This window comes from Ruditapes philippinarum, unplaced genomic scaffold (assembly GCF_026571515.1).
Source record: "Ruditapes philippinarum isolate M1 unplaced genomic scaffold, ASM2657151v2 ctg150_1_1_1_1, whole genome shotgun sequence".
Classification (NCBI taxonomy): Eukaryota; Metazoa; Mollusca; class Bivalvia; order Venerida; family Veneridae; genus Ruditapes; species Ruditapes philippinarum.
The window spans coordinates 918-73,006 of NW_026867137.1; the positions used below are offsets into that span (position 1 = coordinate 918).

Here is a 72,089-nt window from a genome sequence, read left to right on the forward strand (position 1 = left end):
GAAACAAATATTTTATTCATAAAAAATTTAACAAACTGAATTTTCTGTAAATTATATAGAACAGAAAATTATGTTTTAATTAAACTTTGTTATGCAAATAGATAAATAAAACAATTATAACGTCGTGTGATCATGGTAACATAAAGTGTAATATGAAACTTAGAGTAAATAATAGACAAAAATATAATGTTATAAGTAATAAGTCAATTATTTCTCTATCATAGCAGTAATAGAATTTCTACTGGCAACCTCACAGGATATTGTATACCATATTTTACCCAGTGAGTCTAACCATCCCACTGAAAGTAAAACTCCCTCCCGATAAAGGCGAGGGATAGATGTTAACCAGCAGCAAAACTAAATACTTACTGGACAAGTTTTTTTGTAGATAGAGAAATTGGAATTCTTTAACATTATCATTAACAAGAGCTGTCCGTAAGACAGCGCGCTCGACTTTTTTATTGCTTGCCAATAAAAAAAGTTTTTGCAGTAAAAGGCAATACAAGAATCTCTGTATTTTTAAAGTGAACAATGGCCATGAGCATTAAGATATTTAGTGAAGAATTATTTTACTGAATTGTGTGATACCCTTGAACACTGCAGCAAAGTTTGAAATGTTTAAGTCAAAAGAGGGCTGGTAAGAAAGAAAAAAAAACTGAGTTGAGCCTTAAATAAATTTAATAGTATTAAACCCACTTTGAGAGAATAAGGTATTTTTACGTCACTCAGAACACCTTGGTAAATGACATAATAACATAATTTTTTCAAGAAATCTATGCCAAGGAAGCAGTATATTTTTGTACAATCAGCATAATATATAGATTTGACTTTGTATGTGAAAGTATTATAGTTACCTTATAATACAAGTAATAACATGTTTGGAATCATGATTGTAAACAAGTATTCCAACTTTCAAATTAATATCTCAAACAGTTCAGTCAAAAAAGTGGACTGGTACTTAAAAAACTTAACCAAGATTCTAAGTCGATAAAAGGCCTTAATTTTTAAAACAAAATCCTTGACAGAGTTACCTTCTCTTGCGTACAGATGGGGGTAATGATGTGAAATAGCATTAAAAGTTTCAAAAGCAATATCTCAAAGGGTTAAGGCAATAAGTGGATTTTACCCATATTCAATGTATTTTCTAAGTCAAAAAGGGGCATAATTCTGTCAAAAAAACCTTGACAGAGTTATGTCCTCTTGTCTGTTGATGAAGGTCGTGATGGTAAACAAGTATGGTCAGTTTTCAAAAGCAATACCTCCAATGGTTTGAAATAAAGTGAGGTGGTACAAAAAACTTAACCAAGCTCAATACACTTTCTAAGTCAAAAAAGGGGCCATAATTCTGTCAAAAACCTTGACAGAGTTATGTACTCTTGTCTGTAGATGGAGGTTATGATGGTGAACAAGTATGGTAAGTTTCAAAGCCATACTTGTAATACTTCTGAAATAAAGTGGGGTGGTACGAAAAACTTAACCAAGGTGTGACGCCAACGCGACGCCGACGCCGACGCCGACGCCGGGGCGAGTAGGATAGCTCCCTTTCATAGAAAAGTCGAGCTAAAAAGTGATACATGAATACACATAAATAGCATATGATAATGAATCAAATAAGATTTCTATTGAGAAAAGTATTTGAAAATGAAGATAAGCGTATTTATTTAATCCATATTTCACTCACAAGTTTTATGAATATATAATTACCAGTTCAAAATAACAAGTACTTTATTTAAGAAATGGCCTTATATGATAATACAATTTTCCAATATTCTATAAATAACTAATAATTTACATGTATATAGGTATAGCAATGTTATTAAGAATTAACTAACACCTGCTTAGAAAATCACATAGTTAGAAATAATATATTAAAAAAGTTACTTAAATTTAGCCATTTTTGATTATATCAACATAAGAATTTATTGAAAATAATCTAGAAATATGTACATTTTAACTTTTTAATTAATTGTCTTTAATTGCTGAACACATTCTTGGAAATTCCGATGTGTTCTAAATATAGAATACCTTTATTTGTGAGGCCCGGAATGAGGTACATAAATTATGCATTATTTTGGACGAAGAGAAGCATTTTCCCGTACACATTTTGTAACGAAGCATAATAGTATGTCTAATGTTATATTAGTCCTCTTTATCGCCAGAAATCGATGATAAGTTCATTTATCTTGAGTTTTAATAAATATTGTCAATCAGAGTATACAGCATACATTTAAATGCCGGTACGCATATCCGGTACCTGTACCCTGACTCATTTACACTTCAATGAAGGGATTGTATGCGTGAAGAAAAAAAAAACACAAGTTCTATATTGTAATGTAGTTCTTTGACTAAGTTATAATCATCAATAAATAAAAATAAAACCATTGACATTAAGTTTAATGAATATTTCAAGTAAACAAATATTACGGCGTATAATAAGCGCCGGTAGATTTATCCGTACCTGTATCCCGACCACATAAACATATAAAATGAACGCACTATATTCGGCTAGCCGTATCTTGAATCTTGAATGCAAAGGATTGACCCCATCATCCATACTAGAAACAATATCTTCCCTTTCCTTTTTCCGACAAACATCCTTCGTGTTACCACCTCCCACACATATCTTCATCACACCCATTACCAAAATATATCATTAACTTCAATCATCAATTTTCCCATGAACACCACAAACACTAACAAACATAACTAGCAGCTATTCTCTCAGCCATAGTATCTTTCTCCCGAGCTTTCCCTCTTCCTTCTGTCTACGTTTTAATTCCTGTATTCACAGTTTTTTCTTCAGTTTTTCTTTCGCTTTCTCCTCTTCTCTTTTCTGCCCCTTTCAATTTCCTTTCCTCTACTTCCTTCTGCTTCTCATATCCGGCGCCCTTCTGGTTCCGTTTCCTTGTTATCATTTACTGCTTTGTTTCTTCTGTGTAAAGCTGTTCATTTTTTCCTGCATATACAATTAAATAAAATGTGAGGTGTATAAAACAAGGGGCCCATGATGGCCTGAGGTCGCTCACCTGTAATATAGCCCGCCCCCACCCCCCAGGTCAATTTATACCCGGCGCGCTTTTATTTGAACGACTTGGAGCCCATGAAAGATGCTTTCACTACGCTAAACATTAAGTTCCTGCTCTTGGGTTTTTTTAGAGATTTTTATAAGTTTTACCTAACACATATAGTTTTAAAACTGACCCTGGGGAGGCCAGTATTTTGACCCCGGCCTTAATTATTTGAAAACAACTTTGGTGATTATTACTTAAGATGTTTCATTATAATATCTAAAAACTCAAGCTATTGGGTTTTTCAAAGAAGATTTTAAGTTTTTGCTATACACATATAAGGAAAATCAATGACCCCGGGGCATGGGGGCCAGTTTTGACCCCAGGGCTTTTATTTGAACATACTTGGTAGACACCCATTAGAACATGTTTCATGCTAAATATCTTAGCTCTAGCTCTTTGAGTTCTTTAAAAGAAGATTTTTTAAGTTTTTACTATATGCATATAGGGAAAATCAATGACCCCCTGGGGCGGGCCAATTTTGACCCCAGGGCTTTTATTTGAACAAACTTGGTAGACACTCACTAGAAGATATTTCATGTCAAATATCTTAGCTCTAGCTCTTTGGGTTCTTTAAAAGAAGATTTTTTAAGTTTTTACTATATGCATATAGGGAAAATCTATGACCCCCTGGGGCAGGGCCAATTTTGACCCTCAGGGCTTTTTATTTGAACAAACTTGGTAGACACTCATTAGAAGATGTTTCATGCTAAATATCTTAGCTCTAGCTCTTTGGGTTCTTTAAAAGAAGATTTTTTAAGTTTTTACTATATGCATATAGGGAAATCAATGACCCCCTGGGGCGGGGACCAATTTTGACCCAGGGCTTTTTATTTGAACAAACTTGGTAGACATTCACTAGAAGATGTTTCATGCCAAATATCTAAGCTCTAGCTTTTACAGTTCTTTAAAAGAAGATTTTTTAAGTTTTTACTATATGCATATAGGGAAAATCAATGACCCCCGGGCCGGGGCCAATTTTGACCGCAGGGCTTTTATTTGAACAAACTTGGTAGACACTCACTAGAAGATGTTTCATGCCAAATATCTTAGCTCTAGCTCTTTGGGTTCTTTAAAAAGAAGATTTTTTAAGTTTTTACTATATGCATATAGGGAAAATCAATGACCCCCTGGGGCGGGGCCAATTTTGACCCTAGGGCTTTTATTTGAACAAACTTGGTAGACACTCATTAGAAGATGTTTCATGCCAAATATCTAAGCTCTAGCTCTTACGGTTCTTTAAAAGAAGATATTTAAAGGATTTTTCTTTCGGTTGCCATGGCAACCAGAGTTCTGCATGAAATGGAATTCTTTGAACAATCTTGATAGAGCTTCATACAAAGAGTATTCCTGCCAAGTTTTTCATTAACATTGGCCTTGCAGTATCATAGAAGATGTCCTTTAGAATATTTAAAATGTGGACGGACGACAGACCGACGGACGCCTTTGGTTGGCCATCCTAAAAGCTCACCTGCACTTTGTGCAAGGTGAGCTAAAAATACACAACGTAAAGTAAACAAGAAAATTGAACTTGCCCGTATTAATATGAACGTTGCGTATTATAAAATCGTTGCGTACCGCATATATTTTATTACTTTTATTTAACAATGGGAATCATAATATATTAAAATGTATAATGTAAAGTGCTTGTAAAAAGTAATAACGAAAAGTCCTGTAGTCAAGACAACGTCTACATACCTTAAGCTGCATGTAGCATTTTCCTCTCCAGTAAGGACCTGGGAATATGAAACCCAATACGGCTAATAAAATAAGCCAAAAAAAATCTCTGCCCTGTGAACCTTGACCTTGACCTGGTAACCTCAAAGTCATAGGGGTCATCTACTAATCATGACTTACCTTCATGACAATATGAAGAACTGTGGGTCAAAGGAATCTTAAGTTATTGGGCCAGACAAGCTTTTTAAAGTCAAGACACCTGTGACCTTGACCTTTGACCTGGTGACCGTCAAAGTCAATAGGGGTCATCTACTTATCATGACTAACCTAAATGCCAAATATGAAGACTAGAGTCAAAGGAATCTTAAGTTATTGGGCGGACAAGCTTTTTGAAGTCAAGGCCCTTGTGACCTTGACCTTGTTTGACCTGGTGACCTCAAAATCAATAGGGGTCATCTACTAATCATGACTAACCTCCATGCCAAATATATGAAGACTGTAGGTCAAGGATCTTAAGTTATAGGGCTGACAAGCTTTTTGAAGTCAAGGCCCCTGTGACCGTTGACCTTTGACTGGTGACCTCAAAATCAATAGGGGTTCATCTACTAATCATGACTAACCTCCATGTCACAAATATGAAGACTGTAGGTCAAAGGAATCTTAAGTTATTGGAGCGGACAAGCTTTTTGAAGTCAAGGCCCCTGTGACCTTTGACCTTTGACCGTTGCTGGTGACCTCAAAAATTCAATAGGGGTCATCTACTTAAGTCATGACTAACCTCCATGCCAAATATGAAGACTAAAGGTCAAAGGAATCTTAAGTTAATTGGGCGGACAAGAAAAAACCGACAGAAAAATAGCTCTTAATTTGAATTTTATGAGCTTTTGTTCTTTATTTAACTACGGAATGAAGCTCATAAATATCAAATGTTTGCTCGGCCGGACGGACGGCCGGACGGACGGACAACCTGATTCCAGTATACCCCCCTTACAACTTTGTTGTGCGGGGGTATAAAAATCCACATGTTTCACAAGTTGTATTACTTGACGTGTGTTGCTCAGTTTCGTTACCTGAATGTAAAAAGAATATGTTTTAACATCATGATGATAAAAATGAATATTGTTGAAAATTGAATTACAATAAGCAAACAAATTCATTTATAAGGTAATAACAGATACAATATATAAGAAGATATTTAGAAAAGTGCGAACTTTGTGTTACATCAAACGATGAAGGAACAAGCTGGCTTTTATCAATGGCATCTGGGTTGAATGGCTGTATTCCGGTCTCTCGAAATGCGTTCTGAATAGACGCCGGTGTTGTTTGGTCTACAGAGTATTTCAAGACAACCGGAAATTTTGATTTGCCGATTGTAAGTCTCTGACTCACGAATCCCAGTCTGCTCGCAATTGAAGAAAATCTACCCTTTAGTGGTCCTATTATCTGAAACAGTAAAAAATATATCACCTACAAACATGAAAACATGAAAATGATAAAATTGATTTTAAGTAATCTTTCAAATTTGCGATTAAATCCCTTTCATTCATTATTAAATAATATCTTTGTGCTTTACTAATCTATTTAATACTGTTATTAATTATATACTACTTAAATAAATCACATGTTACTGTATGCTGAATACGGTGACCTGTTCGATGACCTGTTCTCACGTCATATACAGTCGAGACTGTCATGTGTGACTTTCCAAGGGATCTTCAGAAAAAGGTCACATATGACAGGGGGTCTCTAAATACAGTCTCAAAGAAAATTAAATTTAAGTATCATCTAGCTGTCTATATACCATTGTGACTTAAAGATCCTTTATGTTTTGTGATTGATATTGTTACAGAGTGTTTACCACACTTGCAAAATAATATATATGGATATAATTATGCAAATAAAACAACTTTCAAACATCAAAGAATATGTAAAATGTGTACTGAAAATATTTGTGCACATTATAATATTTAATCAATGAATTACATGCATTGATTACTAATTGGAAAATTTAACTTAGAATTTATAGAAAATAAAGTTCTAATTACCTCCCTTTAATGGCCTTTATTTATATTAAATGTTAAATTGGGTGATATCTTTATAAATAATGCTTATTTGAACTTACAATATTGACAAATCTTAATTTGAGCATCATTTTTATGAAATAAAACCATGAAAAATTGTGTTACAGGATCTTTCAACATATCCATATCCAAAGCTTTTTCTGGTTTAGTATCAATATTTTTTCCGTATTAATTATGCAGTCATAGAAAGGTAAATAAAAAAAATATGCTGCCTAAAAAATCTTCCATGGGCACTCTATAATTAAAAAAAAAATGTAACACAAGTCTTAACCAGTTTACTCAGGCCATTATGTACATAACACACACATGGATTGCGTCATGCTTCCCATAAACAGACGCTACGTCACTTGATACCTGCATTTATACATGTAAACTGTGTAATTGAGATAGAGGTGTGTAGACTTTGTTTGCTACTGGATTATAATTGGACTTAATTATTTTGGCCCTCTGGGTGTTATAATAGGTATTATTTATCTGATTTAACGGACAATTAAAAGGTGTGAAAGTCGTTTAAATCAGACCAAACATTGCATTGGGACCTGACAATTAGGGTCGCTTGTCACATATGACAGGGAGTCGTTTAATTCAGACCATTTATATAGGAAAATACGTTGGGAGTACTGAAACAAGGTCGGATAAGACAGGGAGTCGTTTAAATCAGGGGGTCGCTAAGGCAGTCTCGACTGTATATATATTTTATTTTTTTTGTTAAAGCAAAACTTACCTTAACATCTAGAGGTTGCAAAAAATGTGTTGTATGTGCAGGTAATCCCATTAAGATAACATCATTTTCAATGGCCTTTTCTATTACTTTCAAGGTGATATGCGAGTCATGATTGTCCATAATTAATAATACTGGTCTTTGTTTGCAGCAGTGTATCAAAAATATCTTTTCAAACCATTGATAGAACAAATCCCCGTCCATATACCCGCTCTCACTGAAGGCAAAGAGCCAAGAGTCGGGTATACCATCGTTGTATGTTCTGTGCGGAAGGGAACCCTGTAAAACGGCATTGATACTGTTATTTCGTTAAAATATCGTATTTTTATAAGAAAAACATATTTGGTGAAAATGTCGTTACTTTAAGGATTATAAGTTGCTTTAAATTTAAGAATGGCAAAAACATACAATGTACCTTGAATATAACCATTGATGGGAGGAATGTTCCATCTGCACATACACACAAATGTCCTGTGATGTGGTCGGTAGTGGTGACCTTCTGCGAAAAGACATGTCCTGTCTTTGGACCTACAACCTTTGTTCTCACTGCCTCTTTCCCGGACCAGCCCGTTTCATCACAATTATAAATCTTAAAAAGTGTGCAATTTCCATCATTATTTTTTTAAAACTTTGTTCCTACAATGTTGTAATCCCTCTATTGATTATAATTATAGATTGAAATTAAAAGAAGAAAGATATTTTTCTGATTTAAAGAAGCCATTGCAATGAAAATTTAACGTACTTAGATGCTGTAACCGATAAGAAATATTGTATAAAATTGATATTTTACTTCAAAAGAAACACTGTACTTATATTGGCATATATTTTATATGAGTACCTGCGAAGGTTTGTCTGTTAAACCATTTTCACCAAGGACTTTTTGCAGGAGAGTAAAGTACTCGGTCGCCACTTTCGGGTTGGACATTCTGGTCCTACTTCTGTCCTGGTTTTCAGCCTTTCGTTCCGACAGTTCCGGATGCCTTTTATAAAATTTCCGGAACCACTCGTCCGACGGACCCTTCTCCAAATTATACAGGCTGCTGCGACCTGATTATAAGAATATAAGTAATATAAGTATATCTACAATACTAGAATTCCTTATTTTACGGAAATGGCCATGAAAGAAATACATGACGCATACCTCGGGAAATAATAGTATTATAATATAAAGGAAATAATTTATGGATCATGTCATTGGGAGACACTCACATTTTGTGCTCTCAGATCCTTGGTTATAGACCCTAGATCGTGTGCATGAATGAGCGAGATATCTATATCTTACAGGTCTAGCGGTAATGCATTGATTATTTCATGATATGGTAGATTTAATGAAAAAAATTGCAACATTATACATGTACTATTTGTTGTAAGTTTTGATTTCTTATATATTTAAAATTATTGTTGGCGAAAGAAAAGGTGAATTTAAACGAGCTGTAAAATTAAGCTATTAACCTGATCTCTTAACAATTTCTACCACATAACACCGTATCATAGCACGTGTCATTGGTAATCCGTGCCGTGCCATGTAAAGCAGATAGTTGACAATACTTGTCTCTTCCTCTTGTGTTAGTTGTTTAGCTGGCCCTCGCTGGTTAGACTTATAAACACCCCTCACATGATCATACAAAGTTGTCACTGGTACACTGTACTCATGGGCAGCCTGTCTGACTTTCAGCCTATTCTGCCACACAGCTGACAGTGCATTTTGAAATGCTTCTTTTGTGTATTTTCTAGATTGCATTTTATAGCTAAAATTTAAAATGGAATATATTGGGCACTAAAATAATAAACTAAATAGCAGTTTGCAATTCAAGCGGTACCTTACAATGCAAGGGTGGTAATTGAGGGAAGAGAAAAGGGCACTTGTCTACCACAGTTAAGTCCCTTGGATTAAAAAATTGACGATAATCTCCCCCTTATCTATATTTTAAAGTTTTCTGCATTTTTCATTTTCCTACTGCAATAATTTACATTTAAAAGTAATAACTTTATTTATACTTCGATTACAAATGACATTTTTTTAAAATATTAAACAAGATTTTATTGAGTCGTCTGCTTGTGTATTCCCGGCAGGTATTATTGGAGAACCATATTACGGGCCTCATGAGGCGCTTTTTCTGCGCATGCGCACAAAAATCGGATGTCCCCAAGTTTACAAGGTCAAATTTTGACAACACACAGGTGTATACGATTTAAAATGTAAATTTTGTTTACCTACTGCGGAACTTACACTTTGATGTTGTCCAGTACAAGCGTCTGTGTGATCTGATACCAATGATCAAAGAATGTAAGTAAAAATCAAGCGTTTATACGAAAAATACGGGTACTGCTTCTGTACGGGAACTGCTCGCATGCCAGTACACTATAGTCTATCAGGATAATAACGCTTTATCAGAAATTTGTGCTTTACTTTATAGGCGGGGCTTATTATGCTAAATGTTCTATCCCATGATTCAAATTATCAAATAAATATTTTTCAGTACTGTATCCAATAAATATTTTTAATTATACAATATATATTTTCAAAAATAGAACATACACGTATATATAGAAAATTATCGCACAAAAATATTTTTGACGAACAAAATTTTTTAGTAGGATACAGTACATGTATAACATATAAAATTAGAGTTATACAATATAGATAGTGGTTATAGACCAAAAATTAAATATATTGAATAATGCAACTTTTAACATGCCATAGATTGATAAATAAACAATGTTATAGCCAGTTACAAAATAAGAGAGGCTCATTAATTTGACCTTGATGGTCAAGGTCAATTACAGGTCAAGGTCACATCTAAATTATTTATTATTTTTGTTTGGTCACAAGTCTTGTTTTGTCAAAGTGTAAACCAAATTCATACAGACATGACAAAATTATTCGAAAAAGAGCTAAAAATGTAACTGAGACAATTTTATAAGTAACGTCAATTTAGAAAATGATGCACCAAAGCAAAGTTGGGTTCTTAATAAAAAGTTCCTACCTGCTTCCTTTTAGTATAATATCACCAATTTTAATACAATAAAGTTTTAAATATGTTAATCAATATTATACGGATTTAACTCAATACAGGATTGGAGCAGTACCTCTAGACGCTTGCAGAAATTATGATCACAAATAGACAAATATCGTTTATTTTTTCGTCGATTTTTACATTTTTCAGTCATACATAAATCGGTGTGAAAAGATAAAGATAAATTCATTCCGTTGGGTAAAAAGGCAAGATTTTAGCATTTTATCATTCAAGCGCCTTGTCCGGTATATACCGGAATACGGTATTTAGTGTGGTGCTCCAATCCTTTTTTTAGTCTCACTCATATTATACATGATAATTATAAACATTGACAAAACACAAAAGTTGCCTTTAAATTGGTTGTCAGGTTTTCACTTTCATTTATGCTCTTAAAGTTATATTCCTGGGAAAAGTTGTTATGTTGGTTCAAGTATAATATCATGGCCACTATATGCCCTTTTTCACAGCTATTAATTTGATTTACTATAAAGATTTACTATAAAATATTTTGGTCTGTTTACATACCATAGTGTGACTTGTTTAGGCTATATTTGCACAGATTCAAGGTTAATTGTACATCTTCTGCATTATTTTCACATTTCTGTGTTACCGGATATGCAGTGTATAAGTTGATAAAATATTAAAAGACTAGAAATGTGTCATCATGCCACGGATGCCCCCGCATGCAGCCAAAATTTCAGATGTTATAATATTTAGTTCCAAATTTGTTTGCACAAATTATTTTTTTCATTTGCAGTTCAAAGCCCTTAAAACTTTTCAATGTTAACACAAACCATTTTCATACAATGTTGAAGGCACTGAAATTATTCAGTCTTAACCTTTTGAAAATAGCATATTTCATATTTGTAGCCAAAATAATGGCTACATACATTTCCACAAAAGTATGAATGCTGAAACTGAAAGTTCAAAATTTTTCCAACATTCAAGAAAGATAAGTTTGTCCAAAATCATTGAACCACGACCAAATTCAAACTTAAACTGCTTATTCCTAAGATGTATCTATATTATTTTCAAAGTGAAAGGGACATAACTCTGCCAAAAAATCATCGCACCATGACCAAATTCCAACTTGACCTGCCCATTCCTTTGCCATATCCATATGTCAAATTTGAGTTGAATATGTAACACTGTTGGGTAGATAATGAACAGAAACTGTAAATTAAATATTATTTTCAAAGTGAAAGGGGCATTACTATGCCAAAAATCATTGAACCATGACCAAATTCAAACTTGGCCTGGGCATTCCAAAAACATATCCATATGTCTAATTTGAGTTGAATGTGTTGTACTGTTGGGGAGATAATAAACAGAAACTGAAAATTTCATATAATTTTCAAAGTGAAAGGGGCATAACTCTGCCAAAAAATATTGAACCACGACCAAATTCGAACTTGACCTGGGCATTCCTTTGATGTATCCATATGTCAAGTTTGAGTTGAATGTGTTGTATCGTTGGGGAGATAATGAACGGAAACTGAAAATTTCATATTATTTTCAAAGTGAAAGGGGCATAACTCTGCCAAAAATCATCAAACCATGACCAAATTTGAACTTGACCTGTATTTTCTCACGACATATCCATATGTCAAATTTGAGTTGAATGTGTTGTACCTTTGGGGAGATAATGAACAGAAACTGAAAATTTCATTTTTTTTTAAGTAAAAGGGGCATAACTCTGCCAAAAATCATCGAACCATGACCAAATTCGAACTTGACCTGTATTTTTTCATGACATATCCATATGTCAAATTTGAGTTGAATGTGTGCAACCGTTACTAAGATAATGAACGGAAACTGATGATGACGGTATGACAGAATGACGGAAGGACGGAATGACGGAAGGACGGAACAGGGTAACACTATATGCCCCGGCCATTACATGGCGGGGGCATAAAAATTTCAGCCGTTTAAAAGTTATGGAGTGGACACGAAAGTGTTACGAACAGTCAGACAGACTGAAGATTGAGGCCATTCCTATAATTCCCTTTCTGCTTTGTGGAAGGGGATTAAAAAATATTTTTATCACAAAATGTATATATATATATATTATAGATCACAGAAAAAATATTTTAAGTGGACATGAAATGTAAACCTTTCAACACTTGATCTTTAAGTGTGACCTTGACCTTAGGGGTGGAAAACTAATTATTGTGCTCTGCACATTGTCTGATAATGGTGATCACCTGTGCCAAGCATTTTTTTTTTTTTAATTTAGAGGTTAAAAGTTATTGAGCGGACATAAAATGTAAATTTTTTATTATGAAATGAAGACTTTAACATTTGACTCTTAAGTGTGACCTTGACCTTGGGTGTAGCAACCAAATTTTTGCGTTATACACACCGTCTCATAATGGTGATGACTTGTGCTAAGATATTTCAAAACTAGAAATGTGTCATCATGCCACGGATGCCCCCGCATGCAGCTAAAATTTTAGATGGTGCATTAATTATTTTTTTCATTTTAAGTTCAAAGCCCTTAAAACTTTTCAATGTTAACACAAATCATTTTCATACAATGTTCAAGGCACTGAAATTATTCAGTCTTAAAGGGAGACACAGGCAAAATTTTCATTTCTTAGTTTTGAATTTTTCATTCATTATTCTGTAAATGTCCTCAAAATGAATACACTAAACAGTCAAAGGAACAAAACTTTTCTCCATATAAAGAATAAAATGGTGTTTTCCTAACTTGACCCGCGTGGGTCAGGTTAGAGCCCTAAGATTTCATAATAGTTGTCACTGTGCACTCTAGAAACGTTCAAGAACATGTCAAATCAATTACTTAGACTTGTTTCAATCATACAATATCCACAATACCTGTTATTGTAACAGGGTTTATTCAAATCACATGACTTGTTTTTAAACTATTCGCTCATTCTGTTGGCGTCTTAATTTCGTTCAACATATATAGATATATTTAAGCTTTAAACCCTAAATATATAGAATTTATACAGAAATTCATGCTGGGACTTTAAGAAATGTCATTTTAGTGTGATTTCAGTACACAAGATCATTTTTATATTTTTGTCATTATTTTGCCTGAGTATCCCTTTAACCTTTTAAAAATAGCATATTGCATATTTGTAGCCAAAATAATGGCTAAAAGTATGAGTGCTGAAACTGAAAGTTCAAAATTTTTCCAACATTCAGGAAAGATAAGTTTGTCTAAAATCATTGAACCACGACCAAATTCAAACATAAACTGCTTATTCCTAAGATGTATCTATATTATTTGCAAAGTGAAAGGGACATAACTCTGCCAAAAAATCATCAAACCATGACCAAATTCCAACTTGACCTGCCCATTCCTTTGACATATCCATATGTCAAATTTAAGTTGAATATGTAACACTGTTGGGTAGATAATGGACAGAAACTGTAAATTTCATATTATTTTCAAAGTGAAAGGGGCATAACTCTGCCAAAAATCATTGAATCATGACCAAATTCGAACTTGGCCTGGGCATTCCAAAAACATATCCATATGTCAAATTTGAGTTGAATGTGTTGTACCATTGGGGAGATAATAATCGGAAACTGAAAATTTCATATTACTTTCAAAGTGAAAGGGGCATAACTCTGCCAAAAATCATTGAACCATGACCAAATTTGAACTTGACCTGTGCATTCCTTTGATGCATCCATATGTCAAGTTTGAGTTGAATGTGTTGTATCTTTGGGGAGATAATGAACGGAAACTGAAATTTCATATTATTTTCAAAGTGAAAGGGGCATAACTCTGCCAAAAATCATCGAACCATGACCAAATTGGAACTTGACCTGTATTTTCTCATGACATATCCGTATGTCAAGTTTGAGTTGAATAAGTTGTACTGTTGGGGAGATAATGAACGGAAACTGAAATTTCATATTATTTTCAAAGTAAAAGGGGCATAACTCTGCCAAAAATCATCGAACCATGACCAAATTCGAACTTGACCTGTATTTTCTCATGACATATCCATATGTCAAATTTGAGTTGAATACGTGCAACCGTTCTTAAGATAATGAACGGAAACTGATGATGACGGAATGACAGAAGGACGGAAGGATGGAATGACGGAACAGGGTAACACTATATGCCTTGGCCATTACATGGCGGGAGCATAAAAATATCATAGTACAAATTCTGTTCCACAGTCTGTGGTGGCTCCCATTGCAATGCAAAATAATTGGTAACAGGAATTATGTTGTATAATATCAACCTACCTTCAGAGGGCTCTTCAACAATACTTGTCTGGCTGCTTGGCCTAGATTTAAACAAATACCCAAACCTAACACTTGTCCCTGAAAATATAAACTTAAAATATTTAATATTGATAGAGTATATATAAACTTAAAATATTTAATATTGATAGAGTATATACATGTATATGTAAATATAAAATATTCAAACATTAAGAAACTGAATATGTAATAGATGCATCTTTCCTAATTCAGATTCAAAGCATATAAAACATTTAACAAGAGCAACAATAAGGCAGGGCAATATATGCAAGATTGAAAATAATCTTTCAATTAGGGAAGTGACAGATTCACCAAACTTGACAGAAAATTAATTTATCTTAAATATCCTTAAAATACTATAAGACCCCAAGGATGAGAGCATTTTTGGCACTAGGTGCATGTTTCATAAAACTTTTGTAAACGTCTACTAGGAAATGCTACGTGCAAAAAAATTTAAGCCCTCAGATTGGCAGTTTTCTGCAAAAACATTTTTTGGTTGAATTTAAAATGGCACCAACACAGTAGGTCATATGGCGACTTTTCAGCTTTACTGGTGAAGAACAAGAAGATTGCATTTGTGAAACATGCTATGCCACCGCATTAATACAACACTAAATAGTAGTATAGGAACAGAATTTTTTTCATTCCTATACAATTGAAGATTGCCATAATGCATAGATCCCTGACATATCTAATTCTTATTATCAGATAAGTGGTTAAATCTATTGTTAATCCAATAAAAGATCAGAGTAGGAATCTATCAATTTCACATGGCCTAAATTTCATGACTGTACATCAAAGGACAACAGAGTAAGACACTTTGCCAAAATCTAGGTCAGCTGATATCAAAGTTCACTTTCATCTTAATCTGTGCACATGGTTCAAATTTCATAGCTGTAAATCAAAGGACAAGAAAGTAGGTCACATCATCAAAATCTAGGGCACCTGATATCAAAGTTCAATTTTACAACTAAAACTGTGCAAATTGTCCAAATTTCATGGCTGTTGTCAAAGGACAAGAAGGTAGGTCACTGTCCCCTTAGGCAAAATTTTGACCCAAGTGTTTAATTCAGACAATTTTGATACAGGTCCACAAAACAGCGTATTATGTCAAATATCTAAGCTGAAGCTTTCTCTTATTCAGAAAACATTTGTTTTTTACTAATATGTACATAGTGGAAATCAATGCCACCCAGGCAGGGCCAATTTGTCACCAGGGGTAACATTTGAACAAATTTGGTAGAGGACTTATAGATGATATCATAAAGCAAACATCAAAGTTCTAGGCCTTGTACCTTCAGACTAGAAGATTTTTTAATTTTTTACTATTATGTACATAGTGAAAATCAATGACCCCCGGGACAGTGCCAATTTTGACCCCAGGGCTATAATTTGAACAATCTTGGTAGAGGTTCACTACGCAAAGTCTCATGCCAAAAATCTAACCTCTGGCCTTTGTCAATTTAGAGAAGAAGATTTTTTAAGGTTTTACTATATACATATAAGGAAAACTTTGGCGTCTGGGGCAGGGAATTTTAACACTAGGGGCATAATTTAAACAACTTTGGTAGAGGACCCATAGGTGATATTATATACCAAATATCAAAGCTCTAAGCCTTGTACCTTCAGACAAGAAGATTTAAAAAAAATTTACTATTATGTACATAGTGAAAATCAATGACGCCTGGGGGCGGGGCCAATTTTGACCCCAGGGCTATAATTTAAATAATCTTGCTAGAGGTTCACTACACAATAATTCATGCAGAATATCTAACCTCTAGCCTTTGTCAATTTAGAGAAGAAGATTTTTTAAGTTTGTACTATATACATTTAAGGAAAACCTATGACTCCTGGGCCGGGGTTAATTTTGACACTAGAGGCAAAATTTGAACAACTTGGGTAGAGTTACTATAGATGATATCCTATACCAGATATCAATGCTCTAAGCCTTGTACCTTCAGACAAGAAGATTTTCTAACTTTTTACTCTATGTACATAGTGAAAATCAATGACCTCTGGGGCGGGGCCAATTTTGACCCCAGGGCTATAATTTGAACAATCTTGGTAGAGGTCTATGCTCTAGGCCTTGTGGGTCTTTACAAGAAGATTTTTAAAATTTATTCTTATTTTTCCTTTTGGTTGCCAGGGCAACCAGATTTCTGCACGGAATAAAATTCTTTGAACAACTTTGGAAGCCCTTCACCCAAGGATCAATCCTGCCAAGTTTGGATGAAATTGAACAAGTGGTTTTTCACAAGAAGATTTTTTAAGTTCACTATATAATCTATATAACACACATACAAACACACACACACAGGCGAATCACTATATGCCACCGCATGCAGATGCTGCAGTGGCATAAAAACCTCGGGTGTCCCTCCATGCTTTATTTCAGGCACGAGCAAACACCTGAGTAGAACCACTGACACTCCATCTAGTTAGCTAGATACTTAAAGAATCCATAGTACCTGGCAGAATCCAAACCTACAGTGATGAGGGGCAAGTGTTTTGAAGTCAACGACCATAACCTCTTGGCTACAGAAGCCCCAAGCAACAGACTGGACGTGTTTTCTTAAATATCATAAAGATCAGCTCATATAAGGCATCTGACTTGGTCTTCTTGGTCTTGCATATGACACATCCTCTCATCATGCTTAACATTTATGCCAAACTCTTATAAAAATCCCTTGATGTATGAAAGAGTTATGAACCAGAAAAGATTTTCTATCTGTTGACCTTTGACCGTAAGTGTGACCTTGACCTTTGATCAAAGGGTCTAGGTGGTGCACATGACTTACTGTCTCATCATGCCTACATATAGGTCAAATTGTTTTAAAATCCCTTGATGTATGTTATTAGACGGATAAGATCTTTAAACTGCTGACCTTTGACTTTGGAACTACAGGTCTAAGTCTTGTGCATGACATACTGTCTTATTATGCTTTACAGTTGAAATAAAGCTTTAATCTGAAATTTGGACATGGATGCAGACTCCAATATCAGAGTAAAACAAGAAACATGGCAATGCCATGAAACCAGGTTTTCAATTATCACCATTGTAGATAAATATGTTGTATTTGAAATACAAATACAAGCAACAAACAATGTAACTATGTGCAATGTAAAACATGAATAATGTAGGAGGAATTGCGCACAGAAGAAGTGTTCACTATATATATTCTATATAAGGAAAAAAAACAAAGGGCCATAATTAGGTAAAAAATTATCCAATCACAAAAAAACCCCGACAATATGTGCTAGGGCACTTGATGACAAAGCTTCTGTGAAAGTTTGAACAAAATCCGTTGAGAAATGTAGGAAGAGTTCAGCACAGAAGAATTTGTTCAATTCTGTATAAGGAAAAAAAACAAAGGGCCATAATAAGGTCAAATATTATCCGATCACAAAACCCTGACAATATGCGCCAGGGCACTTGATGACAAAGCTTCTGTGAAAGTTTGGTCAAAATCCGTTGAGAAATGTAGGAGAAGTTACGCACTGTAGAAATTGTTCACTATATATTCTATATAAGGAAAAAAAACAAAGGGCCATAACTAGGTCAAATATTATCTAATCGCAAAACTCCGACAATATGCGCCAGGGCACTTGATGACAAAGCTTCTGTGAAAGTTTGGTCAAATTCCATTGAGAAATGTAGGAGGAATTGCGCACAGAAGAAATTGTTCACTATATATTCTATATAATGAAAAAAAACAAAGGGCCATAATTAGGTCAAATATATACCAATTGCAAAACCCTGACAATATGTGTCAGGGCACTTGATGACAAAGCTTCTGAGAAAGTTTGGTCAAAATCCGTTGAGAAATGTAGGAGGAGTTGCGCACAGAAGAAATTGTTCACTATATATTCTATATAAGGAAAAAAAACAAAGGGCCATAATTAGGTCAAATATTATCTAATCGCAAAACCCCGACAATATGCCCTAGGGCACTTGATGACAAAGCTTCTGTGAAAGTTTGAACAAAATCCGTTGAGAAATGTAGGAAGAGTTCAGCACAGAAGAATTTGTTCAATTCTGTATAAGGAAAAAAAACAAAGGGCCATAATAAGGTCAAATATTATCCGATCACAAAACCCTGACAATATGCGCCAGGGCACTTGATGACAAAGCTTCTGTGAAAGTTTGGTCAAAATCCGTTGAGAAATGTAGGAGAAGTTACGCACTGTAGAAATTGTTCACTATATATTCTATATAAGGAAAAAAAACAAAGGGCCATAATTAGGTCAAATATTATCTTATCGCAAAACCCCGACAATATGCGCCAGGGCACTTGATGACAAAGCTTCCGTGAAAGTTTGGTCAAATTCCATTGAGAAATGTAGGAGGAGTTGCGCACAGAAGAAATTGTTCACTATATATTCTATATAATGAAAAAAAACAAAGGGCCATAATTAGGTCAAATATATACCAATTGCAAAACCCTGACAATATGTGTCAGGGCACTTGATGACAAAGCTTCTGAGAAAGTTTGGTCAAAATCCGTTGAGAAATGTAGGAGGAGTTGCGCACAGAAGAAATTGTTCACTATATAGTATATATTCTATATATAAGGAAAAAAAACAAAGGGCCATAATTAGGTCAAATATTATCTAATCGCAAAACCCCGACAATATGCGCCAGGGCACTTGATGACAAAGCTTCTGTGAAAGTTTGGTCAAAATCCGTTGAGAAATGTAGGAGGAGTTGCGCACAGAAGAAATTGTTTACGCCCGCCGCCCGTCCGCCCATCCACCCGCCGCCCGCCGACATACCTCAATATTCTATATAAGGAAAAAAAACAAAGGGCCATAATTAGGTCAAATATTATCTAATCGCAAAACCCCGACAATATGCGCTAGGGCACTTGATGACAAAGCTTCTGTGAAAGTTTGAACAAAATCCGTTGAGAAATGTAGGAAGAGTTCAGCACAGAAGAATTTGTTCAATTCTGTATAAGGAAAAAAAACAAAGGGCCATAATAAGGTCAAATATTATCCGATCACAAAACCCTGACAATATGCGCCAGGGCACTTGATGACAAAGCTTCTGTGAAAGTTTGGTCAAAATCCGTTGAGAAATGTAGGAGAAGTTACGCACTGTAGAAATTGTTCACTATATATTCTATATAAGGAAAAAAAACAAAGGGCCATAATTAGGTCAAATATTATCTTATCGCAAAACCCCGACAATATGCGCCAGGGCACTTGATGACAAAGCTTCCGTGAAAGTTTGGTCAAATTCCATTGAGAAATGTAGGAGGAGTTGCGCACAGAAGAAATTGTTCACTATATATTCTATATAATGAAAAAAAACAAAGGGCCATAATTAGGTCAAATATATACCAATTGCAAAACCCTGACAATATGTGTCAGGGCACTTGATGACAAAGCTTCTGAGAAAGTTTGGTCAAAATCCGTTGAGAAATGTAGGAGGAGTTGCGCACAGAAGAAATTGTTCACTATATATTCTATATAAGGAAAAAAAACAAAGAGCCATAATTAGGTCAAATATTATCTAATCGCAAAACCCCGACAATATGCGCCAGGGCACTTGATGACAAAGCTTCTGTGAAAGTTTGGTCAAAATCTGTTGAGAAATGTAGGAGGAGTTGCGCACAGAAGAAATTGTTTACGCCCGTCCGCCCATCCGCCCGCCCGCCCACCGACCCGCCCGCCTGCCCGCCGACATACCTCAATCTAATAACCAGTTTTTTCCTTCGGAAAACCTGGTTAACAAATCATCAAACCAAGACCAAATTTGACCTTGACTTGTGCATTCCTTTGATGTATCCATATGTCAAATATGAGTAGCATGTGTACAACTGTTAGGAAAATAATGAATGGAAACTGAATTATTATTTTTTTCAAATTGAAAGGGGCGTAACTCTGCCAAAAATCATTGAACTACTGTATTCCTAGAAATGTTCGCGGATACAATATTTCGCGTTTTTCACAATGTCGGCATTTTCGCGGAGACAAACTTTCGCGGATATGTACTAACCGCGAATTCCGCGAATGTTAAGTCGCTACGGCCTAAATTATAGTTTTTGGAGGTTACGTTTTTGATGCATGACCTTGCCTGTTGGGTGCTTTTAATTATTTTATTTTTTTGACAAGTCGCGCCTAAAGCGCAACGTTACTTGATATATTTTCATCTATTGACTAGTCGAACAAGGACAGTTGTTCCGTGAACACTTTCATATCTCCTTATCTTTTTCATTTTGTTATTAAGTAAGATTTAGTATGACCTGTTAGCTTTTATTCTCATTTGAATTATAACTGACTTGATCTCCAAAATGTCGATACGTATTTTGTTTACACATTATCGGACTTTACTTCGCTTTCATAAAATATAACAACATAACAGCTGTTTATCAATGTAGCACTTGATCGCTATTGTACTTTTAACAAAGGATTACACCTACTTCAAGCAAATGAAATCAAAGTCATTCAATATTCGCAAACTGTAAATGCGTTTGTCAACGCCGTGACAAGCAAATAGCGTCCATAAGCATGTTAATTACTAATAATTCATATTTTCTTTTTCAACATGAAAACTAGTATCAATAACATACATAAATAATTCTTTACACATTTCTCTGACATCTGTGTTTATATGTTGTTTTGTGTAAGTAGATTATTATAAATATTCTGCACTTTTTAAGTTATATTTGGTTGAAGCTAGAAATGTTCGCGGATATGTTATAAGTGACATATTCGCGGCTATAAAGATTCACAGAATCATGCCTACCGCGAAAACCGCTAACTTAAAATGCGCGAAATCTTTTCTAGGAATACAGTATCACAAAATTGGATCTTGACCTTCTCATTCCTTTGACGTATCCATATGTCAAATTTGAGTTGAATGTATACTACCGTTGAAGAGATAATGAATGGAAACTGAAAATTTCTTATTTTCTCAAAGTGAAAGAGGCATAACTCTGCCAAAAATCATAGAACCATGACCAAATTCGAACTTGACCTGCGCATTCCTCTGATGTATCCATATGTCAAATTTGAGTGTAAAGTACACTAATGTTACAGAAACTGAAAATTTTATCAAGGAGCATAACTCTGCCAAAAATCATCGGACTATGACCAAATTCGAACTTGATCTGTATTTTCCTATGATATATCCATTTGTCAAATTTGAGTGCAATGTGTGCAATCGTTACCAAAATAATGAACAGAAACTGACGGAAATTCAAACAACATTTCATGTCAAATATCTAAGCTGTAGCTTTCTCCAATTCAGAAAATATTTGTTTTAGTTTCTGTTTTTACTATGTGTACAATTTTGAAACCAGGGGCTATAATTTGAACAATCTTGGTAAAGGTTCACTACACAAAGTCTCATGCCAAATATTTAGCCTTGGTCAATTCAGAGAAGAAGATTTTTTGGTTCACTACACAAAGTCTCATGCCAAATATTTAGCCTTGGTCAATTCAGAGAAGAAGATTTTTTAAGTTTTTACTATAAACATATAAGGAAAACTATCGCCTCTGGGGCAGGGCAATTTTAACACTAGGGGCAAAAATTAATTTTTTACTATATGACATAGTGACTGAAAAATCAATGACCCCCGGGGTGGGGCCAATTTTGACCTCAGCGATATAATTTGAACAAGCTTGGTAAAGATTCATTACACAATGTTTTATGCAAAATATCTAACCCGTAGCCTTTGTCAATTTCAAAAAGATGATTTTTTAAAGTTTTTATTCTGTACATATAAGGAAAACCTTTGGTGCTAATTTTGACACTAGAGGCAAAAATTAAACAACTTTGGTAGAGTACCTATAGATGATATCATATACGAAATATCAAAGCTCTAAGCCTTGTACCTTCAGACAATAAGATTCTTTAATTTTTTACTATATGTACATAGTGTAAATCAATGACCCCCCTGGGCAATTTTGACCCAAAGGCTATCATTTGAACAATCTTGGTAAAGGATCACACAATGTTTCATGCAAAATATCCATCCTCTAGCCTTTATCAATTTCGAAAAGATGATGTTTTAAGTTTTTACTATATACATACAAGTTAAACCTATGACACCCAGGGCGGGGCTAATTTTGACACTAGAGGCAAAATTTGAACAACTTTGGATAGATGATATCATATACCAAATATACATATAGTGAGAATCAATGACCCCCCTGGGCGGGGTCAATTTTGACCCCAGGGCTATAATTTGAACAAACTTGGTAGAGGTCTACCAGACAATGCCAAATATCTATGCTCTAGGCCTCCTGGGTCTTTACAAGAAGATTTTTCAAATTTATTTTTATAATTCCTTTTGGTTGCCATGGCAACTAGATTTCTTCATGGAATGAAATTCTTTGAACAACTTTGGAAGCCCTTCACCCAAGTTTGGTTGAAATTGGACTAGTGGTTTTTCACAAGAAGATTTTTTAAGTTCACTATATAATCTATATAACACACACGTGCGCACACACACACACACACACACACAGGTGAATCGCTATATGCCGCTGCATCGCAGATGCTGCTGTGGCATAAAAATAACAAAATAATTAAGCATGAAAAATAACAAATGCAAAAATAACTATGAAAAAAAGGGCCATGATGGCCCTGAAATTGCTCACCAGAATATTAAAACTCTCCATGACAAAGAGCAAGTAAACTATAAACTTAATCTAAAACTGATATCACAAAGTTCATATTTGTTTCTGAAATAGTCATTAGTGCAAGTGTAAAAACATTTCTGGTTGCTATTGCTAAGGGAAAACAACTGTTCCAAAAGTATCAGGAAAATCAATGACACCCCTGGGACAGGACCAATTTTGACCCCAACAAACTTTGAATACACTCACAAAGATATTTCATGCTAAATATCTAAGCTTTAGCTCTTTCAATTTTCAAAAGAAGATTTTTCAGAGAAAGTTTTTACTATATACCTATAAGGAAAATCAATAACCCCCTTGGGCAGGGCTAATTTTGTCCCCAAGACTTTTATTTAAACAAACTTGGTTGACACCCATAAGAAGATTCCATAAGAAGATTGTTCATACTTAGTATCTAAGCTCTAGCTCTCTGAGTTTTTTTTTTAAAGAAGATTTTTTAAGTTTTTACTATATACATTTTGTACATAAAAGTAACATCAATGACCCCCAGGACAGGACCAATTTTGACCCCAGGGCTTTTATTTAAAGAAACTTGGTAGACACCACTAAAGGATTTTTCATGCTTAATATCTAAGAAGATTTCTTAAGTTGTTACTACATGTATGTACATTTTAGGAAAATAAATGACACCCTAGGGCCGGACCAATTTTGACCCCAGGGCCTTTGTTTGAATGCACTTGGGAGACACTCACTAGAAGATGTTTTATGCTTAATATCTAAGCTCTAGCTATTTGGGTTTTTTGAAAGAAGATTTTTTTAAGTTTTTACTAAATAAGGTAAATCAATGACCCCCTTGAGTGGGGCCAATTTTGACCCCGGGCTTTTTATTTGAACAAACTTGGTAGACACTCACAAGATGTTTCATGTCACATATCTACACTCTAGCTTTTTGGAGTTTTTAAAAAGAAGTTTTTTCTTTTGGTCAACCAGACTTCTGCATGGAATTAAATTCTTTGAACAATATTTAAAGGTGACCACCAAAGGAACATTCCTGTGAAGTTTGGATGAAATTGGCTTAAATTAAAAGGTTAAGGATGGACAACAGACAAAAAGATTGTGATCAGAAAAGCTCACCTTGTCTCTTTGTGACAGGTGAGCCAAACAAGACCTGTCCGTAGGACAGCACACTTGACTACTCTAAGTGCTTGATAGTAGAGCCTTGATAATGTAAAATTTTCTAAGTTCACAAAACGGCTAATTTTTTTTACAAATCCATATTATAGGCCTTGATGAGAGCCCAGTTATGATTACAAAGAAGTGTATAAAATTTCGACTTGTTTCAAAGCGAGATGTCAATGAAATATGAAAATATCTGAGGTGGTATGCAAACTTTAAGTTGAAAAGGGGCATAATTCTGTCAAAATGCTTGATAGAGTTACCTCCTCCTGTCTACAGGTTGGGGGCATGATGGTGAACAAGTGTGTAAAGTTTTTAGGGAATATGCAAACTTTAACGTAAATTATAAGTCGAAAAAAGGCATACTTCTGTCAAAATGCTTGATACAGTTACATCCTCCTGTCTACAGGTAGGGGTCATGATGGTGAACAAGTGTGCAAAGTTTCAAAGCCATATGCCAATGGACTTTGAAAATATTTAAGGTGGTACGCAACCATTAAAGTAAATTCTAAGTCGAAAAAAGGGGCATAATTATGTCAAAATGCTTGATAGTGTTACTTCCTCCTGTCTACAGGTTTGGGTCATGATGGTGAACAAGTGTGCAAAGTTTCAAAGCCATATGCCAATGGACAAGTGTTACAAAAACTTTAACGTAAATTCCAAGTCAAAAAAGGGGCATAATTTTGTCCAAATGCTTGATACAGTTACCTCCTCCTGTCTACAGGTTGGGGTCACGATGGTGAACAAGTGTGCAAAGTTTCAAAGCCATATGTCAATGGACTTTGAAAATATTTGAGGTATTACAAAAACTTTAACATAAGTGGTTATGCCAATGCCAGCCCTCGGATGACTAGTATAGCTCTACTTATTCTTATTGAATAGTCGAACTAAAAATTGCAAAGGGCAATAACTAAAGCAAGTTTTGATTCAAAGACACAATATTTCTTCACGACTTCTTTACCACATATAAAGTTTAAGGTTCCAAATTGAAATAGTTAAAGTTTTATGCACCATTCAATTCTGTGATGGACAATTTCAAGACTGACAATGGACAAACAGAGAGTTATGAATGATTCTTTGAGAGAGCACCTCTTTTTAATGAAATGTAATCTCAAATGAAGTTTTAGGTTCTAAACCTGAAATAGTTCCTTTTATGCTCTATTCAATTCTGTGACAGATGACAAACTGACAGAAAGAGGGCTGAAATGCCAAATCCATATGCCTCCTATCTTTGATGAGGGATAATGAGGGGCTATTTCTTTTTTATTTTCTTTTGTATAATAAACAGCCATTAGCCACTTATTCTATTGTTAAGGAATGAACTCCACTGTTCTCATTTGTTCTGTTTACAGTCAGATGGCCACCTATTAATTTTCAGAAGTGTGAACAACCTTTATTCCAAGTTGACATTAAAGGTTATATCTTTCAAGTCTAAAACATCATAAGCAACCTATTTTAACCCTGAAAGCAACTTTTTTTCCCACAAGTACAGTTTGTATGAAAGGAACATGGATATTTCAATAATGTCACCTAAGTGGGTGCACACGGACAGACAAAGCCAAAGAAATATCTCTCTCCCAATACCATCAGCTCAGTGGATAATAAAAACTGCCTGTCAAAGTATCAATAGGGACATTTGCTAATTCTAATCTTAGCAACACCATCTGTGTATTTTATTAATATTTTAGGTATTACCTGTGACAATGCCTGAAAAACTTTGATGTTCTTTCACACAAGTTTGTTTATATTTCTTCAGCTCAATGAAAGTTTTTATTGTTCCTTGTAGTAGCTGTAAAATCTCCTGAAATCAAAACATCAACTGCCACTGTTAGAGTCAGAAAATGGTATAGGAGCACCAAAAATATGTTTGTTCCCAACAAATACATCAGTCAATAAATAAAAGGCTATATAAGTTAGCACTGGTGATCTTGTAAATTATGAAGCCATTGGTACAGATAGAACCTTGCCAGTTTAGGTTTACCTCATACAAAGGGACAGATGCAAAGAAAATTTACATATATAAACCTTTTACTTTTCAATATGACTCATTAAGTCTCAGTGCTATATTTATATTGTAATTGTTATAAAATCATATCTGACTTATCAATAGTCTGCTGTTATGATCTAACAGAAGGCTGATTGTGGCCATGCATATGTCTTGTCCATGGACCAAATCTTTTCATTGAATAAAGGCTACTTGCCTGGGTTCAAATGTCTCAAGCATCTCAAGCATCTTTTCTTGGTTGTTTTTTAACACATACAATTTAAAATCTAACCACTCATCAATACCTGCTTATTTTCCTTTATTACAGATAAGTTTTGGGCAATTCATATCAAAGAGTTGTTAACTGTTCTTCTTCTCCATATTGCTTAACTTCCAGTGCATTTATATTTTTGTTTGGCCACCATTTAAAATCAAATATGCATAAGAGTGAGTGTGGCTCCCCACCAATATTCTCCTCTAAGATAAATTCAGCTGTTGAAAGTAAGTTGTCAATTCACCTTTATTCATTTTTATCATTGGGTTAGATCAAGGATAGAGAAATTCAAACCCGAGAGTGATCAATTCTATCAGGAACAAGCCTTGTTTCTTACCTGTAGATGTCTATCTGTAAGCCACACAGTCACAGCATCTAATGAATAACCAGCATTTTGGATTTCAACTGGAATAACTACCTCTTCACCTACCTGAAATAGTTTATGTTTAAACAATTAATCCTATCATATTTGTCTTTATTGCAAAATATTTAACACAGACAAAAGGACCCTTTACTTGCTCACTGGGTGAAGAATGCAGCTACTTTTCATCAGTACAAACATAACATAACATAAAAGGAACAAAAATTTTCATTGGTGTTATTAAGCTAATTATTTATTTTGATGCAAATTTGTTGGATTTTAGGCCATATGCTCACTGTAAATGTCATATGAGGACTTTCTAGCTTAACTGGTGAAGAAAGAACAAAAATGCCACTTCCTGCATTAATGCAGCATCATTTTAACACCATATGCAAAACAAGAACGTGTTTGTTAAACACAAATGCCCCCGGCTCAGATACTTGTCAGTAACACTATTTAAAATAAAGGCTGTATGGGCAAAAGTGTAAAAAATCTATTTTTAGCACTGGTGACCTTGACCCAACTGACCCCTAACTCCATCAAAAGGAAGAATATCATGCAACTTATTTTCCTACCAAATATGAAATAAATCTGTCAATATATACATGTATATGCTGTATGGGCAAAAGTGTAAAAATCTATTTTTAGCACAGTTGACCTTGACCCAACTGACCCCTAACTCCATCCAAAGGAAGAATACCATGTAAGTTATCTTCCTACCAATTATAATACAAATCTGTCAATAAGTAAAGGCTGTATGAGCCAAAGTGTAAAAATCTATTTTTAGCACTGGTGACCTTGACCCAACTGACCCCTACCTCCATCCAAATGAGAATACCTCAATTTTATGTTCCTACAAAATATACAAGACATCTGTCAATAGAATAAGGTTAACACACCTGTAAAAGTGTAAACAATCTATTTTTGACATTGGTGACCTTGACCCAAATGACCCCTTACTAAAGGAAAAGGAAGAGGACCTCGGAAAAGGAAGAGGACCTCCCTTGGTATGACTATTATAAACATGAAAGACATTAACTTAGAAATAAAGGCTGTATGAGCAGAAATGTTTAGATTTATTTTTTTACAGAAGTGACCTTAACCTTGACCTAGAGACGCCCAACGCCACAAAAAAAAGAGATCGTTAAAGGTATCCACCTACCAAATATGAAAGATATCATTAAATAAATTAAGTAATTAGGTGAAATTTTTTGATAAATCCAACTTGGCGGAATAGGTTAACCATACAAGGCCCTATTTTCAAAGTGATAAAAAGGGAAATTACTGGGAAAATGGATGGCTCATTTATATAACTTGGCAATATCATGTACATTGTATTGATAAGTAAGTGTGAAAATTATTAAGCCATTAGTTCAGATAGAACATAAGATATTTCCAACTTGCCGGTTTAGGTTAACCATTATTCATTTTTTAAGTGCTGAAAAGGGCCATAACTTGGTGCAAATGGAAGCCATAGTTATGTAACTTGCCCAGATCATATACTTTGTATGGATTAGTACATGTGTGTAAATTATGAAGCCATCGGTACAGGTAGAACTTAGGAAAAATTCAACTTGCCGTTCTAGGTTAACCTCGTACGGACAGACCGACAGACGGACGGTTCAATTACTATATGCCCGGGGGCATAAAAAGTGGTCCATGATGGCCCTAATATCGCTCACCTGATTATAAATGACAGGAACAAGTAAAATTGTAAGCTATAAATGAAAAGCAGATATTAAGTCTAAAATCTTTATCTGATACCAAAAATCATATTTGTATCATGTGTAACCACACTGGTTGTTTCTTTAAGGAAAATTAAAAATTACTATAGAAGTCACTGGTTGCTATACAAAACCAATTTTTTACTTAGAAATCATTGGTTACTATGAAAGTCACTGGTAAATTCACTTGTTGCTAGGTCAATGTTTGCTAAATTTAAATTTTTATAGATCGAAATATCATTCTTTATAAATGGCCAAACATCATCCATAAATTAAACAAGAGGGCCATGATGGCCCTGAAATCGCTCACCTGTATATAGGCCCACGGGCGGGGCCAATTTTAACCCAGTGGCTTTTACTTAGACAAACTTGGTAGACACCCATTTGAAGATGTTTCATGATAAATATCAAAGCTCTAGCTCTAAAAAGATTTTTTAAGTTTTTACTATACACATATAGGGAAAAACATTATGGGGCAATTTCGTCCCCAGGGTCTTTATTTGAACAAACTTGGTAGACACTCACTAGAAGATATTTCATGCTTAGTATCTAAACTCTAGCTCTTTGGGTTTTTTTTAAATATTTTTTAAGTTTTTACTTCAGTAAACTTCACTTATAGCAAACACGGTTATAGCGAACTTCCGGTTATAGGGAACAATTTATTTTGGCCCGAATTTTGCCCTTCTTTATTTTATATAAAAATATACGGTTGTAGCTAACACAGTTATAAGGAATTATCGCTTATACTGAACTCATTTCTTAGTCCCAAATTAGTTATAAGTACAGAAAATTACACTTTCATAACGAACACCAAAATATTGGCTATCCATAAATTTCAACTTTCGTTTCCATTGGCAAGGATTAAAACTCGGCTGAATGAACCGTTAATTGTTGCATGTACTTAAATACATCTATTAAAATGAATTTGTATAGTTTTCTATTTAGGATATTTTAAATATAAGCTCTTTTCACCAAGATAAAACAGTTATTCCTTTTATTCTATTATTTCTTTTCTTCAATAGTTTTGCTCGAGGAAAATAATTATAATAATTTATAATCAGTTTTCAACATAATCACGCATGCTTGCAAGTATGATCCATCGCAAACTGCAAAGTACGCTTGATTTAAATGAAAATAAATCTATATCTTTCATTAGTAAAAGTCACCCTTAAAAAATAATAGAAGATATTCAATATAAAAGGAAGGAAAAATCGAAAATCTTGTTTATTCTCAATCATGGAAAGAAAACGAAGAGTTTAGAAAAAAAAATTATATTTTATGAGAAATTGAGATAGGGAATAAAACTAAAAGTGAAATAGCAAAGGATTTTCATATTCTAAAAAGTACGCTCTCGAGTATTGTGTTTGAAATAGAAATAAATGACTAATTTTTCTTAATCAAATGCTCTTTAAAATGGCTGACGATGGTAAACAATCAGTTCGTTATATGTAAATGTGTTAGCTATAAAAACTCCTGATACAAGGAACTAATGGCTATATGCTTACAAGAAAGTGAAATAGCAAAGGATTTTCATATTCTAAAAAGTACGCTCTCGAGTATTGTGTTTGAAATAGAAATAAATGACTAATTTTTCTTAATCAAATGCTCTTTAAAATGGCTGACGATGGTAAACAATCAGTTCGTTATATGTAAATGTGTTAGCTATAAAAACTCCTGATACAAGGAACTAATGGCTATATGCTTACAAGAACCTCCAGATATAAGCAACAGATTTTGAATGTCCCGATGAGTTTGTTATAAGCGGAGTTTACTGTACACAAATATAAGGAAAATCAATGACCCCCTGCACCCCCCAGGGCTAGGCCAATTTTAACCCAAGGGCCCTTATTTGAACAAAAATGATAGACACCCATTAGAAAATGTATCAGGTTTCATGCTAAATAACTTAGCTGTAGCTCTTCGGGTTTTTTAAAAGAAGATTTTTTCAGTTTTAACATGACCCCCTGAGGCAGGGCCAATTTTGACCCCAGGGCTTTTATTTGAACAAACTTGGTAGGCACCCACTAGAACACATTTATGCTTAATATCTAAGCTCTAGCTATTTGGGTTTTTTTAAAAGATTTTCAAGTTTTTACTGTATACAAATAAGGAAAATCAATGACCCCCCGGGGGAAGGGGCAATTTTGACCCCAGGGCTATTATTTGAACAAATTTGGTAGATACTGACTAGACAATGTTTCATGCCAAATATTTAAACAAGCTCTAGCTCTTTCGGGTTTTTTAAAGAAGATTTTAAAAAATTTTACTTTCAGTTGCCATGGCAAGAGTTCTGCATGGAATTAAATTCTTTCAAAGTTGACTACCCAAGGAACATTCCTGTGAAGTTTGAATGAAATTGGCTTAGCAGTTCATGAGGAGATGTTGTTTAAAGTAAAAGTTTACAGATGGATGGACGGCCGGCTGGACGCCGGACGAAAAGCGATCACAAAAGCTCACCATGTCAGTTTGTGACAGGTGAGCTAAAAAAAAATGATATGTGTGAATATTTTGTGCAAATATATAATTAACCTCGCAAGTTACTGACTTCATATTATTGCCTTTTACTTATCATTGAAAAATGCTGTACAACTAGCATAACCTTGTGTAAAGGCTAGCAGTATGTGTTAAACTTTTGGCTAGTACTAGCAGTAGGGGCCCATTCGGCTAGCCACTTCTTTTATTGAATGAATACAGTATTTGTCATATCAATTATTAGTTTGTTTAAAAAAATTCCCAGTAAGACTTCTAGTTTCTCCACATTAATTTAAATATTTCAATTATGAAAGGTATTAATCATTTCCTGGTGATTTTTTTAAAATGATGCAAGAAATATAATTAAAGAAGACTATCGCCAGTAAAAAAATATTTTACCACATTCACCATGATTCTAATTAGGACACAATGCGGGATTGGGCAGAACAATATCTATATTTAGTGTATATACAAGTTTTACATTACATTACAGTTGCAGCTAATCTAAATATATTGACGTGCCAAAGCTAGATTCCGAAATATTTTCATTCTGAGTTAGAATCTCGCTTCTACATCGTAGAGGGGAAATATTGCCCAATACATTTATCTCATAGCATAGTACAATAAGTTGGACTAAGTAGCAGCGTAATGACAGCATTATAATAAGACAGCGTTTGTGCATAAATGAGGCAATTAAATGAAACTAACATGGTTAATTTATGTTTAAGCACAGAAAGGTCTGTTTCTGTTTTGACATAGAAGCGAGATTCTAACGAGGAACAAAATATCCCAGAATCTAGCTTTGGCATGTCAAAATATTTTCACTCCCGAATCTATTAATTGACGGTACAGAATTAGACCCAACTCATTGTAATCTAGAAAGTAGTTTCTTTGAAATTTTGAAGTGGCCAAATTTTAGTCATCACTATTTTGATTAGTCATAATTAAAGTGTATTTATTGCATCTGTTTAGTTTTTGTGTTATATGATTGATTAATTTGTGTATATATTTATATGATCACTGATGATGAGTTTAAAAGTGTTTTTTTTTTTTGTGTAAATGTGTATTCTTCAGGACCCCGTTTGTTTGGGTAAGAATTAAAGATGTCCTACCTACCAGCAGACAGGAGTTTTTAAAGTGGTGGATTTAAACAGTGTTGCAAAATAATTAAGATTTCTGAAAAAAGTACTGTAGATGGCTAACATATTTTTTTTTTTTAGGGCCTCATTTGACTTAGTCTCAATATTTCGACTGCAAGACCGACCAATTTTATAATTTGATTTTTCATTGATGTCTGTCTTTACGAAGGGCAACCATCGTCTATATAAGGTCGTAGGACAGGGCGGACCATGAGACAGGGCGGACCGTACCAGGGTGGACCTTATGTTTGGATAGGGCAGACCATATTTTGGGACAGGGCAGACCGTGACTCGAGACGAGGCGGACCGTGCTTAATTTCAAATTTAATATTGCTATTTCATTTATCTTTTCATCTTTTGATATCAATGTCATCCTTAACATGTCATATTTTTAAGCATTTTCATACTGAACAGATTATTATTAACATTTAGCCATGAAAAATAGGTAGAGTGAGATAGTGGGAATGGATTGAAAAAATCTCATATGTAAAACATATTTTCCTTTTGCACAGATATTAAAAAACTTGACAGAATTATCTTAATTTTTTATGTGCAATTCATAACATTTAAGCTGTATAGAGGAATAATGATTATTTATATTATTTTTAAATTCGTTACTATAGGAAATCCAAGAAATTTAAACATGTATATGAATTCATATGAATCCTCTAAACAGACAGCATCTTAATTAAAACAAAGGAAATAAATGAACTCGTCAAAAGAATAAAAATTCAGTCAAAATTGATAACATTATATACAGTATTACAGAATATTCCAACAAGACACTTTCCATCAAAACATTTTTAGATAGTTGCACAAGCCTGAATGGCCGTGCATAATAGTGCATTATATTATGTGTATATATAAATGTATGTTAAAAAGATATATGAATGTATGTTTAAAAGTAAATCAATCAATATGCATGCGGTTTTTATTTGTTTGGGTCGTCAGACCAAACAAATAATGGTAGCGAAATTTCAGACCCTGATGCTGTTAATTGCAAATGCCGAAAGTAGTCCGCTTTTTTTAAGCGGTTACTTCCCTTTATATGTACACTAACGCAGAAAAATTCAGGGGAGATCACTGCGTAAAGATAGTCAAATGACAGACGCATTAATTTTCAAGCAAAATAGTTCCCGAATGGTCAAAGATTTCCAATATTGTTTTATTCTTTATAGATATACATGCTTATAGTAAGCTCCATGATTATTTACATCTGTGTTAAACAACAGTTAGCATGGTTACAAACCCTAATTTAGAATAATATGGTTTTCTTCAGGCCGTTAACATATAACTTCACCAAGGCCGAGGGTCTTAGGAAACGAGAGGTCTGGAGTTCAAATCCCAGTAAAGGCAACTCATTTTTTTTTCAAATTGTTTAAGTCAAATAAACATTGAATTGAATATCAGTGTTGCAATAAGTCTTATAGCCAATTTACTACAATTAAAACGCTGGAAAGCATTGGTGGCACTATACAAAAACAAATTGGTTTATAATCTCACAACCTTCACCTTTCTGACATTCTAAGACCCAGACAAATTCAGCGCCTTCTGTGCTTTGATTACGTTTTGTACTAGTATATATGTTTGTCTGACTTCGTCATTATGTTTTAAAATATCTTTTAAATAATAAGTCATCTTTTCTGTACACAATGTAAATTTTGTCTACCTTTTGTGATCATTTTTGTAATGTCACTCATCATAATTTTACCTTATTGTTTTGTATTGTGTTTCAAATGTCAGACGTGAATAACAAGCCTTTTCTATATGTATTGATATATAAAGTAATACCCTCTTATTACTTAACAAACAATGACATGCATTATCCTAATAATTGGACAATTATCAACTGCATAATGTCCAACTCGATGCTGTTTTAAATAATTTCATTAATCAAATTTATTCTAAATTAATAACTGCATTGATATTTGTATATGTTCATAATGATTTAAAGAAAAAAAAGAAAAGGCAATTATATTTAAATATTTTTATTACATTAAATCACGGTCCGCCTTGTCTCAAGTCACGGTCTGCCCTGTCCCTAAATATGGTCCGCCCCGTCCAAACATACGGTCCGCCCTGGTACGGTCCGCCCTGTCTCATGGTCCGCCCTGTCAGTAAGATTTTTAGGACTTTCACCTTTGGTCTTTACACCTCCTGGACGTTTCACCTTTGGTCTTTACCCCTCCTAGACGTTTCGGCTACTTTTTTTTATAAATAATATTTTATACTGTATGGATTAATATCAGTAAACTTGTTTGACATACCTTTGTTGTTACACCTTAATTGGATTATATTGAGTGATAATTGAGATAACTCAATATCATATAAATTTGCATGATAGACATTGAGAGAATATTTGTTTTTTGAAATTTATAATTAAGAAATTTTATTTAAAAAATGACATTCTTGTTCAAATAAAATTTACCAAATATGTATCAATGTATGAAAAACAGATAAAAACAAAATGATCAGATTTACTAAATTTTATTCAGAGTCAATTACTATATCTACAATGTATGCACTATACAAAAACATAACATTAAAATAAACACTGTTATTTTCATCATATAATTTTATTTCCTATTTTATAAAAAATAATAAGAAAATAAAAATGGTATCATATTTTATTCTAAATATTAAACTATCATTTTGTCATCTTCATTTCTTGTCTTTTTTATTCATTAAGATAAATCTATTACAAAAACTTGCTTTTAAAAAATCAAGCTAGAATGAATTTATTAGAAGAATCTACCAATTATTTCAAATTAAATACTTTAATAAAAAAAAGTTAAATTTTATAAAAAAATGTTAAAAATCATGTAAGTTAATAAAATTAAATGTACTAACATTGAATTTTCTTTTATATAATACTCTGTGTATATAATACAAAATATTAAAAATCTATAATAATATAAAACATTTCGGACTAATCATTATGATTTCTATAATACAATATGTACATGTACACTTTTACTAGTTCAACCTTGCAAGTTTTCATTTGTTTTTTCACTGTTTTCACTGAAGTGACTATTTGTGAATGTCGACTCTTTTCACTTTTTTTTAATGGTATTTAACTTTTGGATAACAAAAAAAAAATGAAATAATATATACATGTAGACTTATAGCTGATAATTCTTTCAGAACTTATATTTATAATTATTTTCCCAGGGAAATTTCACAATATTATGTCAAAAAAAATCTTCTTTATATCATGAATGTAATTGTTTGCAAGTATGTGTTATATTATGTATAATAATATAACCCATAATGGTATTTATTTCATATATTTATCAAATTTAAAAAGTGGAGGTGAAAAGACCAGGGTTTTGAGGATGAAACGTCCGGGGCTGAAACATCCAGGAGGTGTAAAGGAATGACAGACTATTCTCTCCCTTACCAGTTCCTCTCCAATATGCAGACAGTTCTCCCCCAAAATAGGGAGAGAACCGTCAGGGAAGGAACTGGTAAGGGAGAGAATAGTCTGACTACCAAAGTCCAAACACCGTCCGTAATTCCTATATAAAAAGCCCTAAAGTGCACAATTTGTTGGGCTACACTTGACTTAAATAGTTTTGATGTTTAAATCTGAAGACAGTATATAATTCATCAAGAACAGTGGAATCCAGAATTAAGACTCAAATGTGACTGATTTACTATAGAACAATGAGTACGAAAATGCACTGGGCCGAGAACTTCTTCGAAGACCGTCAATTAGTAGGACACTCGATCGTTATAAATACTATATAATTCTATCGAACTCGCTACGTAAACTTCGTCATATAATCAAAATAAAATACTGAAACCCTTAAATAATGCGTCTTCAATCGACTCATGGTATTCTTATCTGGATAAAGTGTATAGCATTAAAGCCCTTCTTGTGGCCGCCAGTGTTAGGTACAACGACACTAAATCTTTATTTAAATTTTTATGCATACCGATAATAAACTATTTCCGCGAAAATAAGATTGAGCTAGGCTAACGAGAAGTCTTTTTACAACTGTTGCAGATTTATTTATTCAAATGTCGGGAAAGTAAGAACTTCTGATTAGTCGAACTGCATCTGCGAGCAATAGAAATGTTCAGATGATATCGGTCTCTCAGATTAGGAATAATCCAGCTAAAGAAGCATACCCGAATATAATAGGGGATGTACTATTCTCCGGTCCGGTCCCTTCCGGTCTCCGGTCTCTCCCGGTCTATTTTGACCGGAATTTACGAGAGACCGGCGAATAGTATCATATTTACTGGCCCGGTCAGTGCCGGTCTTCTAAAAGTTATCGATCTTTCTAGATGAAAAATGTGTTGATATAAGATTTTTTTCCCTATATAATGTATTTCGTTTCAAATAAATTGTTTTTATTATGTGTTTTGTTGTTGTTTTTAATTATATATTTTCATTAAAGAGAAAAATGTAAAAGTATTAATTTACGGGAAAAGATATAAATTAATTCATGCGAGCATAAAATGTTAGAAATGAGAAAGCATATCAATTACGGGAGAGTCTTTTAATTGGTTAATTTTATAGTGGTTTGTATTTTTTTTTCATTATTTTATAAATAAGTGCAGCATTAATATTATAACGACAAATATAGATCAAAGATATTTTTTTTCGGCCTGTAATTAAATAGCGTTAGTATATAGCAAATGATGACAATATCTAAAAAGATAAAATTTTCAAATAAAAGAATTAAACAACGAAATGGTAATTAAATAGTAATTAAATAGTATTTTTGTATTATTATCTTCATTGAGATCAAACAGTGAAACAAATTTAATAGATGTAAGCGCATATTAATTGAATTGAATTGAATTGAATCAATTACGGAGGTGTCAGTGAATTAGTATATATTCAGCTGTTTGTTACGTGTACATTTAAGTAATTGGTAACTAACTGCTACAAATATTATGGTGACGGTACATCAAAGAACAAAACCGGCCTGAGAATTACACACGTGTCGCACGTAATGAAAATGTTTAAAAGATAAAAGTATCCAATGAAAGGTTTTTAACAATTAGATGGTATTTAAATAGTATCAGGCAAATTATGAAGGTAACAAAAGCTGTGAAAATTATTAAAGTTGCATGTCCAATCAAATCGGCGTGTGTACATGAGTAAAAAGTAAGTATTTTAATTAGAGTTATTATTCTGGCTATAAAAATAAGATACTAAATCAACTCTGCCTTTACTTATATAATAGTATTATTGTGATTGATATTGAATTTTGATTCAACATTTAATTGGATTGTATTTGCGTAGTGCCTTTTTATTACTAAAATTTGATTTCAAAATAATAGTGTTTTGTGCTGGATAAAATTGATTAAAAAAGTTTGTGACAATGGCTCTTGTGTTAGGTCACAGTCAAGTGAAATATTTGGGCGAGTACCTCAGGAAAGATTATTACAGTGTATTCTCTTATCCAGGATATCGTGCTCTTGAATTCATACAAGAATCTGTTGTTTTCGAAGTGGCGCCTTTCTTTTCGTTAAGTTGTAGATAATGTATAGATTTTTTCGTGTCTGCAGATACTTTGATTTTAAACATTACATTTAAAATTACACGAAGGTTTATTTTACTTATCCGGAGGCTTGGCGCTTTAATGAAATGAAGATTGTTGTACTGAAACATTGCATCACCGCGCCCAATAATTCTTAATTGCACGTGTATCCTGCATTGTCACATTTTCTTGTTATATATTGTATTTCACTTTTTTTAAAATGCACAGCTTATGTTGACTTAAGGAGACTTCATGTATTTAGGTATTATCATACCCTCACAAATATTATCTAAAAGAGTATCTTATGAAATATTTTAATAAAATTTATCAACAGTAAAATGTCATTGGTTCCATTATTATATATGCGCCATTTGCTTTTAAGGCAATATATTTCCATATTTAATTCATACAAGCATTTTTGAAGTATGCTTTTTTAGAATTCAAAATATTTTTAACATTATTTTTAGTATATCCATACAGTACATACTTGCAGTAAGCATTTTATCTTCAACAACTTTAGAAAGAGCGCAATGTACAAAGTACTATTTTTACTTCCATAAACTAGCTATTTACTATAACTACTTATTGCCAAAGAATGCAAAAGATATAAAGTTGGTTGTTCTGAAACATTATCATACCGCGCCACAATTATATTCTTAATTGCACGTGTTATAATTTTTATTCCTCAATGTATAACTTTTTTTTTTAATTTGTAACTTTATTTTCTGATTTCACATACAAACATTATAACATTTCTTGAAATTCACAAAGACATACAATAGTGTATAAATTCATATCAGTTCACAAAGACATTACATATAATATGTTTTTTAAATGAGACAAAAAAAGACAGTGAAGCGCTCTGTAATAATCATGAGCAAATTATTGAAAAAGTTGAGGAAAAAAGTGAAAACATAACCAACAAATCGAATGACTCACAACGAGGCAGCATGTCTCAAGAAGATTTAGCTAATAAAGTCATACAAAGTGACGGTGTTAAACACATACCAGAAATGAACGCTTTTATGGTGAGAGGTACGAGTGATAATAAATACAGTGTTACATTGTTTCCAAAAGAAAAATGTCAATGTCCGTCTACTGGTACATGTTACCACATTATAGCAGCCAAAAAAAAGCATAGGTATTCAAACTAAAACTCAGGTCAATGATAGGAAATTAATAAGTCTAATGCGTTTAAAAATCGCCCTAAAAATCAAAAAAGATTAGGTCTAAAAAAACAAAAACCAAGTGATTATGAAACAGTAATACCAGCACCAGATTCGAAACTCATTAAATCACAGGCTTATGACAGTAATGAAAATAATGAAAATAATGAAATAAATGATAATGTTTATAGTCCAGAAGAAGAGCCACAAAGTATCACATTCAATGAAAGCAATCAACTCAATGAAAATCAAAATAATAATGAAAATACTGCAATCAATGATAATTTCAATTCACATAATGAAGAATCAAAAACTATCAAATGCAATGAAAATAAACGATCAAATGATAATCCACAAAATGCTAAAAATAAAAAAATAAAATTAGAACTTCCACTTCCACTTTGTTCTCCCGAAAAACATACTATATTAGTTGATTGTATAAATGACAGAACATCTGATGCAACTGAACAAACTTTCAAACCATGGCTCTCAGAATTGAATTTAAACCTAAATGACAAAGAAGAAATAGAAAATAAGCATTGGCTAACGGATAAACACATGACTGCGGTAACAAACATACTAAAAAGACAATACACACAATTACAAGGTTTCCAACTCACAACAAATACACCATTCTTTGTAGAGAAAGATAAAAAATGGAATACAGATAAAAAATTTTACAAGCAATCAGCACCATCAGTTCAACTTCATTTTGACGGACAAAATCATTGGGCAGTAAGCATGCAGCAATTAAAAGAACCACACTACATCTATTACATTGACAGTTTAAGTGATTCATTAAAAATGTTAAAAAATAATGTTCAAATTCAGTTAAGCCAAATATATACCAGTCAAAATTCTATACTTCAAATAAAAGTTCCTAGGGTTCAACAACAACCGAACAGCTACGATTGTGGATTGTTTGCAATAGCACATGCGGTGGAATTTTGTTACAATAATGGTCAAATCAATACTAATGTATCTTTTTATTGTAGAGGAAATGCGCAAACATTTGGTTTATTGTTTAGAAAATGGTAAATTTTATCCATTCCCAAAAGAAATTAAAAAAACACGCACAGCTGCATTCACAGGCATCCCTAAATATTTAAAATTAAAACTTTCTGTTCATGTGAAATGCCCGAGTTTGTAGACAATCTAGTTTATTGTGGTAACAGAACATGTAAAAAATGGTATCATCATAAATGTGTTGGAATCAAAAAGAATATAAGAAAATCGCTTGATAACTGGTCTTGGGAATGCACTAAATGTAAGAAATTAATAAGTGAATAAAAAGATGAATACATCAATACATAAATGATGGCAAAAATAAATAGAAGATGAAAAAGTTTGAAATAACAAAATAAGTATAGCCAACTATATAGATAAATATATATAAAAATAATTTCAAGGATATTAATTAATTGACTTTGATGCTATTTTTTGTTGTTGTTGTATTGCATTGTATTGTTTTGTATGAAAAAGTTTGAAATAACAAAATAAGTATAGTTAACTAAATAGATAAATGTATATAAAATAATTCCAAACATATATATTAATTGACTTTGATGCTATTTTTGTTGTTGTTGTATTGCATTGTATTGTTTTGTAAGTAAATATTTCGTTTATATGAATAAAACAATATCATTATCACGTTACATTGCGTTTTTTTAACATTTTGTAAATGATAAAATACATTTATAATGTTATATTATATGTATATGTCATTATTTATAATTGCTTTTTGTGCATAATGTTGATGTATATATGTTTCGTGTTGTTCAAATTATAAATGATTGACGATATTTAATGCCGATTTTGAAAAAAAAAATAAAAAATGCAACAGTCTTTTCTTTTAAGTTATAACATTTTATTTTATACTTTTAATTATTAGTTTTTTTTTATGCTGATCAATGTTATATCGTGATTATCAATGGCACCGGACATATACAATCATTTATATAATCTTTTTGTGTAACGCATGATCAACACCACACTTGTTTATTGTCCCTTATTATGTAATCGCTATTAGCGAAGTCCCTCCTTATTAAATATCTTAAGATATCCGTTCACACTTAATAAAAATATGACACTGATTAAATTACCATGTTGATCATGTTGAGCATAATTGTTTTAATATACAGTAATTGTAATATCTGTTTTAATATGTCTTTTTCTTCATCTTTTTTGAAAAATGATTTTTTCTTCTTTTTTATGCGCTATTATGTTACAATTTTTTTAATTTTATAAATTTTAAATATTCAATTGTCATGATGACCGACGATTATGAAAATTATCTAAAATTAGCTGGAAAAAGTCAGTAAATTATGATTATTCTTTCAATATATTATATTCATTATTCTTAAACCATTTATTTATTTATTATTATAATTATTAAAAAATATCAATCAATTAAATAATTCATAAAATCTACTTTTTAACTTGAATCTCTTTACTAAACGCGAATAGCAAATTAAATAAAATGATACATCAATATCATAAAAAACGTACCTTTTTATTCAATGATTGTATGTATTTATTGTTTTTTATCATATATAAATAAAATGTACATGTTATTATTATTTTTAGAATTGAAAGTTTATGTATAGTTATATTAATAATAGATCTTATTAATAAATAAATTTGAGAAATGATCTGTGTTAATTAATTATTGCTACCAAACTAAGTGACAAACATTCAATTTTGGAGAAAAAAACTTATTTATTTGTCACGCTATCAAATAAAATATCTACTCCTAAACCGGGAGAGACCGGACAATAAACGTATGATACTATTCGCCGGTCTCTAGTAAAATCCGGTCAAAATAGACCGGGAGAGACCGGGATTTACCGATAGGAGACCGGAGAATAGTACATCCCATATAATAGCGTTTGATTGTTACAAAATTACTCCCTGTCGTTGAACATGTCTATCATTTTGAACTCTACTGTATGCATTAGTCCAAGTGAAACCATGATAATAAAATCAGTTAAAACAAGTTATATATGTTGATGCTGCACATCAAAGATGCCGCCAAATGATGTGAACAGTCAATCAGCATTGAAAATCGTTCTCTAAATTACCACACTGGCCATAGCTTTCGCAGAAGCGGTGGGTCTACCGCAGCGACGGTGGAGTATTCGTCGCAGAAGCGGTGGATAAAATATGGCCGTTTGTTGTTTTCGGTAAGTATATGACTGAATTTTGTTTTATGTTTTAATGTTTTACTGGAAACACTCAGTGAGACTGGAGCCCACATATGTACTCTTTCAACCTATTACACGGGCACGGTGCAATTCATTGCCGTTTATGCAAACACTCCTGTACAGTTTGATGAGGGGACGCCACTTTTGCCTAATTTTGGTTAAAACACATACAAATGTGTGCAAAACGACCCATAATACATCGGCATCACATCGAATCAATGATACTTTCACAAATTAACCATAATTTGGAAAATTTGGAAATTATTATTACCTGTTTATAAAATAAATGACAAAAAAAATGTTTTCGTCGCAGACGGCGGTGGATTCGATTGCAACGCAGTGCGGTGGACCCGATACCATTTTTGTATATTTTAAGAAATTAACTTGACGTAAGGCATTTTTCAATTGAGTACAGCCCTTTTCTTACTTTGACATCTGAGAAACGTGTTTATTTGATGTTTAAAACGATATTAATTATTATATATACTCTCGTACAAATATATGTCCGAGGTCCGCTTTCATTTTCCTTCCATTGAAAATTACTTCAGCCATAATTATCATAGAATAATCCACGTTCAACTATTTATTGCGGGTTATTACTAAGTATCAAGTATTTTTGAGTGTGAATGCACCATTCCAGTTGAAAAGCGCAGGAAAGTAAGAACATATATAGTGCCCTTTATCATATTTGTATTTCCAAGTTCATATTAGGGATCATGCATTTGACAACCTGGACCGTAGAGGAAACGGCGAAAACTAAGAGTCATAATATTTGACCTTGATGCACCACCGAAAGGAAATTTAGCGATGTGAAGGAAGTCCACAAATGTGATGAATCCAGCCAAAATATCACATGTGTCAGACATTTACATGTTACACGTGATCACGTGTTATACCTTATAACCAATGCCGATTTCTGACTTATTAAAAGCGGAATGGCAGGTATATATATATATAAGCATATAGTTTTGCATTGCGGCATATGAGTTATAAATACATAAAGTTAACACATATTCATGGCATTTTCGAGGGTATCATATTAGTTATAAAGATTTTGAAAGGCTATACAATATGGCCGTATATAAACGGTTGTTTGAAAATTATAATACATAAACATACAATTTCGTATTAAATAAACAGCAGTCCTGTATATAAATATATAAACTTTATAATACTGCATGTTTGTAACGTAATTTTTCGTTGGAAAATCGAGACGTTTATTTAATTATAGAGCTTTTTGGTTTATTTGTAACTTTATTTTCTGATTTTTACACACATGTACAAGTATAATAAAGAACTTCGATAGCTATTAATATTGCGAACAACCGTTTATATACGACCATATAACCTGTTGGATTTATTTATAACGAAATCATAATACATCAAGCATTTTTTGTTAAAAAAATGAAATAATTTCATAAATTGACGGCAGCCATGTATTTAAAAAGTACATTGTATGTATATAAACGTCACGATTATCCAACAAACGTGCAGTATTATAAACACATACACGCAAAATTAAGGATGTTCGATAAAATTATATTCTTTAAATTAAGCATGATGCCAGAATATGATAACATAAACATTTAGAGCGGGAAAAAAACTTAGGGTTCACCGATCTCATTTCCTGTACGTGAATTTGATTTTTTTCCTTAATTGTGGTTATTTCAAGGTCATATTACTTAAATGTAAGTCTGAAAAATCTTTTTTCTCCCGCTTATTACGTTCTTTACTATATTTGTGTACATTATTAGAGAAAGACTTAATTCCATAAAATACTTCTATTACCTTTTTTTTTATTTCATTTCATACTTCAAAATTCTTTAAACATATACCATATTTGAAACCATTTTTTTTTATAAATGTCACAATTTAAGAAAAGAAGATAAACTAAAGCTATTAAACGCGTAGGTCTTTACTAAAAAGTAATAGAGAAAAACTTTTCCTGAAATAACTCTTACGCTGTAAACATACAATTTATTTATATTGGTGTTCTCAATATATATGGTAATATAACACAGTGACATTAAATTTTCGTATTCAAGAAGCATGTTCTGTTTATCTTTACGAGTATCTCTTATACATGTATGTCTATATGACAAAAAATGAACTTACGGTCTTTTTAAGTCCAAGGTTGAACGTGGATTATTCCATGATAATTATGGCCGAAGTAATTTTCAATGGAAGGAAAATGAAAGCGGGCCTCGGACATATATTTGTACGAGCGTATATATAGTAATTAATATCGTTTTAAACATCAAATAAACACGTTTCTCAGATGTCAAAGTAAGAAAAGGGCTGTACTCAATTGAAAAATGCCTTACGTCAAGTTAAATTCTTAAAAATATACAAAAATGGTATCGGGCCCACCGCACTGCGTTGCAATCGAATCCACCGCCGTCTGCGACGAAAACATTTTTTGTCATTTATTTATAAACAGGCAATAACAATTTCCCAATTTTCAAAATTATGGTTAATTTGTGAAACTATCATTGATTCGATGTGATGCCGATGTATTATGGGTCGTTTTGCACACATTTGTATGTGTTTTAACCAAAATTAGGCAAAAGTGGCGTCCCCTCATCAAACTGTACAGAAGTGTTTGCATAAACGGCAATGAATTGCACCGTGCCCGTGTAATAGGTTGAAAGAGTACATATGTGGGCTCCAGTCTCACTGAGTGTTTCCAGTAAAACATTAAAACATAAAACAAAATTCAGTCATATACTTACCGAAAACAACAAACGGCCATATTTTATCCACCGCTTCTGCGACGAATACTCCACCGTCGCTGCGGTAGACCCACCGCTTCTGCGAAAGCTATGGCCAGTGTGATTACAGCTGAATACCCCAAGCACAAATCATTTTTTCTCCATGTTCTTGGTATGTGCTCGTTGTTTAGTAATTAAGTTGCATATTTTTGTGAAAAAGTAGAACCTAATACATAAATTCACAAAATAATGCCAGGTCTGAAATTCTTTAATGTTTGTCTGTTGCAGAGGTGCATCAGTACTAAGGGTGTACTACTTAAGTACCAGCTAGTACCAGTACTTGGCAAGTTATGCAGTACCATTACCAGTACCAGTACTAGATTTTAGCTCGGTACTGCAGTACCCGTACTTTTTTGAGGGAAGTAATTAAGTATTAGTACCATTACTTTTATAAATTCATCAAAGTTTGAATAAATACACAGTGTTTACTAAGTTTATTTGATTATCTCAGTATGCATTCAAATACTGTGTCAAAGTGCCTCAAAGTGTCAAACAAATAATTGCAAATATTCAGCAAAGAAATAAAATCATAATTTACTTTAAAGTTAACATAATATTTTTACCACTTTAATTTATTGTTTTAACATACTTTTTCATGTCATATATATCTTATTGTTTAGTAACCAGTCAACTGTAATACAATGCAATCATCTTGAAGTCATTTAAAACACAACACTCTTGTTGCCTTTTACGCCTCTGTTCATTTCATACCAAAGTAAATTACAACTTTTTATGGTGCTAACAATATCACTTGAAATAGGATTATTTAGAATAGAAGCAATTAACTAGTGATTATTTTGCTCTTTTACAAGTAGGCCTAATTACAAAGAAATAAAAGATTTTAATAAGGATATTTTAGGGTAAAGAGTTATTGAATCTGTTTATCTCAATTTAATTTTTACTTAAAGTTTTTGGTGCTTTTTTATTATGAATACAAAATGTACTATGTTAACATTTGAAGGAATATTGCAGCAAATTGTCTATAGATCTAGATTTGATAACTTACTTTTTCACAAAAATGAAATAATGTTATTTACAGCTTTATTTTATGAGAATAATTGATGCTATTTTTATCAAAACCAAAAGTACTGCATTGTTATGCAGTAGCAGTACCACTTTTAAGACAGTAATGCAGAACCAGTACCAGTAGTAGCAAAATTTTGTAAGAGTAATTCAGTATCAGTACCAGTACTTGCAAAATCGCTGCAGTACACGTGTACTGCTGTATCAGTACCAGTACCAGTAATGCAGCTCTGGTCTGTTGCGACAAAGACTGAAACGTCTGGATGAATCAAAATAAATTGGATAACAAATAAAATTGAAATGATTGGTATACTTAAAATAAATTCAAGACAATATGTGCCGAGAATATATCCATTTAAATATTGGAACGAATTGCATAATGTTCGAATGATTTTGAGGACAAACTGTTCTGCAGTGCTCACATGAATTAATTAATATCTTTTCCCGTAATTAATACGCTTTTACATTTTTATCTTTGATGAAAATATATAATTAAAAACAACAAAAAATACATAATAAGAACAATTTATTTGAAACGAAATACATTATATACGGAAAAAAATTATCTTATATCAACACATTTTTCATCTAGAAAGATATAATAATGTTTAGAAGACCGGCACTGACCGGGCCAGTAAATATGATACTATTCGCCGGTCTGGTGTCGGCCTAGTGAATTTTCGTATTCTTTGTTCTATAGTAAATCAGTCACATTTGAGGCTTTATTCTCGATTCCACTGTTCTTGATGAATTATATACTGCCTTCAACTTTAAACATCAACACTATCTAAGTTAAATGAGGCCCAAAATATAATATGTTAGCCATCTATTTTTTTTCAGAAATCTTCATTCTGTTGTAACACTGTCTAAATTCGCCACTTTGAAAACTCCGGACTGCTGGTGGGTAGTACATTTTTAATCCTTTCGCCAATAAATGAGTTCCTGGAGAATACACAAAAACGACTTTGAAAGTCATCCTATAACACACAAAAATACACAATGCAATAAATACACTTTAATTATGACCAATCAAACTAGAGAGAACTTAAACTGGGCCACTTAACTACAACGGATTGGGTCTAATTCCGTACCGGGATGAGACCGTCTCTCGTAAATTCCGGGAGAGACCAGAGAACGGAAGCGACACGACCGGAGAATATAATCTGGTTCCCTGTCCTATTATGGTTCGCAGGGGACCAGTCTATAGTACATCCACATTCGGATCTGTCTCGGCTATTATCTATAATAACAAAATCCATCCCCAGGCCGTAGCCAATCGCAACTACTCGGCCCTTTCCGTCAGTCTTCGGATAAGGACAATTCGGCAGTTCCGAATCATTCGGAACTGCCTCGGCTATTATCTATAATATTAACCTCGGAAACAATACGGATTGAAAGTAGTTCTACCACGTGGTTTCAGATGTAAACAGAAACAGAGATAATGTAAATCGAATGTATATATTTGACATCTAATGCCTGTTCCGGTACTCTTTTGCTTGAAAATTTGTCTGACAACAATTTGTAATTTAAATATGCCTACTGATGTTCAATTTTAAACAAATCCGACGAAATGTCAACAGGTTGGTTTTTTGTACTTTCGGTTTCTACAACCATAATAATAAATATATAAATAATGAATTGTTTGCTTTTGTACCTATAATATCACTTATTTAAGGTGAACGTTTACTACATATATTGGAAATAAACTTGTAAACAATGCCCAGCATTAAATTACTTTTTGTTTACATGTTTAGTTTCTTAGCGTAGGTTAGACCGAAATACCGCATCCGTTCTGTGTATTCATACTATTGTGTTCGAGGTCCTTATCCGAAGACTGACGGAAAGGGCCGAGTAGTTGCGATTGGTTCCGAATGGGCCGTAGCGTACAATGTACATGTACTTTCTTAACGGTTGAATGAGAACCGCCTCTCTGATAGTGGGCGTGGTTTAGGCTTTGTAAGTTGTAATTTAATGATTTGATTCGAAAAGTGATATTGATCAAAGTTGTCCTGGTTCCCTTCTACCCCGTCAACGAAGACTAAATGCTAGCCAAATTTAATATGACAATTTAAGGCGGAGCCGAACTTCAACAGAGGCGAAGCAATTGAAGTAAGTGACGACTGCCTCAGCTGGCACCTCTCTCAACGGTTAAGTTTTAGAACGATCGACTATTGACTGACTCATTGGCACGTTATTTATTATGTAAATAAAAGTAGATAATGATAAAAAGAATATGATATTCAAACATGGCACTATATCACTTCAGTTAAACGTTTATTCTAATTCCTTAAAGCTCTGTGACATTTTGTACACCATAAAAGTTATTTTTATTAGAAAATTTAAAAACTGCGATTTTGTTAAAAAAACAACAACAACAACAACAAAAAACACACAAAATCGAGCCTAAAATTTTCCCCATTGCAGTATGGGCAAATGCATATTTATACTAGACGCCGCTTGCTAATAAAATTATGCATCATATTTATATACATGTACTTTACATGTATCGAGGATAGCAACAGTCTAAAAGCAAATTAATCATTAAACTACAAAAACTCAAATCAACAACATCTCAAACTCATTGATCCCAACACGGATTTAAATTACAATTCAATTAAAGTCCGTGATCCCAACAAAAATTGTCAGCTTATATATCAGTTAAACCCTTTTGTTTGCACATGCAGCTAACGTTATGTGCAAAAGTAGACTGGCCGCGGAAGCCAGCCTGCACGACTCCTTGTGCGACTTGAATGCTGCGCGTGCTGATATGCATTGACAATGTCCAAAATGGCGCACAAGTGGTTCAGGTATACAGACTGTTGTGGCCGAGTGGTTAAGGTCGTTGACTTCAAACCACTTGCTCCTCACCCTGTGGGTTCGAATCCCGACAGAGACTTTGGACTCTTTAAAATTAATGTGAGGAAGCTTTCCAGCTACCTTACGGAACGTCGGTGGTTCTACTTGGGTTCCCGTTCGTGCCTGAAATAATGCACGGAAGGGCACCTGAGATCTTCCTCCACCAGTAAAGCTGGAACGTCGCCATATGACCTATAATGTGTCGGTGTGACGTAAAACCCAATTAAACAAAATAAACAAACAAGTACATGCAGCCTGTATATAAACAAAGCAGTAAGGAAACCTTATATTTTTTGGAGATGATAAAGGGCATAAAATAGTGCGATCTCGTTGTTGTGCGATTTTGCCATAATTAGAACAAGCCTGCCTTGGAAAGGTGATTCTACGCGACCTTTACTGGCTTCGTGATGAGGAATGAAAACACACACTATATCTAAGCTCTAGGCCTTTTTCTTTCAGAGGAGACGTTTTTTAAAAAATTTACCAAATACATATAAGGAAAATCAATGACCCCCTGGGGCGAGGTTAATTTTGACCCCAGGGCTATAATTTGAACGATTTTGTAGAGCTTGATTAGATGTTTTTGCACACAAAATATCTTAGTTACAGGCCTTGCACTTTCAGAGGAGAAAATTTTTAAGATTTTATTATATGTCCATAATGAAAATCAATGACCCCCAGGGCGGGCCAATTTTAACCTTGAATATTTTTTGAGTTTCATAAGACGATGTAACACACAAAGTAGTTTTTACTATTCCGAAACGTTCATAAAAATAAAGATTTAAACTGAGAGAAGTCTGAAGTAAACAAAGTTTAAAATAAATTTGTCATCTTTGCTTCCAAATGCTATTCCTTACGTAATTATTCATTTTCGTGCAATTATATTTGCATAGTTTCTAAAATATTCGTTTCCACTATTTTAACAATAACTAAAAATTCTTATAGAACCATTTTGCATTTCAATATCAACTTAGAGCACGGTTTATGCATTTCTTAGTGCTTTGGAAATACCCGGTATAATCCGTAAGGAGGATAAGTCGATAGATTAACAGAGGTGAAATATGTACGGAAGCCTATGAAGCCATTTCAAGTTTTCACTAAGCATTCCGAAATTAGAACAAGAGTTCATATGTTAGGATAATTTGTACACATTCTGTTCGTTCTATTAGATTTTGGCACGAGAATAAATGGAGAACTGAAATTGCTTTTATACTTGTTACATTTTTCTGGTCCTTTGAGTTCCATTAATGATTCTTTTACTTTAGTGTGTGAAAGTGTACGCGCATAAGTCGCTGCTAGGGACCGTCCGAACTTTTGCATCAAACATTATCTCGTTTGAACATAATGAACAGACAAAACCAAACCGAGGCTCCCCTTATAGAAATCCAATGCCAATTTAATGCAGCAAATTGATCTAAAGAGTAGTACTATAAAATATATCAATAAATCAAAGGATCGAAAATGCACAAAAAGTAGAAAAAGCAAAATGCCTAACATGAAAATATCTATCTACATAAAATGTCGGGACATTATTCCTATTCCGCCCCAAACACCATTTTAAACACAAAAGTGAATTGTCTGAATGGTCTGAAATCGAATTAGAAAACACTGGAAACCTGAAACTAGTGACAAAACAATAATTAACAAAGCTGAAACAAATATATATGTTAGAAATTCATAAAGTTTGTATGAATAATTTTTTGAAGATGATTATCATACAGAGTGCCAAACCTTTATTGGAGCCCACCTAGCTGAATCTACCAAACCAGTAAATAGTTCTTAATCATTGTCAAATATCTATGTACATGTCATCCTCTGTATATTCAGCACAAATGAACATGCAGAACCAGCTCCAACAATTTGTACGATCAATTTAAATGAAATAGATATTCAAATAATCACGGCTAGTCAGTCTCATGGTGACTATGAGTGAACAAATTGAAGATATGGTGAAAGCAGAAGTAAGCAAGCAGATTGATGAACATGTTGTATTTCTACAGAGACAGGTTATTTACCTTTAGTTAGAGAGTTGATCAGTTAGAAATTGAACATGACAATAAAATACATGTCTCGCTTATTTATATCTATAGATGAACTCTCCTTTTACAGTGTTATCATACACGTTCCGACCGTTCTGCTGATAGTCATGGTGGAATCCTAGTATATGTAGGGATCCTCTTACAACTTAATTATCTTCGCAATGATCTTGAATCTCTTAGTATTGAATTTGAAATCTGTGTTATAAGCAAATGTCTCCTTCTTGGAGTATTTTATCGTCCACTTAATTCTAATTCTGTTCTGTCGAAAATTGACGATTCTATATGCCTGGCATTTTATCAGACATCAAAGGCATACTCATCACTGGAGATCTCAACTTGGACTACAGTGCAACCACCCCACAACAGCCAGCAGCCGGACAGTCCTAAATTGGCTGATGTGAAAGGTGGTTGTTGTTTAGAGGATTTGTGTCACGGATAAAACTTTTAATATTTTTTTATGTTTTTGAATTATGTAGGGCTGTAGAGACATAACGAATTGGGAATACAGGACCCTTTCATGTGGTTATTATCGATATATAGGTTTTCATTACTTAAACATTTTTGATGCTGATAGCCGGACATAATTTGATCATAAAAACCGTCATGACTTTTATATTTATGCGGGCAGGCACAGAATTTCTCGTCCAGTATCCATTTTAAAATTGTAGAATACTTGGGACATTAACAACTACAGCTTAAAAAGCTACCCGACATGCAGCTCAACGTTATCTTGGAGGAAACCGAAGTGTATTAAAGTCCTAAGTGTTTAAGCAAACACAAATCATATACATGTACAACGATTACTCTGTTCATTCATATTTCATTTTAACTTTAATTCAACAAGGTCAAAAGTTTCATGTCATGGGGTTCATGTCTATATAGAGACAGAAGAAAGTTTTGCTTTCCATGCATGATGTACATATATTGGTTTAATTATAGAAAACAAGCACGTAACAAAACCACAACACATGTATGCAATGCAAATATCACATTCCAACAAATAAGCACAGCAATTAAAAAGTCTAGATATATATGTCCATCTCAAATTTTTGGACAGTAATCAAACAATTCATAAAAATCCATACCTAAACCTAAAGAACATAAACATAACGATCAGATATTTAAAACAAACAGTGAAACAAACAAACACTTTTATTAATATCTTCTAAGCACAAACTCAATTACACGACTTTAAGACACTTGCACCAAACCATGCCAATAATTTCTGTTGAACTTGCTTCTCTTCTCTACAATCTCTTTAACTATTCAATGCATACAGTGTAAGTTCAAGCTCAGTGGAAAGTTTCCCAAGGATGTGCCATTTATAAGGAAACGACTTGCAACAAGATGTCAGTTATTATAGACCAATATTTCTGCTCAGTGCCTTCAACAAAGTTCTTGAGCGTATATTTCATAAATAAATACATGTATTCAAAATTTATGAGGAACATCTTTTTCTCTCGACCCTACACACTGGTTGTATGCCAAGATTCTACTGCTTAAAATCATTCTCTTAATCAACTCACTCCCATCAATCAACTTTTTTGCCAAGCCTCAGAAGGTTGCAAAAAAACGGTGGCAAAGAAGTAAGAGCTGTTTTTGTGACATATCTAAGACTTTCGACCGCGTCTGGCAGCGTATTCTACTCTTCAAACTTCATCAAAGTCGTGTCTCTGGTTAATTCTTACTCTTTGGCACAACAATGGTTTGTTTCCTTCAATCCCTTGAATACAGAGTCTCTTATTCACCCACGTAAATACAAATACGCCCCGTCATACGACACTTCATACGCCCCATAATATACCCGTCATACACCCCATCATACGCCCCGTCATACACCCCATCATACACCCCATCATACGCCCCATAATACGCCCCATAATACACCCCATCATACACCCCATCATACGCCCCATCATACACCCCATCACACACCCCATCATACGCCCCATAATGCGCCCCATAATACACCCCATAATACACCCCATCATACGCCCCATCATACGTCCCATAATACACCCGTCATACACCCCATCATACGCCCCGTCATACACCCCATCATACACCCCATCATACGTCTCATAATACACCCCATAATACACCCCATCATACGCCCCATAATACACCCCATAATACACCCCATAATACGCCCCGTCATACCCCATCATACACCCCATCATACGTCCCATAATACACCCCATCATACGTCCCATAATACACCCCATAATACACCCCATAATACACCCTATAATACGCCCCATAATACACCCCATCATACACCCCATCATACGCCCCATAATGCGCCCCATAATACACCCCATAATACGCCCCGTCATACACCCCATCATACACCCCATCATACGTCCCATAATACACCCCATCATACGTCCCATAATACACCCCATAATACGCCCCATAATACACCCCATAATACGCCCCGTCATACACCCCATCATACACCCCATCATACGTCCCATAATACACCCCATCAAACGTCCCATAATACACCCCATAATACACCCCATAATACACCCCATAATACGCCCCATAATACACCTCATCATACACCCCATCATACGCCCCATAATGCGCCCCATAATACACCCCATAATACGCCCCGTCATACACCCCATCATACACCCCATCATACGTCCCATAATACACCCCATCATACGTCCCATAATACACCCCATAATACGCCCCGTCATACACCCCATCATACACCCCATCATACGTCCCATAATACACCCCATCATACGTCCCATAATACACCCCATAATACGCCCCATAATACACCCCATAATACGCCCCGTCATACACCCCATCATAACACCACATCATACGTCCCATAATACACCCCATCATACACCCCATCATACGTCCCAAAATACACCCCATAATACACCCCATCATACGCCCCATCATACGTCCCATAATACACCCGTCATACACCCCATCATACGCCACATCTTACACCCCATCATACGCCCACTATACGTCCCATAATACACTCCATCATACGCCCCGTCATACGCCCCATCATACACCCCATTATACGCCCCATAATACACCCCATCCACGAGTATGCTGACACTGTTTATTACAACATCACCCTAGGTGAACAGAAACACGTTGAACGCTGCTGTATTTGTTTCTGATGCTACTTGACTTGGTTTTTTATGTAACCTATACAAGAAAAACTGCCTTAGAACCACATAAAGGCTTTAGCAATATAATTTTATTCATTTTTTTACTCTCTCGCTCCCTTATATCTCTTAAACCGTGTTCCTCATCTGTTGGTCGTAATTCTCCTTTCTGATGATATAAGAAATGTCCACTGTAACTCTAGACTTTTTTCAATTTTTTTCATTCTATGAACGATAAAGACTTGGAGTTCTTTAGCACCCAACATCCGCAACACACCAACTCTATCATCTTTCAAAATGCTTTAAGCAGGGACATTATAGAAGTTCTAAATTCACGAAATTTCTATTACGAGCCTCAATCCTACATGCTGGATTACGCATGCGCTGTAGCTCTGTCACAGAAAATATCTGTTCAAAAATATCATTGAAAACTCAATATTCACTTGTCGTGAAATTGATGATACAAAACACTTTCTTCATTTATGTCCACATTACATAAATCAACACTTCACAATCTCAGCAATATCATGACAATCAATGAAAATGTACTTCTCTCTGGAAATATAACTTCCGGGAATCTGATGCTTATATGACCATTTTCATGTACACGAATGTATACACAAACACAGAGATTCAATCGCTTGTTCGAATCTGAAATCGCTTCTTTCCAGAGTAAGACCCACCCATCTTTAACTTTTTTTCTTCAAATGACACTTCTAGGCTTCCGTAGAAAGTTGAATAGCCTAAGTAAAAAACAACTTAACCCACTGTGCGTAAATAATGCATAAATTCATAATTCGTTATACAACTTGCTTTTAATCTTTGTGTGTGTCTGCATGTACGTAAAAAAACCTTTTACTTTTGAAAGTTTTAATGCCGACATGTTAACGATGGAAAGGACAATAATTCAGACTACTTTTTGTGCACATGTATAGCATAAGAAAATGAACATTTTTCTCATTAAAAATATTGGACATTTATTAAAAGTTTCACTGGGGCGAAATAAAACGGAAACAATTTGAGAAAACGACACCAAAGTCAAAAGGTTTAATTGACTTTTGAAAGACCCTCCCCTTAGAGTATCGTCTTAACATTGTATTGTACTTTTGTTTATTCGCTCGTGAATAAATGAAAACGAACACTGATTTAAGAGATCTGTTTAAAGATATCAGCGTTATCTATGAAAATAAAAGTGAAATATATTATTACTAGTTATAAATAACACAAATGTATTAATTGAAATACTTTCAACTGTACAAATCAGGAGGCATTTTCACGGTAGACAAAGTTATTGTCTTAGATTGGAAATATAGAGAGAGTGAATTATAATACATACTGGAATGAAAATATAATGTACATGACCTGTTGACAATATGTAAACTGTAAATGTTTTAAAATATGTTTGTTTAAGTGTCTATGTAAGCTAAACTAACAAAATTTATAAATCCACGCTTCGAGGACAGAGTGTTGACTGTTGGAAATGCAGGCATGGCAAGCTATGATATGGTAAGTTTTAGAACATATGATTTCTTTTTTTTTACATATATTACATATACATTTTTTTAAATAAGGGGTAAAAGGCAATGTGTATATTTTTCTTCTTTAGAAAGGAAAACATTTGTGATTTATACTACTTAAATGTTCATATAGAGGATGTTTGACGTTCATGTGAGAAAAGTAACGCTGAATTTAAAGTAGTTTGTCATTAATGTAACAAAATGTTAACGAAGTGGGATTTTGAATTCCATGCGACTTAAGTACAAAAGAAACTAAATCATTATAACTACATGTATATACTATATTCAAAAATAAGGTTGTAATTTATGACTAATGTGTTGTAAAAGGGCGCCGAAAATAAAACATGTTTGTGAAATGAAAAAAAAAATCATTTTAGGGGCCTTTAATCCAGATGATTAGTATTCAATAATTGATAGTGCCTACTATATATATGCAAAAATACATTTGTCTTGTTCCCAATGATGGATCTTAATTTATCCAAAGAAACAATGCAGCAGACTGACAGCTTAATCACAGTAAAAACTTTCACACAATATTGCTCTGATGAAATACACCGTTAAATTCTGTACCTTTCCTCTTTTCTGAAAACATGGAAGTTTATGGGATGTTCAGCGAAACATTAGTAAGCATCTGAAAAAAAAATCTTTTTTATATGTAATCATGATTCTATCCTGAATACCAAGTGGAATTAGAAACGAATCAAATGATCAATGAATCAAAGCCGATCAGAGCCAATTTGATTTCAAAATTTATCTTTCAACATTATAAATACACATTTTTGCCTGGAAAATGTCTTTGTTGTGTAATGATATTAATATTAACTTCTTACAGAATGTGAAACATATACACTATGAAATCTATGTTTCTTGCATATTAATAGATTTTTTTTATTAACGCGACGTGGCTCTTTTTCCTTGTCTAAAATTTCTATTTTGTTGTGTTTCTATAGAGTTAGTTGGAAACCATGTTTCATTATTTGTTATCAAAATTTGGTATGTCTTTTCTTTTGTTACCATTAATCTTGTTTAGAAGTTTTGAATAGAACAGATGTTAAAAGAGATCGTACAGTACAGATAAAAATTATAGCTTACGAAGACTTCTGGTTAATCAGCAAAGATTACAGTAGTTAAGATATTTGAATAAACGCCTCGGTATCCAGACATCGTCATGTAGTCAACATTCTAGTTAGGTCTCATGTCATAAAATAAAAAAAATAATGTGATCCACTTCATATCACAGAATATGAAAAAATGTGACCCATTACTCGTATTTCACATAAAAAGGAACAAATGTGACCCACTTTATGACACGGAAAACGAACAAATATTACCCACTTTATGTCACACATAACGAACAAATATGACGCATTTTATGTCACACGAAACGAACAAATATGACCCACTCATGTCACAGAAAACGAAAAAACAATACCCACTTCATGTCACAGAAAACGAACAAATGTGACCCACTTTATGTTACGAAAACGAACAAATATGACCCACTTCATATGTCAGACATAACGAACAAATATGACCACCTTCATGTCACAGAAAATGAACAAATATGACTTACATGTACTTCAAAATTGAAGTTAATAGACGTGCTCGGACCCGGAATGCAGAATATTTTGGATTTTCCAAGCTAACGTTTACATTTACATCATCGAAAATAAACAAATTGACAAATCTGTCTAAGACCATCTTTCCGAACAGTTATTTGTTTACTTTGTAAATTCATTTCATTATGTTTTTAAAAAGTAGAGAGGTCATGAAAAGGTTGTATGAATTTAGACAGCATGAAATAAAACAAACACATGTCACTGAAAATTAGACTCGAGTCTTCGTTTAACTGATATTATAATGGTGTGTTTATTGCATCTATTTGCAGGAGGAAGAGCATATCCCAGAGGAAAGAATAGAAGGTGACATATACTCTTCTCTTTGCTTGTTGTAAAAGTCATTGGTAGCCAGGTCTCTATTTAAATATGATGCTGAGATTATTATCAAGTTCTGATATGGTAGACAATTATTATGTGCAACATCTGTTACATTTTTCAACTGCATAAATAACCACCATCCTTTTTTGGGTTATAATGTGGAATATGGTGGGCTAATTGTATTCACGAAGCATTCGGGTTAATACATGTATGTTCTAAAGACAATCTCAAAAATAATCGAATAAGATACATTTTCATTTGCTTTTAGTCAATTTTCTGTCTTACATTAGTTTGCCATTCATGTGCAGCCATTATCTACCTCCTAATGTATGAAATGATATTTAATGAATATGGGACAGTTTTGAACTGTTTATTATCAATTTCATGATGAAAATTAAAAGCCTACGAAATTTCAAGACGAAATTTATTAGCACACGTAAAACAGGTCGGTGAGAATGTAGTTATGTGCAGCTATACTGTTTACAATGGTCATACCTCCGGTACCAGCAGAATTGTGAGGATTACAGTGGATAGATATTGTATCTGCTTGCACTTTCTCGCAAGTTTACTATAGAATCAAGGATATACTTTCTTATAATATTATATTCATTTCATAGAGTTCCGGGAAGCTTTTTCTCTATTTGACGAAGATGGGAACGGTGAAATAGCAATTGATGAACTAATTAAAACATTGCAAAGTTTAGGTAAAAACCCATCGCAAGAGGAAATCAATGAATTAGTTCGTGATTTTGATGCAAATGGTAAGGATGTTGTTTATTTATATATATACATATTTATAAGGAATGTACGGAATGCCGTTAGGACCATTGCCTATGAATGTGTTGACATGAAACGCGATAGTCGATAGTACGATGGTGAAAACGCGAAATCACGAAACTACGATGGTGAAAACGCGAAAGTACGATGATGAAAACGCGATAGTACGATGATGAAAACGCGACAGTACGATACTACGATGATGAAAACGCGATAAACTATCGTGTTTTCACCATCGTACTGTCGCGTTTTCACCATCGTAGTTTCGTGATTTCGCGTTTTCATCATCGTACTGTCGTGTTTTCATCATCGTACTATCGCGTTTTCACCATCGTACTATCGCGTTTTCATCATCGTACTGTCGTGTTTTCATCATCGTACTATCGCGTTTTCACCATCGTACTGTCGTGTTTTCATCATCGTCCTATCGCGTTTTCATCATCGTCCTGTCGCGTTTTCATCATCGTACTGTCGTGTTTTCACCATAGTACTATCGCGTTTTCACCATCGTACTATCGCGTTTTCATCATCGTACTATCGCGTTTTCATCATCGTACTATCGCGTTTTCACCATCGTAGTTTCGTGATTTCGCGTTTTCACCATCGTAGTTTCGTGATTTCGCGTTTTCATCATCGTACTGTCGTGTTTTCATCATCGTACTATCGCGTTTTCACCATCGTACTATCGCGTTTTCATCATCGTACTGTCGTGTTTTCATCATCGTACTATCGCGTTTTCACCATCGTACTGTCGTGTTTTCATCATCGTACTATCGCGTTTTCATCATCGTACTATCGCGTTTTCATCATCGTACTATCGCGTTTTCACCATCGTAGTTTCGTGATTTCGTGTTTTCACCATCGTACTATCGACTATCGCGTTTCAGATTAACACATTCATAGGCGATGGCCCTAACGGCATTCCGGAATGCCGTTAGGGCCATCGCCTATGAATGGTTTGATCTGAAACGCGATACTCGACAGTACGATGATGAAAACGCGAAATCACGAAACTACGATGGTGAAAACGCGACAGTACGATGGTGAAAACACGATAGTTTATCGCGTTTTCATCATCGTAGTATCGTACTGTCGCGTTTTCATCATCGTACTATCGCGTTTTCATCATCGTGCTTTCGCGTTTTCACCATCGTAGTTTCGTGATTTCACGTTTTCACCATCGTACTATCGACTATCGCGTTTTAGATCAACACATTCATAGGCGATGGCCCTAACGGCATTCAGTACATTCCGGAATGCCGTTAGGGCCATCGCCTATGAATGGTTTGATCTGAAACGCGATACTCGACAGTGCGATGATGAAAACGCGAAATCACGAAACTACGATGGTGAAAAGGCGACAGTGCGATGGTGAAAACACGATAGTTTATCGCGTTTTCATCATCGTAGTATCGTACTGTCGCGTTTTCATCATCGTACTATCGCGTTTTCATCATCGTGCTTTCGTGTTTTCACCATCGTAGTTTCGTGATTTCGCGTTTTCACCATCGTTCTATCGACTATCGCGTTTCAGATCAACACATTCATAGGCGATGGCCCTAACGGCATTCCGTAGGAATGTGTTCATATATATGAACTTAAAGGGGGGGGGGGGGGGCAGCTGTTTTTTAAATTAACAAGAACTGTCGGAGGAAAGTAAGGCTCGACTATTCGAAAAAGCTGTCACAAGGGGGTGTTTTATTGAGTGTAATTATTCTTACCTATATATATATGAATACATAAAATTGACCGAAAAGGTACAAAGGCTTGTTATTAAGATGTTTTATCAAGTAAATCACTGCTTTATTATTATGAATGCATAAAAATGTCCCAAAAAAGGCACAAACCCTTCAGTGGTTATGGAGATAACAGCTTACAAGCAAAACTTTACAATGAATTTCTAAGTTGAAAAAGGGGAGAAAATCAGCCTAAATGCAAGATAGAATTATTGATTTTGGTCAGTGACCTACAATTATGACCCTAAATGCATATGTGAAGTTTTAAATAAATTTCTTTAATAGTTATTGAGATATGTAAAACTTGCATGTAAACATTAACCAAGAGACTAAGTAGAAAAGGGGAGATAAATCAGCCTAAATGCAAGATAGAGTTATGGAACTTGGTCAGTGACATACAATTATGACCCTTAATGCATATGTGAAGTTTCAAATCAAAATCTCTGATAGTTATTGAGATATGTAAAACTTACATCTAAACATTAACCAATTAAGAGACTAAGTAAAAAAAGGGGAGATAAATCAGCCTAAATACATGATATGAGGACTGTTCAGTGATCATCATTTATGACCACAAATATACATATGAAGTTTCAAGTTTGTATCTTTAATAGTTTCAGAGATGTGCAAAACTTGCATGTTAAACTTAACCAAGAAAAGGAGATTTTTTTAGTACAAAAGGGAGCATAATTCAGTCAAAATACATGGCAGAGTAATGAATCTTGAGATGTGACCTTCAATTATGACCCTAAGTACATGTGTAAAGTTTCAAGTAAATATCTTTGAAGACCTTTAACCAAAATTTCTAAGTTTCAAAGGGGCAAATAATTCTGCAAATATTGCAGGCAGAGTTATGCAACTTTGCAAACTGATGTACATTGTTACTATAAATAAGTATTGTAAGTTTCAATTGAATATCTCAAGCAATAATTGAGATATTTGACTTTACAAAAAACTTTAACCAAAATTTCTAAGTTAAAAAGGGGCATAATTCTGTAAATATTGTAGGCAGAGTTATCCAACTTGTCAATCTGATGTACATTGATACTATAAATAAGTATTGTAAATTTCAATTGAATATCTCAAGCAATAATTGAGATATTTGACTTTACCACCGCAGACGCCGACGCCGGGGCGACTATAATAGCTATCCATATTCTTCGAATAGGCGAGCTAAAAATGTTATTTTTAGATAAATAGTTACATCAAAAGATAAAAATATAGCGGCGTTAATACACAACCATCATTACCGCTTATCTACCTTTCCATTCTCTATATGTAAATTAGTAAAGTGGACGATTCATATTTTTTTTGTTACAAGGATTATTACTTTAAACAACAAACAAACAAGAAAAGAAAACACATGCATACGATATCATTTAATTTTGAGTCATTTTACACAATGCAAATGATTATTACCGAAAATCCAAGGAGCAAATGATGTGAAATTTTGTACACAATTTAAGTTATACTTGTCGAGACTAATCAAGTGAAAAAAATATTTCCAGTCCCGTCACGATAAAAAGAAACAACAAAACCATCAGTTTGATGAAAAGAAACAAACTAATACTGGCATAGCGAACGGTATTACACAGCGTCTAGCTTGGCGATAACCCGATTTGTTCTCATTTTCTTTTCTGTAAGGAGATGGTGTGATCGATTTTGAAGAATTTAAAGTGTTGATGCTCAAAAAGATGAAAAACACTGACAGTGCAGAGGATATAACAGATATATTTCATTGCTTAGATATTCGTCACCATGGATACTTCACTGCTAGAGACTTACATGCTGTTATCGTTGGTCTGGGAGAAAGTTTCACTGTAGACGAAGCTGAAGAACTAGTAAATGACACAAAAACTGAACATCCGGGAAAAATCAATTATGACGGTAAACTTTTTAAATTGATTTTATGAAAGAAATTTACTTGAAATAAGTAACGTACATGTTTAAAGATTTCAGTCTGAGTTTAATTAATACATAAAAGTAACTCAGATATATAGCCATCTTTAAGAAATAAAATTATTGTTTAAAATAAAAAGGGAGACTATTTATGAATGGTTATTGTTTGATAAATTGTTTAATGCATTATTTCCTGTAGTGTAAGTTAGTCAGCAATCTGTCCTGCGTGACTGCATATTTGAACAAACACTAACCTTCTTTAGAAGTGGTTGAAATTATGTTTTAAAAGTTTCAACAATGCGAGTTAATTTATCAAAGAATTTTGAATAATGGAACGAATTCATTAGACAAAATATAATTTCAACCACTAAAACATGTTATTTATAAATTTTACTCATTTGTCGAAAATGTGCACAGTTTGGTACAAAAGTCGTTGTAGTTGTTAAACAAATACCGATGATAATATTTTGTAAAATGAATTCACGAAATGCGTCATTAAATGTTCAATGTTATTTTCATTTCAGATTTTTGTCACTTAGTAAAGACTTTAACTGGGAGACAATAAAGATGAAAGTGCCTGTCGAGCATTGTATAATGTATCAATTGTTAATGGTCCGTGTTCAAGTTTTTAATTCTAAGATAACATTAATTGTGCTTGTTTATTTCGTACACAATTGCCTTTGTCCTTCATTTGTAATTATAAACATTATAATTATGCTATATTTAATGCTGAATAAACTCTAATGTTATAATGAGGATATTTGTTTAGTTCAGTGTAAGATCGGAATATATTTCACCGAGTGAGCACCAAAAGGTATATTTCACGAGTGGCGCAGCCACGAGTGAAATATGAACTTTTGGTGTTCACAAGGTAAAGTATATTTCGATCTTACACTAAACTAAACAAATTTTCTTTTTATTATAAGCAAAGAAACGTTTTAAAAAGACATTAAACCTAATGCTGAATGAAAAGCGCGCCAAATAATAATACAACGTGACGTCATTTACGACTTGGTTCCTAGTACTGTGCACGCTGGTATTTCACTGAAACAACGTAAGGGGCTAAAATTCAAAACAGTGAAATTATCAAATTGATAATTTCACTGTTTAAAAAAGTGAAATTACCAGTTTTATATCACTGATATATTTCTATAAACCACCGAAAAGCATGTAATAAAATATATAGAGGATATTTGTTTAGTTCAGTGTATAATCGGAATATATTTCACCGAGTGAGCACCAAAAGGTATATTTCACGAGTGGCGCAGCCACGAGTGAAATATAAAACTTTTGGTGTTCACAAGGTGAAATATATTTCGATCTTACACTAAATTAAACAAATTTTCTTTTTATTATATGCAAAGAAACGTTTTAAAAAGACATTAAACCTAATACTGAATGAAAAGCGCGCCAAATAATAATACAACGTGACGTCATTTACGACGTCACGTCATTAAGTTGGTACCAAGTTCTGTGCACGCTGGTATTTCACTGAAACAACGTAAGGGGCTTAAATTCAAAACAGTGAAATTATCAAAGTGGTAATTTCACAGTTTCAAACAGTGAAATTACCATTTTTATATCACTGATATATTTCTATAAACCACCGAAAAGCATGTAATAAATTATGTTATGTTATAATATTAACTGAACTAATTGATACTGGTTGGGGACCACCAAAACCGGACAACCACCTAACCCGGACGGCCCTGAAAATGCCTAATTTAGTATTTTCTTTGTTCAGTGGTTGTCAGTCACCTTTTTATCAACAATAAATGCATGTTTCTTCTAAAAATAAATAAATAAATTTATTTCAACCTCCGTAAATGGTAATATTTTAATGGCTATTACGTTGAAATTTGGGGGTCAAGAAAACAATGCTTGACGTCATATACCAGCTATAATCATTTGCAGAGTAAACAATAGAATTTCCAAAACTTCAGCATTTGTTGCTGAAATATTGTCTATCATGTTAAAAATTAAAAATCAAAACACCCAAGCCTTTATCTGAATTAAATCACGTCATGTAGGTACATAAATGTCCGGACATATATTATGGTACTGCAGTGTAGACAATTGAGGTAATTTTGATACCCTCCTTGTCGAGCCTCAGATATAAGTGTCAATACAATCAGAAATAAACAAACCAGTTTGTTAGTTAGGAGAAGAACCTAGCTGAACATTGTCATTATTATTATTATTCTTTTTTTGTCTCTAGGTTAAAAATTATGAAATCTGTACAGAAAAATGTTCAAAAAATGTCCGGTTGATGGTCCCCAATTAGTAATTGTTTATAATAGCATTTATTGTATTTACAATTATAATACATTGTTAAAAATCACGATCTGTGCAAGTGTCTTTCCACTTTGTTGTGCCATATAGTGAGAGAAATAATTACTTTTAAAAGTCATTTTAAATTATGCAGAAAAATTTTGTCTTATAGCACGATAGCGCAATTAACATAAAGGTTGTTTTTTTTAAAAAAAATGATGTTTAGCGTTCAATTATTTTTTTCCCACATAGTTTTTGTACATGTACAGTATAGACAATGATTCAAAGTGGCTTTTTATCACAGTTACCACAACGGTCCTACATATATTGCTTGAGAGGGGCATCCGTGGCCGCGTGGTTTAGGTCGTTAACTAAAAATCATTCGCCCCTCTCTATGTTCAAATCCGGTCTAGTCTTTGAATTCTTTCATGCGAGGAAACTATCCAGTAGCTTGTTCTAATCGTGTTCTCACTCGTGCCTATAATTATGCACGAAAGGACAATTGATGTCTCCCTCTACCAGTTAAGCTGGAAAGTTACAGTATGTCACCTTTACAGTGTCGGTGTTAATAAAATCCAAACAAACATTTCAGTTTTAAATAATAATTATCTTTGTAAAATCTAGCTAATCATTAAACTATCAGAAACAAGGGAAAACATAAGTGACAATTTACAATTTGAAATAAACTTAATCCAAATTTTAAGTCAAAGATTTATACATAAAATAAACAATATAAGACTAATGTATATACATTTCCTCGATCTCTACGTATATTTTACTTTAAACAGTTTAAACAATGGCGGTATGTTCATGTTTGTTTCAGAACAAATAACATATGTTCAAGAGCTAGTATTCCATGCTCATAAACATAGAAATTAAAACAAAGACATTTCTTAATTTAAACTTCAGGAGACTATTACATCTTAAAATTCTAAAAACAAAAACAAAAAAACAAAACAGATCAGTAAAATGATTACTCATATAAGGTTACTTTAAAAAACAACAACATGAAAATTATGTGTATAAAGCAGTTTCATGCCCAAGAACGCCCATAGCAAGTGCCACATCAAAATGATCCCGTACCAAAGCAAGACCAGCCTCGACTCCCACCATGTCGTCATATAAAAGTACAGTAAGAGGTACACGTGACCACCATACAAAGGCTGGCACCAGATATCCCGGCCTACTGCACATCACATCAATTAAAATGCAAATGATTGCCTGACACATAGTTTTAGGAAAAGATTTGAGTTTTTTTTCTTAGTTAAACATTCGAACGAATATGACTGAATAAAATAATTATCATCATTATAAGAAATATATGTCAATGTTAGTTTTGAAAAAAAAACAAGTGTACTGCAGTACAACAGATACGTTAACGATACTATATGCAAGTACAGTATAAATGAGTTGTCGAGCAATAAACAACGAAATATGTATACTGAAGATATATAAATTAAATGAAAACATTACATAGAAATGATGTATGAAAAGTATACGGAAGCTCGCCTTAAAATAAAAATATTGAACTGTTACGATATATAAATTGAAATTTTTTAGAATTATTTATTTCTGACCAAAAATGAATTACATTCCTTGTGAAAATAATAACCCTTCATCTGGCACCTTTTCATAGAAAAGAATCTTGGGTCTTCAATAATCTACTTCAAAGTATGACACAGAAACCATTATATTTAGGGCAGAGATTAAGAAGAAATCATGTTGACAATTTAAAGCCAAATGCTCATTAAACTTATGTCATTTCTTAGAAAAAGAACACACAACAACGACATTTTGTTCTAAAATAAAACTCTTTTCTTTTGGTGGCTTCATACCAACAACGTAACTTCGTGACTAGCGCAATGCGGTAATGGTATGCATATACGATACAGTTGTAAAGTTCATCGTGTGTATTGTATTAGAAAATGATTCAGTTCCATCACCCAGTTATGATTGAGAGATCATTGATGTGAACTCTGAAACAGAACAAAACATAGTTTTTCCCGTCTATACATTATTTCAAAATTTGATTCAAATACATGTTTATATAACAAGAAATACAAATGTGTGTAAACAAAAAAATCCATTTTACTGAAAAACTGCCAGGAAACCGAACCAATTATGCTTTAGTTACACATGTTAGATTATATATTGTATGTATTCATAGTTTACGATTCTATGCTTATTTAATCTAATATGTTCACATCATGTGAACATACATCTATCTATAGTTTGACAAGTTAAATAACCAATTATATAAAGAGTTGAAAGCCTATCTAAATATACATAAAATTTAAACAATGTTTACCAAGAATGTTGATTTCCCCGTCTCCATCAGCATCGGCTTCGTCAAGCATCTCATCTACTTCTTCGTCCGTAAGCCGTTCTCCCATAGTCGTCATAATATGTCGAAAATACTCTCGCGGAATGCTCCCTACACAATAGAACAAATGATATTTTAGCAGTTATACCCTCATAGAATACTCCGTTCACAATAAAACAAAATACCCTTTAGCAGTTTATACTCTCATAGAATACTACCTTCACAATGAATCATATGACAAATTAAATAATTTTGAGACACATTATTGTCCTTATACACCGACATTACAAATTTATAGTTATTTATAGGTCGAACTTCTTTACATTGGTCACTTTCACATAGAAAAGATATGATAGAAAGAGGTCAATTAATAGAAGCAGAGATCTAGTGGGTTAAAGTGATAATGGAGAAGGGGACAAACACCATGAGGTTGGTGTGGTGCTTGGTGTACACCACACCACTATCACCCAGAGCCTGGATCGAGTACCCGCAATATGGTACACCCGTCAGGAGGCATAGCGGAGGTAGACAAAGGGTGACGACAGTAGCTCAAGCCCTTTTGTTTATCCAGGCCGGTCGAGCACGGTTGGCAACAGCAATGCATCATCGTAATGACCTTCTAAATGCTTGTAATTAGACAGTGCGTAGAAGTTGCATGAGGATAATCTGCGACAAAGAAGATTGTATAAAAATACAATTGGCTCGTCGGCACCGCAAGGCTCGATTGGAATGGGCAAGTAGACCAGACAAAACAAACACTGGATACAGACATGTTCTCTTCACTGATGAGTCTACGTTTTGTCTAAACTTTACTGACGTGCGAAAGTCTGGATAAGACCTGGGAAAAGGTTTCAAGTCAGAAAAATTGCGGAGCACGATCGCTAAGGGGATGGGTCAGTTATAATGTTGGGAGGCACCAGCTTGGATGAACAAACTGACCTCGCTATGCTAAAATGAGGTTTATTGACTTCTCAGCTGCACATCAATGAGATGTTAGACAGCCAGGTTATTCTGTATGTCGGAGAAGTTTATTGTAATGGACGATAATAATCGTCCTTAAGAAGCCCGGGTGGTCCAGGACTACCTGCAGAGTAATGAGTGCCTTAATTGGCCAGATTTAATGGTTATCTTACATACTCAGACTTCATAATAAATGACTAATCAGATAAAAAAATATGTTATATATGAAGGACATATAAAGATGGCAAAAGACGTGTTATCAGTACATGATTTGATCACAGACGTTAGCAATGAATGTCATGCAAAATCTATTCTTTCTGTTCCCTTGATTTTTTTTTGATTTTTTTATACCAAACAAACTGAAAATGAAATTGTTTACCGTTTCCTTCTTTATCAAATACTTTGAAGGCTTCAGCTATAGCTTTGTGACTTGTAACATCCTTCTTGTTGCGAGACATCAAATCACAAAACTCATCAAAGTCTAATTCACCGTTACCTGAAGTATTGAAAAGAAAAACTTTATTCTTTCAGATTGGTGAATAAATACAGAATGTCATATGAACACATTTGTTTAAAAGCAGCTTTTCTTAGCAGTTGCGAGAGGGATTGACAGTACTGAGAGATAGATAAAAGTATGCAACAACAAACATTTATTTTAAAATTCTGAAGAATTTTCTTTACTTCAGTAGTTTGTTTTATACATGTAATAATGATCAGATATTTTAACATATACGTCGAAAATCTTGTCAGAAAACCTTATCCTACCTTTATAGTAACCCGCTGACCCTAAAGTTGTTGATGATAATCATACTAGACTTCAAGTATTACATGTTACCGTCGTTCCGGTGACTGGATTTTTCAGAAACTCATTCCCTAACTGTACCTAACATTTTGTCTAACATTTACTTGTGCTCGAAACACAGGTTTTTGGCCCTATAATAGAGTATATCTCTAACATTACAAATCTTACCATCAACGTCCACCTCTGTCATCATGCGTTCGAGTTCTTCGTCTGTAGGGTTCTTACCAAGGGATCTCATGGCTATAGCCAACTCCTTTGCTGTAATTGACCCGCTACCATCACGATCAAATATATTAAATGCTTCACGAAATTCTGAAAAACATGTATATAAAGTACAGTAACTGTTATGAATCAATTAATCAGTTATAATGTACTTGTTTTCCGAACAGTAACTCGACTTAGGAATAGTTGATGTTTATAGAGAGTCTGTCGCTTGATTCTTGGAGTGCTCTATCGCCATTTTTGTTCTTCTTAAAAATGAAACAGGCCATGTGCGTATACCGTGTGTAATTATAAAAATTGAAAAGAATATTACACCATTTTGCTCTGTCTCCAAAGTATGCAGATATGCAAAACAATTTACACCTGTGACAGTTTTTGTGAAAACAACCAGTAAAATATCTAAATGCTGAGAATCGTGAATCGTGAGTGTGTGGGGGTCAAATTGATTTTATTTAAAAGGATTGTCTGGACTTTTGCTTTCAAACAAAGTGGTGTTTAGTTATTATAATCTTCGGGAGATAAATCATACTATATTGATCTATCCGTTATTGTTTTGTTAGCAGCAGGAATTAGTCCATCACGGTACAACAATACAAGAATCGATTTCTAAAGCTCGTAAAATGAATCGTTTCATTAAGAATTCATAAATCGATTTGAATATATCAAAGAGTAAACTGCTGTGTGCTTATTTATTGATGGAAAAAGAAACGGTTGTGCAACTATCATTGTACATACGTCACATAAAAGTCCTGAGACAGCAGTACCTTTTGATAGCCGTGGCCTGAGACAATCATGTCTTGAGATAGCCGTACACCGAGACAATCATGTCTTGAGATAGCCGTACACTGAGACAGCTATACGCTAAGACACACGTGCATTAAAATAGCCGTGTCCTAAGACAGCCATGCTCTGAGGAAGTCGTGGCTCGATACAAACGTGTCCTGAGACAACTGTATCCTGATTCAGCTGGCCCTAGACAGCCACGCAATGAAACAACCGCGCACTGAAACAGCCATGTCAAGTGTCATGTAACAGCCTTGAACCCTGAAACAGTCGAGCCATTCCCTGAGATAGCCGTGTCATGATACATTCGTGTCATGGTACAGCCGTGCCCTGAGGCAGCTGTTCCCTGAGATAGCCGTGCCCTGAGACAGTCGTGCCCTGAGGCAGCTATTCGCTGAGATAGCCGTGTCATGATACAGTCGTGCCCTAAGGCAGTCTTGCCCTGAGGCAGCTATTCCCTGAGATAGCCGTGCCCAGAGACAGTCGTGTCCTTAGACAGTCGTGCCCTGAGGCAGCTATTCCCTGAGATAGCCGTTCCCTGAGACAGTCGTGCCCTTAGACAGTCGTGCCCTGAGGCAGCTATTCCCTGAGATAGCCGTACCCTGAGATAGCCGTGCCCTGAGACAGTCGTGCCCTGAGGCAGCTATTCCCTGAGATAGCCGTGTCATGGTACAGTCGTGCCCTGAGGCTGTTATTACTAAAGATACCCGTGTCATGGTACGGCCGTGTCATGGTGCCGTGCCCTGAGACAGTCGTGCCTTGAGGCAGCTATTCCCTGAGATACCCGTGTCATGGTACAGCCGTGCCCTGAGACAGTTTTGCCCTGAGGCAGCTATTCTTTAAATAGCCGTGTCATGGTACAGCCGTGTCATGGTACAGCCGTACCTTAGGCACTATTCTCTCAGATACCCTGAGACAGTCGTGCCCTGACACCCTCGTGTCCTGAGACTGTCCTGCCCTGAGACAGTCGTGCCTTGAGGCAGCTATTACCTGAGATAGCAGTGTCATGTTACGGCCGTGCCCTGAGGCACTATTCTCTTAGATACCCTGAGACAGTCGTGCTCTGAGACAGTCGAGTCCTGAGACAGTCGTGCCCTGACACAGTCGTGCCCTTAGCCAGCTATTACCTGAGATAGCAGTGTCATGTTATAGCCGTGTCATGGTCCAGCCGTGCCCTGACACAACTGTGTCTGTTTTGTACTTAAGTATTGTTTTAAAGAAATGTGCAATTACTATTAAATTAAACTATATGATCTACGGTAAATACATACCCTGTATCTCCTCTTCAGTCAAGTTACTGCCCTGAAAAATAAGTAATGAGAGTGTGTGAAAGGGGTTGCTTGATGACAGATCATTATATGAGCATGAGACACATGAATGGAGTAAAGTTTAGTCTACTTCATTTTAAATGCGTTAAAGCGAACTGGTCTATAAGGGGGATCTGTTACACCATCAATATTAATGTTGATTGCATTTACTATCAGTGAAAACAAACGGCGAAAGAATTATGATTAGTGTGAGATACATGATCCAATATGACATATCTTGTGGCAGATAATAAAGTTGACTAGAACAAAATATTATTACAAATGTATCATATATATACATGCTGTTCAGTCTATGAAGGTTTAACTACTGACACGCAAGTGTTACAGGCTGATAAAGTACATGGTGTTCAGTATATGAAGGTACAACTACTGGCACGCAAGTGTAACAGGTTGATAAAGTACATGGTGTTCAGTATATGAAGGTACAACTACTGGCAAGCAAGTGTAACAGGTTGATAAAGTACATGGTGTTCAGTATATGAAGGTACAACTACTGGCACGTTAGTGTTACAGGCTGATAAAGTACATGGTGTTCAGTATATGAAGGTTTAACTTCTGGCACCCAAGTGTAACAGGTTGATAAAGTACATGGTGTTCAGTATATGAAGGTACAACTACTGGCAAGCAAGTGTAACAGGTTGATAAAGTACATGGTGTTCAGTATATGAAGGTACAGCTACTGGCACGTTAGTGTTACAGGCTGATAAAGTACATGGTGTTCAGTATATGAAGGTATAACTACTGGCACCCAAGTGTAACAGGCTGATAAAGTACATGGTGTTCAGTATATGAAGGTACAACTACTGGCACGCAAGTGTAACAGGCTGATTAAGTACATGGTGTTCAGTATATGAAGGTACAACTACTGGCATGCAAGTATTACAGGCTGATAAAGTACATGGTGTTCAGAATATGAAGGTACAACTACTGGCACGCAAGTGTTACAGGCTGATAAAGTACATGGTGTTCAGTATATGAAGGTACAACTACTGGCACGCAAGTGTAACAGGCTGATTAAGTTCATGGTGTTCAGTATATGAAGGTACAACTACTGGCACGCAAGTGTTACAGGCTGATAAAGTACATGGTGTTCAGTATATGAAGGTACAACTACTGGCACGCAAGTGTAACAGGTTGATAAAGTACATGCTGTTCATTATATGAAGGTACAACTACTGGCACGCAAGTGTAACAGGCTGATAAAGTACATGGTGTTCAGTATATGAAGGTACAACTACTGGCACGTTAGTGTTACAGGTTGATAAAGTACATGGTGTTCAGTATATGAAGGTACAACTACT

General features: G+C 34.1%; 5 protein-coding genes across 8 annotated transcripts in view; 1 reads left to right on the forward strand and 4 right to left on the reverse strand.

Moving 5' to 3' along the window:
* Positions 1–5,739: 5,739 nt before the first annotated feature.
* Positions 5,740–9,297, reverse strand: LOC132734964 (uncharacterized; the record flags this gene model as incomplete). The annotated part of the gene is made up of 6 exons (XM_060721866.1): positions 9,000–9,297; positions 8,386–8,594; positions 7,963–8,136; positions 7,551–7,826; positions 5,957–6,188; positions 5,740–5,815 (listed from the first exon to the last, which is right to left on the reverse strand). Coding segments are annotated over exons 1-6 (1,256 nt in total), but the record flags the coding sequence as incomplete, so codon positions are not given.
* A 4,341-nt stretch (positions 9,298–13,638) lies between these two features.
* On the reverse strand, positions 13,639–36,428 carry LOC132734965 (uncharacterized). Of its 2 annotated transcripts, none has more exons than XM_060721867.1 (4): positions 36,332–36,428; positions 27,173–27,265; positions 26,273–26,378; positions 13,639–14,872 (listed from the first exon to the last, which is right to left on the reverse strand). In XM_060721867.1, the coding sequence occupies exons 1-4, from the start codon at positions 36,365–36,367 to the stop codon at positions 14,661–14,663; spliced, it is 447 nt and encodes a 148-aa protein (XP_060577850.1). In that variant the 5' UTR covers positions 36,368–36,428; the 3' UTR covers positions 13,639–14,660. The 2 variants fall into 2 exon arrangements, with proteins under 2 accessions (XP_060577850.1, XP_060577851.1); XM_060721868.1 differs by having other exon boundaries at positions 36,338–36,422.
* Positions 36,429–53,241: 16,813 nt separating this feature from the next.
* LOC132734969 (keratin-associated protein 6-2-like) lies at positions 53,242–54,021 on the reverse strand. Its single transcript, XM_060721877.1, has one exon. It carries the CDS (start codon positions 54,019–54,021, stop codon positions 53,242–53,244), a length of 780 nt encoding a protein of 259 aa, XP_060577860.1.
* Positions 54,022–55,053: 1,032 nt separating this feature from the next.
* Positions 55,054–63,124, forward strand: LOC132734960 (neo-calmodulin-like). Its single transcript, XM_060721860.1, has 5 exons — positions 55,054–55,739; positions 57,639–57,672; positions 58,305–58,448; positions 61,845–62,087; positions 62,624–63,124. Exons 1-5 carry the CDS (start codon positions 55,722–55,724, stop codon positions 62,662–62,664), a joined length of 480 nt encoding a protein of 159 aa, XP_060577843.1. The 5' UTR covers positions 55,054–55,721; the 3' UTR covers positions 62,665–63,124.
* A 1,832-nt stretch (positions 63,125–64,956) lies between these two features.
* Positions 64,957–72,089, reverse strand: part of LOC132734958 (calmodulin-alpha-like) — a 10,541-nt gene continuing 3,408 nt past the window's right edge. For all 3 annotated transcript variants that reach the window (XM_060721859.1, XM_060721857.1, XM_060721858.1), the window contains exons 2-6: positions 70,732–70,762; positions 68,624–68,767; positions 68,033–68,149; positions 66,679–66,804; positions 64,957–66,346 (exon numbers count right to left, since the gene is read on the reverse strand). In XM_060721859.1, the coding sequence (XP_060577842.1) occupies positions 66,318–66,346; positions 66,679–66,804; positions 68,033–68,149; positions 68,624–68,767; positions 70,732–70,762 (447 nt within the window). In that variant the 3' untranslated portion in view covers positions 64,957–66,317. The remainder of the gene's footprint in view (positions 66,347–66,678; positions 66,805–68,032; positions 68,150–68,623; positions 68,768–70,731; positions 70,763–72,089) is intronic.

Coding starts and splice junctions, on each gene's coding strand:
- LOC132734965 (XM_060721867.1), bottom strand. CDS start 36,367: ATGAGTCGATTGAAGACGCATTATTTAAGGGTTTCA. Junction 27,266..36,331: donor CGCATTATTTAAGGGTTTCA/GTATTTTATTTT, acceptor AAACTATTTCAG/GTAGGTGAAGAGGTAGTTAT. Junction 26,379..27,172: donor TTACAGATAGACATCTACAG/GTAAGAAACAAG, acceptor TTTTGATTTCAG/GAGATTTTACAGCTACTACA.
- LOC132734969 (XM_060721877.1), bottom strand. CDS start 54,021: ATGGGACGTATGATGGGGCGTATGATGGGGTGTATTATGGGGTGTATT.
- LOC132734960 (XM_060721860.1), top strand. Junction 57,673..58,304: donor CCCAGAGGAAAGAATAGAAG/GTGACATATACT, acceptor TTCATTTCATAG/AGTTCCGGGAAGCTTTTTCT. Junction 62,088..62,623: donor GGGAAAAATCAATTATGACG/GTAAACTTTTTA, acceptor TTTTCATTTCAG/ATTTTTGTCACTTAGTAAAG.